This window comes from Musa acuminata, chromosome BXJ2-11, assembly GCF_036884655.1.
Source record: "Musa acuminata AAA Group cultivar baxijiao chromosome BXJ2-11, Cavendish_Baxijiao_AAA, whole genome shotgun sequence".
In the NCBI taxonomy this organism is placed as follows: Eukaryota; Viridiplantae; Streptophyta; class Magnoliopsida; order Zingiberales; family Musaceae; genus Musa; species Musa acuminata.
Genome location: NC_088348.1, coordinates 21543399 through 21615487, shown reverse-complemented (window position 1 = coordinate 21615487; position 72089 = coordinate 21543399). Strand labels below are relative to the sequence as shown.

General features: G+C 35.8%; 3 protein-coding genes across 12 annotated transcripts; 2 read left to right on the top strand and 1 right to left on the bottom strand.

Annotated features, from left to right (window-relative positions):
• Positions 1-24308: 24308 nt before the first annotated feature.
• On the top strand, positions 24309-62818 carry LOC135626254 (chromatin modification-related protein EAF1 B-like). 8 transcript variants are annotated; one of them, XM_065131441.1, is made up of 24 exons: positions 24309-24502; positions 33848-34065; positions 34149-34203; positions 34318-34415; positions 34520-35004; positions 35098-35996; positions 36079-36198; positions 36417-36674; positions 39359-39511; positions 39753-39833; positions 41067-41124; positions 41200-41792; positions 41866-41931; positions 42231-42288; positions 42418-42614; positions 42980-43033; positions 43113-43193; positions 43625-43762; positions 43914-44030; positions 44437-44537; positions 44653-44871; positions 45019-45415; positions 53413-54903; positions 62412-62818. In XM_065131441.1, the coding sequence occupies exons 2-23, from the start codon at positions 33977-33979 to the stop codon at positions 54808-54810; spliced, it is 5715 nt and encodes a 1904-aa protein (XP_064987513.1). In that variant the 5' UTR covers positions 24309-24502; positions 33848-33976; the 3' UTR covers positions 54811-54903; positions 62412-62818. The 8 variants fall into 8 exon arrangements, with proteins under 8 accessions (XP_064987513.1, XP_064987512.1, XP_064987510.1 ...); XM_065131440.1 differs by having other exon boundaries at positions 34520-35996; positions 41203-41792; positions 41878-41931; XM_065131438.1 differs by having other exon boundaries at positions 34520-35996; positions 41203-41792.
• A 1015-nt stretch (positions 62819-63833) lies between these two features.
• LOC135627229 (probable leucine-rich repeat receptor-like protein kinase At1g68400) lies at positions 63834-67106 on the top strand. 3 transcript variants are annotated; one of them, XR_010492560.1, is made up of 3 exons: positions 63834-65550; positions 65624-66756; positions 66838-67106. XR_010492560.1 is itself a non-coding variant. In XM_065133244.1 (3 exons), the coding sequence occupies exons 1-2, from the start codon at positions 64149-64151 to the stop codon at positions 66274-66276; spliced, it is 2055 nt and encodes a 684-aa protein (XP_064989316.1). In that variant the 5' UTR covers positions 63834-64148; the 3' UTR covers positions 66277-66316; positions 66410-67106. The 3 variants fall into 3 exon arrangements, 2 of the variants coding, with proteins under 2 accessions (XP_064989316.1, XP_064989315.1); XM_065133244.1 differs by having other exon boundaries at positions 65624-66316; positions 66410-67106; XM_065133243.1 differs by having other exon boundaries at positions 65624-67106.
• Positions 67107-68045: 939 nt separating this feature from the next.
• On the bottom strand, positions 68046-68584 carry LOC135627539 (probable calcium-binding protein CML18). Its single transcript, XM_065133663.1, has one exon. The coding sequence runs from the start codon at positions 68562-68564 to the stop codon at positions 68046-68048; it is 519 nt and encodes a 172-aa protein (XP_064989735.1). The 5' UTR covers positions 68565-68584.
• Positions 68585-72089: the final 3505 nt, after the last annotated feature.

Genomic DNA, 72089 nt, shown 5'->3' with positions numbered 1-72089 from the left:
AAAGGTGATATTTTATTTTTAATTAATATGTTAGGTATGTGTGAAACTCGGAATATGATATTATAAATGTAAAGCATATTCATTTTTATCCAGAAAAGGTAAAATTTCTTTCAAGCATGGGATATATTTAATGAAGCCCTAGTTAACCAATTTTCGTATTTTTGGCCCTTTAAAACATCTATCTTGGGTTAATTAAACTCTCAATAGGCTATTTTGTATTTTTATTAAATTTAAGGTTAAATTACAAGGTTTTTTTTAATCTAAAACTTTCATTAAACGTTCTAAATGTATATTTTTAAAGCTTTAAACACGTATTTTTATTTATTTCAACACTTAAAAGTTTTAAATTATGTTATTTTTTAATTTTACTAATTCATAAACAACTTGAATATTATTTACTAATATTTTCTGAGATTTTAAGAAAATAATATATAAAGATCCAAGTTACATTGTTTTAGATAGAGTTATAGTACTTATGGGTCCTATCTAGTGTATCTCATGTTTTTTAAAAAATCTTAAAAATGTAGATATCTTGGAATTGATATAAATAATCTATATATTTTTTTTTGTTTTTATACCTTAAAAAATATTTTTTATTTCAATACTTAAAGCTTGTAATTGTACCCTTATGTTTTTTTATCATAATTTTAATATTTTAGAATATTTACATTTATAAATTTAATATTAACTTATATTTATATTCTATTAATTAAAAAATATCATTTATATTAGATTTACTTAAGTTTTGGGCTAGTTAAACTAATTAAATTAAATATATTGATTAATTGAAATAATTGGTGGTTCAATAGAATGAGTTGGTTCAATATAATGACTTTCAAAATGGAGGAAGGAGAAGAAAAGACAATGGATTGCCCAAATATGGGTTTTTTTACCCAAAAAAAAAGATAAAAACAAGGTGTTGCGGGAAAAAAAGATAAAATTAGAGGTTTTTTTCTTACACTTTTTTTTAATGAAAAAAGATAAAATAATACTAGTTTGTTAGTATTTTAGCTAATGATAGTTAACTTACTAAGATTATTTATGAGCATATATATATGTGTGTATATATATATATATATATATCAATTTTTATAGAAAACACTTATATTTTGGGTATTTCCCAAACATTATCCCATATTAGTTTTCCTCAAAAAATATCCATTAATTCAAAAACTTTCCAAATTATCCTTTCTCTTTCATTTCCTCTATTCCACTTTTGTTGTCATATGTGGTGTTGTCATTGCTGCCATCGCTCGCCCTTTCTCCCTTCCCCAGTCTTTACCTCTCCTCTCCTTCCCCGTATATATATTTCTCTCTCTCTCTCTCTCTCTCTCTCTCTCTCTCCTTTTTTTTTCATTCTCATTCTCTAGAACCCTTCCTCTCATCTCTCTTCTTCTTCCTCTACATTTCTTCCTTTCTCCCTTACTCCTCATCTTTTCGTTCCTATCTTCCCCTTCTTCTCAATCGTTGTTTTTTCCCTTTTTCCTTTCCCCTTCTTTCCTCGTAGACAATAAATAACGGACGACAAATGACGATGATAGAGAAGGAATAATTTACGTATTTTCTAAATTAGAGATATTAGGATCTGTATTTCAAAAAAAATAAAGGTACCCTCAATCACTCCTTTTGTTTTTCAAACCCATTTTATTGAACTAATTAATTTAAAACATCATAATACTTTTCATAATAATATTCGAATGGTTTTTATCTCAATGTTGAGGTAAATTCATCTTAAATTGAGTAAAATAAATGAAAACCATAAGTTAACTCTTTTAAAAGACTGAAATAAATAAAATATGCTTATTTTAATGGTTTAAAAATAGAAAAAAATTATAATTTGGCCATTTATAAGTTGTTTAAAATGTTTCTTAAAAAATTGAGAATTTTTTTAAGAAAAAGTAAGACATGAGTTATGTTATTTTCGAATGATATTATATATTTTTAATAAGGCCAAGAAATACTTAATCATCTTAAAAAACAGTGTAACTCATGTCTTCAAAAATATTTTTATATTCTTAAAATCTTAAAAAACTTATACAATCATGCTATGCCTAAATTAATAAACCTATATCTTAAAACACTAATACTTCATAATATAAACTATAATTTGTAAAAAAAATTGATAGAATCTCCTCCAAAATATACTATACTCAATCTTTAACTTAAATTTCAAAACTAATTTACTTATAACTGAATTAAATGTTAATACTAAATTACCTACAACTTAATTTATAATCCGTGACATAGTGGTGGTTATCAATTACTATAGTCATGGGAATGTACAGATATATTATCATATGTGGCATGGGAGTGTATAGATATGTGATGACAAGTGATGCATGTATATGTTATGATGTGCGGTATGTGAGCACACGTATATGTTATAACATACAGTGCGAGAATATATGAATAAATTATGATGTATGATATGTTAATTTATAAATATGCTATAACTATGTATTACATATACAACGACTTTCTTATGTGTTTCAATTATCTATTAAATAGGTGAATCGAAACTTCACATATTTATTATGTAATTATTATGTTATGAGATTCATAACAAGATGAGTTTAGCATTAAATATGTTATATGCATGATTTCAAAATGTTACATATGTGTTATTATATATATCATATATCAAGATGAGTTTAGCATTAAATATATACTTAATTAAAGTTACATAGACTTATATTTACCAAGTCATCACTTATTATATATATACATATATATATATGTATATATATATATATCATATTTTACGTATAAGGACACTAGTACCCCATTTAAATGATGGGTAAGAAGGTGAACTAGTGTGAGCTCAATGCTAATACAAATAGAGACTATGACGTATGGACATTTTTGGGTGTATAAATTTTGAACATAATATGCATATATGTTATTCTTTTGATTATGTATTTACAATTATGTACAAATATTAAAAATCATTGTGTATAAGGAAAATCATGTTAATTTATTTAGTATGTTAATATGTTTCAAATTTATCTTTTTTTACTATATTATTTTTTATGACAATAATAAACTAAAAGGTGATATTTTATTTTTAATTAATATGTTAGGTATGTGTGAAACTCGGAATATGATATTATAAATGTAAAGCATATTCATTTTTATCCAGAAAAGGTAAAATTTCTTTCAAGCATGGGATATATTTAATGAAGCCCTAGTTAACCAATTTTCGTATTTTTGGCCCTTTAAAACATCTATCTTGGGTTAATTAAACTCTCAATAGGCTATTTTGTATTTTTATTAAATTTAAGGTTAAATTACAAGGTTTTTTTTAATCTAAAACTTTCATTAAACGTTCTAAATGTATATTTTTAAAGCTTTAAACACGTATTTTTATTTATTTCAACACTTAAAAGTTTTAAATTATGTTATTTTTTAATTTTACTAATTCATAAACAACTTGAATATTATTTACTAATATTTTCTGAGATTTTAAGAAAATAATATATAAAGATCCAAGTTACATTGTTTTAGATAGAGTTATAGTACTTATGGGTCCTATCTAGTGTATCTCATGTTTTTTAAAAAATCTTAAAAATGTAGATATCTTGGAATTGATATAAATAATCTATATATTTTTTTTTGTTTTTATACCTTAAAAAATATTTTTTTATTTCAATACTTAAAGCTTGTAATTGTACCCTTATGTTTTTTTATCATAATTTTAATATTTTAGAATATTTACATTTATAAATTTAATATTAACTTATATTTATATTCTATTAATTAAAAAATATCATTTATATTAGATTTACTTAAGTTTTGGGCTAGTTAAACTAATTAAATTAAATATATTGATTAATTGAAATAATTGGTGGTTCAATAGAATGAGTTGGTTCAATATAATGACTTTCAAAAGGGAGGAAGGAGAAGAAAAGACAATGGATTGCCCAAATATGGGTTTTTTTACCCAAAAAAAAAGATAAAAACAAGGTGTTGCGGGAAAAAAAGATAAAATTAGAGGTTTTTTTCTTACACTTTTTTTTAATGAAAAAAGATAAAATAATACTAGTTTGTTAGTATTTTAGCTAATGATAGTTAACTTACTAAGATTATTTATGAGCATATATATATGTGTGTGTATATATATATATAAATATATATATATATATCGATTTTTATAGAAAACACTTATATTTTGGGTATTTCCCAAACATTATCCCATATTAGTTTTCCTCAAAAAATATCCATTAATTCAAAAACTTTCCAAATTATCCTTTCTCTTTCATTTCCTCTATTCCACTTTTGTTGTCATATGTGGTGTTGTCATTGCTGCCATCGCTCGCCCTTTCTCCCTTCCCCAGTCTTTACCTCTCCTCTCCTTCCCCGTATATATATTTCTCTCTCTCTCTCTCTCTCTCTCTCTCTCTCTCTCCTTTTTTTTTCATTCTCATTCTCTAGAACCCATCCTCTCATCTCTCTTCTTCTTCCTCTACATTTCTTCCTTTCTCCCTTACTCCTCATCTTTTCGTTCCTATCTTCCCCTTCTTCTCAATCGTTGTTTTTTCCCTTTTTCCTTTCCCCTTCTTTCCTCGTAGACAATAAATAACGGACGACAAATGACGATGATAGAGAAGGAATAATTTACGTATTTTCTAAATTAGAGATATTAGGATCTGTATTTAAAAAAAATAAAGGTACCCTCAATCACTCCTTTTGTTTTTCAAACCCATTTTATTGAACTAATTAATTTAAAACATCATAATACTTTTCATAATAATATTCGAATGGTTTTTATCTCAATGTTGAGGTAAATTCATCTTAAATTGAGTAAAATAAATGAAAACCATAAGTTAACTCTTTTAAAAGACTGAAATAAATAAAATATGCTTATTTTAATGGTTTAAAAATAGAAAAAAATTATAATTTGGCCATTTATAAGTTGTTTAAAATGTTTCTTAAAAAATTGAGAATTTTTTTAAGAAAAAGTAAGACATGAGTTATGTTATTTTCGAATGATATTATATATTTTTAATAAGGCCAAGAAATACTTAATCATCTTAAAAAACAGTGTAACTCATGTCTTCAAAAATATTTTTATATTCTTAAAATCTTAAAAAACTTATACAATCATGCTATGCCTAAATTAATAAACCTATATCTTAAAACACTAATACTTCATAATATAAACTATAATTTGTAAAAAAAATTGATAGAATCTCCTCCAAAATATACTATACTCAATCTTTAACTTAAATTTCAAAACAAATTTACTTATAACTGAATTAAATGTTAATACTAAATTACCTACAACTTAATTTATAATCCGTGACATAGTGGTGGTTATCAATTACTATAGTCATGGGAATGTACAGATATATTATCATATGTGGCATGAGAGTGTATAGATATGTGATGACAAGTGATGCATGTATATGTTATGATGTGCGGTATGTGAGCACACGTATATGTTATAACATACAGTGCGAGAATATATGAATAAATTATGATGTATGATATGTTAATTTATAAATATGCTATAACTATGTATTACATATACAACGACTTTCTTATGTGTTTCAATTATCTATTAAATAGGTGAATCGAAACTTCACATATTTATTATGTAATTATTATGTTATGAGATTCATAACAAGATGAGTTTAGCATTAAATATGTTATATGCATGATTTCAAAATGTTACATATGTGTTATTATATATATCATATATCAAGATGAGTTTAGCATTAAATATATACTTAATTAAAGTTACATAGACTTATATTTACCAAGTCATCACTTATTATATATATACATATATATATATGTATATATATATATATCATATTTTACGTATAAGGACACTAGTACCCCATTTAAATGATGGGTAAGAAGGTGAACTAGTGTGAGCTCAATGCTAATACAAATAGAGACTATGACGTATGGACATTTTTGGGTGTATAAATTTTGAACATAATATGCATATATGTTATTCTTTTGATTATGTATTTACAATTATGTACAAATATTAAAAATCATTGTGTATAAGGAAAATCATGTTAATTTATTTAGTATGTTAATATGTTTCAAATTTATCTTTTTTTACTATATTATTTTTTATGACAATAATAAACTAAAAGGTGATATTTTATTTTTAATTAATATGTTAGGTATGTGTGAAACTCGGAATATGATATTATAAATGTAAAGCATATTCATTTTTATCCAGAAAAGGTAAAATTTCTTTCAAGCATGGGATATATTTAATGAAGCCCTAGTTAACCAATTTTCGTATTTTTGGCCCTTTAAAACATCTATCTTGGGTTAATTAAACTCTCAATAGGCTATTTTGTATTTTTATTAAATTTAAGGTTAAATTACAAGGTTTTTTTTAATCTAAAACTTTCATTAAACGTTCTAAATGTATATTTTTAAAGCTTTAAACACGTATTTTTATTTATTTCAACACTTAAAAGTTTTAAATTATGTTATTTTTTAATTTTACTAATTCATAAACAACTTGAATATTATTTACTAATATTTTCTGAGATTTTAAGAAAATAATATATAAAGATCCAAGTTACATTGTTTTAGATAGAGTTATAGTACTTATGGGTCCTATCTAGTGTATCTCATGTTTTTTAAAAAATCTTAAAAATGTAGATATCTTGGAATTGATATAAATAATCTATATATTTTTTTTTGTTTTTATACCTTAAAAAATATTTTTTATTTCAATACTTAAAGCTTGTAATTGTACCCTTATGTTTTTTTATCATAATTTTAATATTTTAGAATATTTACATTTATAAATTTAATATTAACTTATATTTATATTCTATTAATTAAAAAATATCATTTATATTAGATTTACTTAAGTTTTGGGCTAGTTAAACTAATTAAATTAAATATATTGATTAATTGAAATAATTGGTGGTTCAATAGAATGAGTTGGTTCAATATAATGACTTTCAAAAGGGAGGAAGGAGAAGAAAAGACAATGGATTGCCCAAATATGGGTTTTTTTACCCAAAAAAAAAGATAAAAACAAGGTGTTGCGGGAAAAAAAGATAAAATTAGAGGTTTTTTTCTTACACTTTTTTTTAATGAAAAAAGATAAAATAATACTAGTTTGTTAGTATTTTAGCTAATGATAGTTAACTTACTAAGATTATTTATGAGCATATATATATGTGTGTGTATATATATATATAAATATATATATATATATATATCGATTTTTATAGAAAACACTTATATTTTGGGTATTTCCCAAACATTATCCCATATTAGTTTTCCTCAAAAAATATCCATTAATTCAAAAACTTTCCAAATTATCCTTTCTCTTTCATTTCCTCTATTCCACTTTTGTTGTCATATGTGGTGTTGTCATTGCTGCCATCGCTCGCCCTTTCTCCCTTCCCCAGTCTTTACCTCTCCTCTCCTTCCCCGTATATATATTTCTCTCTCTCTCTCTCTCTCTCTCTCTCTCTCTCCTTTTTTTTTCATTCTCATTCTCTAGAACCCATCCTCTCATCTCTCTTCTTCTTCCTCTACATTTCTTCCTTTCTCCCTTACTCCTCATCTTTTCGTTCCCATCTTCCCATTCTTCTCAATCGTTGCTTTTTCCCTTTTTCCTTTCCCCTTCTTTCCTCGTAGACAATAAATAACGGACGACAAATGACGATGATAGAGAAGGAATAATTTACGTATTTTCTAAATTAGAGATATTAGGATTTTTATTTAAAAAAAATAAAGGTACCCTCAATCACTCCTTTTGTTTTTCAAACCCATTTTATTGAACTAATTAATTTAAAACATCATAATACTTTTCATAATAATATTCGAATGGTTTTTATCTCAATGTTGAGGTAAATTCATCTTAAATTGAGTAAAATAAATGAAAACCATAAGTTAACTCTTTTAAAAGACTGAAATAAATAAAATATGCTTATTTTAATGGTTTAAAAATAGAAAAAAATTATAATTTGGCCATTTATAAGTTGTTTAAAATGTTTCTTAAAAAATTGAGAATTTTTTTAAGAAAAAGTAAGACATGAGTTATGTTATTTTCGAATGATATTATATATTTTTAATAAGGCCAAGAAATACTTAATCATCTTAAAAAACAGTGTAACTCATGTCTTCAAAAATATTTTTATATTCTTAAAATCTTAAAAAACTTATACAATCATGCTATGCCTAAATTAATAAACCTATATCTTAAAACACTAATACTTCATAATATAAACTATAATTTGTAAAAAAAATTGATAGAATCTCCTCCAAAATATACTATACTCAATCTTTAACTTAAATTTCAAAACTAATTTACTTATAACTGAATTAAATGTTAATACTAAATTACCTACAACTTAATTTATAATCCGTGACATAGTGGTGGTTATCAATTACTATAGTCATGGGAATGTACAGATATATTATCATATGTGGCATGGGAGTGTATAGATATGTGATGACAAGTGATGCATGTATATGTTATGATGTGCGGTATGTGAGCACACGTATATGTTATAACATACAGTGCGAGAATATATGAATAAATTATGATGTATGATATGTTAATTTATAAATATGCTATAACTATGTATTACATATACAACGACTTTCTTATGTGTTTCAATTATCTATTAAATAGGTGAATCGAAACTTCACATATTTATTATGTAATTATTATGTTATGAGATTCATAACAAGATGAGTTTAGCATTAAATATGTTATATGCATGATTTCAAAATGTTACATATGTGTTATTATATATATCATATATCAAGATGAGTTTAGCATTAAATATATACTTAATTAAAGTTACATAGACTTATATTTACCAAGTCATCACTTATTATATATATACATATATATATATATATATATATATATATATATATATATATATATATATATCATATTTTACGTATAAGGACACTAGTACCCCATTTAAATGATGGGTAAGAAGGTGAACTAGTGTGAGCTCAATGCTAATCCAAATAGAGACTATGACGTATGGACATTTTTGGGTGTATAAATTTTGAACATAATATGCATATATGTTATTCTTTTGATTATGTATTTACAATTATGTACAAATATTAAAAATCATTGTGTATAAGGAAAATCATGTTAATTTATTTAGTATGTTAATATGTTTCAAATTTATCTTTTTTTACTATATTATTTTTTATGACAATAATAAACTAAAAGGTGATATTTTATTTTTAATTAATATGTTAGGTATGTGTGAAACTCGGAATATGATATTATAAATGTAAAGCATATTCATTTTTATCCAGAAAAGGTAAAATTTCTTTCAAGCATGGGATATATTTAATGAAGCCCTAGTTAACCAATTTTCGTATTTTTGGCCCTTTAAAACATCTATCTTGGGTTAATTAAACTCTCAATAGGCTATTTTGTATTTTTATTAAATTTAAGGTTAAATTACAAGGTTTTTTTTAATCTAAAACTTTCATTAAACGTTCTAAATGTATATTTTTAAAGCTTTAAACACGTATTTTTATTTATTTCAACACTTAAAAGTTTTAAATTATGTTATTTTTTAATTTTACTAATTCATAAACAACTTGAATATTATTTACTAATATTTTCTGAGATTTTAAGAAAATAATATATAAAGATCCAAGTTACATTGTTTTAGATAGAGTTATAGTACTTATGGGTCCTATCTAGTGTATCTCATGTTTTTTAAAAAATCTTAAAAATGTAGATATCTTGGAATTGATATAAATAATCTATATATTTTTTTTTGTTTTTATACCTTAAAAAATATTTTTTATTTCAATACTTAAAGCTTGTAATTGTACCCTTATGTTTTTTTATCATAATTTTAATATTTTAGAATATTTACATTTATAAATTTAATATTAACTTATATTTATATTCTATTAATTAAAAAATATCATTTATATTAGATTTACTTAAGTTTTGGGCTAGTTAAACTAATTAAATTAAATATATTGATTAATTGAAATAATTGGTGGTTCAATAGAATGAGTTGGTTCAATATAATGACTTTCAAAAGGGAGGAAGGAGAAGAAAAGACAATGGATTGCCCAAATATGGGTTTTTTTACCCAAAAAAAAAGATAAAAACAAGGTGTTGCGGGAAAAAAAGATAAAATTAGAGGTTTTTTTCTTACACTTTTTTTTAATGAAAAAAGATAAAATAATACTAGTTTGTTAGTATTTTAGCTAATGATAGTTAACTTACTAAGATTATTTATGAGCATATATATATGTGTGTGTATATATATATATAAATATATATATATATATATCGATTTTTATAGAAAACACTTATATTTTGGGTATTTCCCAAACATTATCCCATATTAGTTTTCCTCAAAAAATATCCATTAATTCAAAAACTTTCCAAATTATCCTTTCTCTTTCATTTCCTCTATTCCACTTTTGTTGTCATATGTGGTGTTGTCATTGCTGCCATCGCTCGCCCTTTCTCCCTTCCCCAGTCTTTACCTCTCCTCTCCTTCCCCGTATATATATTTCTCTCTCTCTCTCTCTCTCTCTCTCTCTCTCTCTCCTTTTTTTTTCATTCTCATTCTCTAGAACCCATCCTCTCATCTCTCTTCTTCTTCCTCTACATTTCTTCCTTTCTCCCTTACTCCTCATCTTTTCGTTCCTATCTTCCCCTTCTTCTCAATCGTTGTTTTTTCCCTTTTTCCTTTCCCCTTCTTTCCTCGTAGACAATAAATAACGGACGACAAATGACGATGATAGAGAAGGAATAATTTACGTATTTTCTAAATTAGAGATATTAGGATCTGTATTTAAAAAAAATAAAGGTACCCTCAATCACTCCTTTTGTTTTTCAAACCCATTTTATTGAACTAATTAATTTAAAACATCATAATACTTTTCATAATAATATTCGAATGGTTTTTATCTCAATGTTGAGGTAAATTCATCTTAAATTGAGTAAAATAAATGAAAACCATAAGTTAACTCTTTTAAAAGACTGAAATAAATAAAATATGCTTATTTTAATGGTTTAAAAATAGAAAAAAATTATAATTTGGCCATTTATAAGTTGTTTAAAATGTTTCTTAAAAAATTGAGAATTTTTTTAAGAAAAAGTAAGACATGAGTTATGTTATTTTCGAATGATATTATATATTTTTAATAAGGCCAAGAAATACTTAATCATCTTAAAAAACAGTGTAACTCATGTCTTCAAAAATATTTTTATATTCTTAAAATCTTAAAAAACTTATACAATCATGCTATGCCTAAATTAATAAACCTATATCTTAAAACACTAATACTTCATAATATAAACTATAATTTGTAAAAAAAATTGATAGAATCTCCTCCAAAATATACTATACTCAATCTTTAACTTAAATTTCAAAACAAATTTACTTATAACTGAATTAAATGTTAATACTAAATTACCTACAACTTAATTTATAATCCGTGACATAGTGGTGGTTATCAATTACTATAGTCATGGGAATGTACAGATATATTATCATATGTGGCATGAGAGTGTATAGATATGTGATGACAAGTGATGCATGTATATGTTATGATGTGCGGTATGTGAGCACACGTATATGTTATAACATACAGTGCGAGAATATATGAATAAATTATGATGTATGATATGTTAATTTATAAATATGCTATAACTATGTATTACATATACAACGACTTTCTTATGTGTTTCAATTATCTATTAAATAGGTGAATCGAAACTTCACATATTTATTATGTAATTATTATGTTATGAGATTCATAACAAGATGAGTTTAGCATTAAATATGTTATATGCATGATTTCAAAATGTTACATATGTGTTATTATATATATCATATATCAAGATGAGTTTAGCATTAAATATATACTTAATTAAAGTTACATAGACTTATATTTACCAAGTCATCACTTATTATATATATACATATATATATATGTATATATATATATATCATATTTTACGTATAAGGACACTAGTACCCCATTTAAATGATGGGTAAGAAGGTGAACTAGTGTGAGCTCAATGCTAATACAAATAGAGACTATGACGTATGGACATTTTTGGGTGTATAAATTTTGAACATAATATGCATATATGTTATTCTTTTGATTATGTATTTACAATTATGTACAAATATTAAAAATCATTGTGTATAAGGAAAATCATGTTAATTTATTTAGTATGTTAATATGTTTCAAATTTATCTTTTTTTACTATATTATTTTTTATGACAATAATAAACTAAAAGGTGATATTTTATTTTTAATTAATATGTTAGGTATGTGTGAAACTCGGAATATGATATTATAAATGTAAAGCATATTCATTTTTATCCAGAAAAGGTAAAATTTCTTTCAAGCATGGGATATATTTAATGAAGCCCTAGTTAACCAATTTTCGTATTTTTGGCCCTTTAAAACATCTATCTTGGGTTAATTAAACTCTCAATAGGCTATTTTGTATTTTTATTAAATTTAAGGTTAAATTACAAGGTTTTTTTTAATCTAAAACTTTCATTAAACGTTCTAAATGTATATTTTTAAAGCTTTAAACACGTATTTTTATTTATTTCAACACTTAAAAGTTTTAAATTATGTTATTTTTTAATTTTACTAATTCATAAACAACTTGAATATTATTTACTAATATTTTCTGAGATTTTAAGAAAATAATATATAAAGATCCAAGTTACATTGTTTTAGATAGAGTTATAGTACTTATGGGTCCTATCTAGTGTATCTCATGTTTTTTAAAAAATCTTAAAAATGTAGATATCTTGGAATTGATATAAATAATCTATATATTTTTTTTTGTTTTTATACCTTAAAAAATATTTTTTATTTCAATACTTAAAGCTTGTAATTGTACCCTTATGTTTTTTTATCATAATTTTAATATTTTAGAATATTTACATTTATAAATTTAATATTAACTTATATTTATATTCTATTAATTAAAAAATATCATTTATATTAGATTTACTTAAGTTTTGGGCTAGTTAAACTAATTAAATTAAATATATTGATTAATTGAAATAATTGGTGGTTCAATAGAATGAGTTGGTTCAATATAATGACTTTCAAAAGGGAGGAAGGAGAAGAAAAGACAATGGATTGCCCAAATATGGGTTTTTTTACCCAAAAAAAAAGATAAAAACAAGGTGTTGCGGGAAAAAAAGATAAAATTAGAGGTTTTTTTCTTACACTTTTTTTTAATGAAAAAAGATAAAATAATACTAGTTTGTTAGTATTTTAGCTAATGATAGTTAACTTACTAAGATTATTTATGAGCATATATATATGTGTGTGTATATATATATATAAATATATATATATATATATATCGATTTTTATAGAAAACACTTATATTTTGGGTATTTCCCAAACATTATCCCATATTAGTTTTCCTCAAAAAATATCCATTAATTCAAAAACTTTCCAAATTATCCTTTCTCTTTCATTTCCTCTATTCCACTTTTGTTGTCATATGTGGTGTTGTCATTGCTGCCATCGCTCGCCCTTTCTCCCTTCCCCAGTCTTTACCTCTCCTCTCCTTCCCCGTATATATATTTCTCTCTCTCTCTCTCTCTCTCTCTCTCTCTCTCCTTTTTTTTTCATTCTCATTCTCTAGAACCCATCCTCTCATCTCTCTTCTTCTTCCTCTACATTTCTTCCTTTCTCCCTTACTCCTCATCTTTTCGTTCCCATCTTCCCATTCTTCTCAATCGTTGCTTTTTCCCTTTTTCCTTTCCCCTTCTTTCCTCGTAGACAATAAATAACGGACGACAAATGACGATGATAGAGAAGGAATAATTTACGTATTTTCTAAATTAGAGATATTAGGATTTTTATTTAAAAAAAATAAAGGTACCCTCAATCACTCCTTTTGTTTTTCAAACCCATTTTATTGAACTAATTAATTTAAAACATCATAATACTTTTCATAATAATATTCGAATGGTTTTTATCTCAATGTTGAGGTAAATTCATCTTAAATTGAGTAAAATAAATGAAAACCATAAGTTAACTCTTTTAAAAGACTGAAATAAATAAAATATGCTTATTTTAATGGTTTAAAAATAGAAAAAAATTATAATTTGGCCATTTATAAGTTGTTTAAAATGTTTCTTAAAAAATTGAGAATTTTTTTAAGAAAAAGTAAGACATGAGTTATGTTATTTTCGAATGATATTATATATTTTTAATAAGGCCAAGAAATACTTAATCATCTTAAAAAACAGTGTAACTCATGTCTTCAAAAATATTTTTATATTCTTAAAATCTTAAAAAACTTATACAATCATGCTATGCCTAAATTAATAAACCTATATCTTAAAACACTAATACTTCATAATATAAACTATAATTTGTAAAAAAAATTGATAGAATCTCCTCCAAAATATACTATACTCAATCTTTAACTTAAATTTCAAAACTAATTTACTTATAACTGAATTAAATGTTAATACTAAATTACCTACAACTTAATTTATAATCCGTGACATAGTGGTGGTTATCAATTACTATAGTCATGGGAATGTACAGATATATTATCATATGTGGCATGGGAGTGTATAGATATGTGATGACAAGTGATGCATGTATATGTTATGATGTGCGGTATGTGAGCACACGTATATGTTATAACATACAGTGCGAGAATATATGAATAAATTATGATGTATGATATGTTAATTTATAAATATGCTATAACTATGTATTACATATACAACGACTTTCTTATGTGTTTCAATTATCTATTAAATAGGTGAATCGAAACTTCACATATTTATTATGTAATTATTATGTTATGAGATTCATAACAAGATGAGTTTAGCATTAAATATGTTATATGCATGATTTCAAAATGTTACATATGTGTTATTATATATATCATATATCAAGATGAGTTTAGCATTAAATATATACTTAATTAAAGTTACATAGACTTATATTTACCAAGTCATCACTTATTATATATATACATATATATATATATATATATATATATATATATATATATATCATATTTTACGTATAAGGACACTAGTACCCCATTTAAATGATGGGTAAGAAGGTGAACTAGTGTGAGCTCAATGCTAATCCAAATAGAGACTATGACGTATGGACATTTTTGGGTGTATAAATTTTGAACATAATATGCATATATGTTATTCTTTTGATTATGTATTTACAATTATGTACAAATATTAAAAATCATTGTGTATAAGGAAAATCATGTTAATTTATTTAGTATGTTAATATGTTTCAAATTTATCTTTTTTTACTATATTATTTTTTATGACAATAATAAACTAAAAGGTGATATTTTATTTTTAATTAATATGTTAGGTATGTGTGAAACTCGGAATATGATATTATAAATGTAAAGCATATTCATTTTTATCCAGAAAAGATAAAATTTCTTTCAAGCATGGGATATATTTAATGAAGCCCTAGTTAACCAATTTTCGTATTTTTGGCCCTTTAAAACATCTATCTTGGGTTAATTAAACTCTCAATAGGCTATTTTGTATTTTTATTAAATTTAAGGTTAAATTACAAGGTTTTTTTTAATCTAAAACTTTCATTAAACGTTCTAAATGTATATTTTTAAAGCTTTAAACACGTATTTTTATTTATTTCAACACTTAAAAGTTTTAAATTATGTTATTTTTTAATTTTACTAATTCATAAACAACTTGAATATTATTTACTAATATTTTCTGAGATTTTAAGAAAATAATATATAAAGATCCAAGTTACATTGTTTTAGATAGAGTTATAGTACTTATGGGTCCTATCTAGTGTATCTCATGTTTTTTAAAAAATCTTAAAAATGTAGATATCTTGGAATTGATATAAATAATCTATATATTTTTTTTTGTTTTTATACCTTAAAAAATATTTTTTATTTCAATACTTAAAGCTTGTAATTGTACCCTTATGTTTTTTTATCATAATTTTAATATTTTAGAATATTTACATTTATAAATTTAATATTAACTTATATTTATATTCTATTAATTAAAAAATATCATTTATATTAGATTTACTTAAGTTTTGGGCTAGTTAAACTAATTAAATTAAATATATTGATTAATTGAAATAATTGGTGGTTCAATAGAATGAGTTGGTTCAATATAATGACTTTCAAAAGGGAGGAAGGAGAAGAAAAGACAATGGATTGCCCAAATATGGGTTTTTTTACCCAAAAAAAAAGATAAAAACAAGGTGTTGCGGGAAAAAAAGATAAAATTAGAGGTTTTTTTCTTACACTTTTTTTTAATGAAAAAAGATAAAATAATACTAGTTTGTTAGTATTTTAGCTAATGATAGTTAACTTACTAAGATTATTTATGAGCATATATATATGTGTGTGTATATATATATATAAATATATATATATATATATCGATTTTTATAGAAAACACTTATATTTTGGGTATTTCCCAAACATTATCCCATATTAGTTTTCCTCAAAAAATATCCATTAATTCAAAAACTTTCCAAATTATCCTTTCTCTTTCATTTCCTCTATTCCACTTTTGTTGTCATATGTGGTGTTGTCATTGCTGCCATCGCTCGCCCTTTCTCCCTTCCCCAGTCTTTACCTCTCCTCTCCTTCCCCGTATATATATTTCTCTCTCTCTCTCTCTCTCTCTCTCTCTCTCTCTCTCCTTTTTTTTTCATTCTCATTCTCTAGAACCCATCCTCTCATCTCTCTTCTTCTTCCTCTACATTTCTTCCTTTCTCCCTTACTCCTCATCTTTTCGTTCCTATCTTCCCCTTCTTCTCAATCGTTGTTTTTTCCCTTTTTCCTTTCCCCTTCTTTCCTCGTAGACAATAAATAACGGACGACAAATGACGATGATAGAGAAGGAATAATTTACGTATTTTCTAAATTAGAGATATTAGGATCTGTATTTAAAAAAAATAAAGGTACCCTCAATCACTCCTTTTGTTTTTCAAACCCATTTTATTGAACTAATTAATTTAAAACATCATAATACTTTTCATAATAATATTCGAATGGTTTTTATCTCAATGTTGAGGTAAATTCATCTTAAATTGAGTAAAATAAATGAAAACCATAAGTTAACTCTTTTAAAAGACTGAAATAAATAAAATATGCTTATTTTAATGGTTTAAAAATAGAAAAAAATTATAATTTGGCCATTTATAAGTTGTTTAAAATGTTTCTTAAAAAATTGAGAATTTTTTTAAGAAAAAGTAAGACATGAGTTATGTTATTTTCGAATGATATTATATATTTTTAATAAGGCCAAGAAATACTTAATCATCTTAAAAAACAGTGTAACTCATGTCTTCAAAAATATTTTTATATTCTTAAAATCTTAAAAAACTTATACAATCATGCTATGCCTAAATTAATAAACCTATATCTTAAAACACTAATACTTCATAATATAAACTATAATTTGTAAAAAAAATTGATAGAATCTCCTCCAAAATATACTATACTCAATCTTTAACTTAAATTTCAAAACAAATTTACTTATAACTGAATTAAATGTTAATACTAAATTACCTACAACTTAATTTATAATCCGTGACATAGTGGTGGTTATCAATTACTATAGTCATGGGAATGTACAGATATATTATCATATGTGGCATGAGAGTGTATAGATATGTGATGACAAGTGATGCATGTATATGTTATGATGTGCGGTATGTGAGCACACGTATATGTTATAACATACAGTGCGAGAATATATGAATAAATTATGATGTATGATATGTTAATTTATAAATATGCTATAACTATGTATTACATATACAACGACTTTCTTATGTGTTTCAATTATCTATTAAATAGGTGAATCGAAACTTCACATATTTATTATGTAATTATTATGTTATGAGATTCATAACAAGATGAGTTTAGCATTAAATATGTTATATGCATGATTTCAAAATGTTACATATGTGTTATTATATATATCATATATCAAGATGAGTTTAGCATTAAATATATACTTAATTAAAGTTACATAGACTTATATTTACCAAGTCATCACTTATTATATATATACATATATATATATGTATATATATATATATCATATTTTACGTATAAGGACACTAGTACCCCATTTAAATGATGGGTAAGAAGGTGAACTAGTGTGAGCTCAATGCTAATACAAATAGAGACTATGACGTATGGACATTTTTGGGTGTATAAATTTTGAACATAATATGCATATATGTTATTCTTTTGATTATGTATTTACAATTATGTACAAATATTAAAAATCATTGTGTATAAGGAAAATCATGTTAATTTATTTAGTATGTTAATATGTTTCAAATTTATCTTTTTTTACTATATTATTTTTTATGACAATAATAAACTAAAAGGTGATATTTTATTTTTAATTAATATGTTAGGTATGTGTGAAACTCGGAATATGATATTATAAATGTAAAGCATATTCATTTTTATCCAGAAAAGGTAAAATTTCTTTCAAGCATGGGATATATTTAATGAAGCCCTAGTTAACCAATTTTCGTATTTTTGGCCCTTTAAAACATCTATCTTGGGTTAATTAAACTCTCAATAGGCTATTTTGTATTTTTATTAAATTTAAGGTTAAATTACAAGGTTTTTTTTAATCTAAAACTTTCATTAAACGTTCTAAATGTATATTTTTAAAGCTTTAAACACGTATTTTTATTTATTTCAACACTTAAAAGTTTTAAATTATGTTATTTTTTAATTTTACTAATTCATAAACAACTTGAATATTATTTACTAATATTTTCTGAGATTTTAAGAAAATAATATATAAAGATCCAAGTTACATTGTTTTAGATAGAGTTATAGTACTTATGGGTCCTATCTAGTGTATCTCATGTTTTTTAAAAAATCTTAAAAATGTAGATATCTTGGAATTGATATAAATAATCTATATATTTTTTTTTGTTTTTATACCTTAAAAAATATTTTTTATTTCAATACTTAAAGCTTGTAATTGTACCCTTATGTTTTTTTATCATAATTTTAATATTTTAGAATATTTACATTTATAAATTTAATATTAACTTATATTTATATTCTATTAATTAAAAAATATCATTTATATTAGATTTACTTAAGTTTTGGGCTAGTTAAACTAATTAAATTAAATATATTGATTAATTGAAATAATTGGTGGTTCAATAGAATGAGTTGGTTCAATATAATGACTTTCAAAAGGGAGGAAGGAGAAGAAAAGACAATGGATTGCCCAAATATGGGTTTTTTTACCCAAAAAAAAAGATAAAAACAAGGTGTTGCGGGAAAAAAAGATAAAATTAGAGGTTTTTTTCTTACACTTTTTTTTAATGAAAAAAGATAAAATAATACTAGTTTGTTAGTATTTTAGCTAATGATAGTTAACTTACTAAGATTATTTATGAGCATATATATATGTGTGTGTATATATATATATAAATATATATATATATATATATCGATTTTTATAGAAAACACTTATATTTTGGGTATTTCCCAAACATTATCCCATATTAGTTTTCCTCAAAAAATATCCATTAATTCAAAAACTTTCCAAATTATCCTTTCTCTTTCATTTCCTCTATTCCACTTTTGTTGTCATATGTGGTGTTGTCATTGCTGCCATCGCTCGCCCTTTCTCCCTTCCCCAGTCTTTACCTCTCCTCTCCTTCCCCGTATATATATTTCTCTCTCTCTCTCTCTCTCTCTCTCTCTCTCTCCTTTTTTTTTCATTCTCATTCTCTAGAACCCATCCTCTCATCTCTCTTCTTCTTCCTCTACATTTCTTCCTTTCTCCCTTACTCCTCATCTTTTCGTTCCCATCTTCCCATTCTTCTCAATCGTTGCTTTTTCCCTTTTTCCTTTCCCCTTCTTTCCTCGTAGACAATAAATAACGGACGACAAATGACGATGATAGAGAAGGAATAATTTACGTATTTTCTAAATTAGAGATATTAGGATTTTTATTTAAAAAAAATAAAGGTACCCTCAATCACTCCTTTTGTTTTTCAAACCCATTTTATTGAACTAATTAATTTAAAACATCATAATACTTTTCATAATAATATTCGAATGGTTTTTATCTCAATGTTGAGGTAAATTCATCTTAAATTGAGTAAAATAAATGAAAACCATAAGTTAACTCTTTTAAAAGACTGAAATAAATAAAATATGCTTATTTTAATGGTTTAAAAATAGAAAAAAATTATAATTTGGCCATTTATAAGTTGTTTAAAATGTTTCTTAAAAAATTGAGAATTTTTTTAAGAAAAAGTAAGACATGAGTTATGTTATTTTCGAATGATATTATATATTTTTAATAAGGCCAAGAAATACTTAATCATCTTAAAAAACAGTGTAACTCATGTCTTCAAAAATATTTTTATATTCTTAAAATCTTAAAAAACTTATACAATCATGCTATGCCTAAATTAATAAACCTATATCTTAAAACACTAATACTTCATAATATAAACTATAATTTGTAAAAAAAATTGATAGAATCTCCTCCAAAATATACTATACTCAATCTTTAACTTAAATTTCAAAACTAATTTACTTATAACTGAATTAAATGTTAATACTAAATTACCTACAACTTAATTTATAATCCGTGACATAGTGGTGGTTATCAATTACTATAGTCATGGGAATGTACAGATATATTATCATATGTGGCATGGGAGTGTATAGATATGTGATGACAAGTGATGCATGTATATGTTATGATGTGCGGTATGTGAGCACACGTATATGTTATAACATACAGTGCGAGAATATATGAATAAATTATGATGTATGATATGTTAATTTATAAATATGCTATAACTATGTATTACATATACAACGACTTTCTTATGTGTTTCAATTATCTATTAAATAGGTGAATCGAAACTTCACATATTTATTATGTAATTATTATGTTATGAGATTCATAACAAGATGAGTTTAGCATTAAATATGTTATATGCATGATTTCAAAATGTTACATATGTGTTATTATATATATCATATATCAAGATGAGTTTAGCATTAAATATATACTTAATTAAAGTTACATAGACTTATATTTACCAAGTCATCACTTATTATATATATACATATATATATATATATATATATATATATATATATATATATATATATCATATTTTACGTATAAGGACACTAGTACCCCATTTAAATGATGGGTAAGAAGGTGAACTAGTGTGAGCTCAATGCTAATCCAAATAGAGACTATGACGTATGGACATTTTTGGGTGTATAAATTTTGAACATAATATGCATATATGTTATTCTTTTGATTATGTATTTACAATTATGTACAAATATTAAAAATCATTGTGTATAAGGAAAATCATGTTAATTTATTTAGTATGTTAATATGTTTCAAATTTATCTTTTTTTACTATATTATTTTTTATGACAATAATAAACTAAAAGGTGATATTTTATTTTTAATTAATATGTTAGGTATGTGTGAAACTCGGAATATGATATTATAAATGTAAAGCATATTCATTTTTATCCAGAAAAGGTAAAATTTCTTTCAAGCATGGGATATATTTAATGAAGCCCTAGTTAACCAATTTTCGTATTTTTGGCCCTTTAAAACATCTATCTTGGGTTAATTAAACTCTCAATAGGCTATTTTGTATTTTTATTAAATTTAAGGTTAAATTACAAGGTTTTTTTTAATCTAAAACTTTCATTAAACGTTCTAAATGTATATTTTTAAAGCTTTAAACACGTATTTTTATTTATTTCAACACTTAAAAGTTTTAAATTATGTTATTTTTTAATTTTACTAATTCATAAACAACTTGAATATTATTTACTAATATTTTCTGAGATTTTAAGAAAATAATATATAAAGATCCAAGTTACATTGTTTTAGATAGAGTTATAGTACTTATGGGTCCTATCTAGTGTATCTCATGTTTTTTAAAAAATCTTAAAAATGTAGATATCTTGGAATTGATATAAATAATCTATATATTTTTTTTTGTTTTTATACCTTAAAAAATATTTTTTATTTCAATACTTAAAGCTTGTAATTGTACCCTTATGTTTTTTTTATCATAATTTTAATATTTTAGAATATTTACATTTATAAATTTAATATTAACTTATATTTATATTCTATTAATTAAAAAATATCATTTATATTAGATTTACTTAAGTTTTGGGCTAGTTAAACTAATTAAATTAAATATATTGATTAATTGAAATAATTGGTGGTTCAATAGAATGAGTTGGTTCAATATAATGACTTTCAAAAGGGAGGAAGGAGAAGAAAAGACAATGGATTGCCCAAATATGGGTTTTTTTACCCAAAAAAAAAGATAAAAACAAGGTGTTGCGGGAAAAAAAGATAAAATTAGAGGTTTTTTTCTTACACTTTTTTTTAATGAAAAAAGATAAAATAATACTAGTTTGTTAGTATTTTAGCTAATGATAGTTAACTTACTAAGATTATTTATGAGCATATATATATGTGTGTGTATATATATATATATATATATATATATCGATTTTTATAGAAAACACTTATATTTTGGGTATTTCCCAAATATTATCCCATATTAGTTTTCCTCAAAAAATATCCATTAATTCAAAAACTTTCCAAATTATCCTTTCTCTTTCATTTCCTCTATTCCACTTTTGTTGTCATATGTGGTGTTCATTGCTGCCACCGCTCGCCCTTTCTCCCTACCCCAGTCTTTACCTCTCCTCTCCTTCCCCGTATATATATATATATATATATATTTCTCTCTCTCCTTTTTTTTTCATTCTCATTCTCTCGAACCCATCCTCTCATCTCTCTTCTTCTTCCTCTACATTTCTTCCTTTCTCCCTTACTCCTCATCTTTTCGTTCCTATCTTCCCCTTCTTCTCAATCGTTGCTTTTTCCCTTTTTCCTTTCCCCTTCTTTCCTCGTAGACAATAAATAACGGACGACAAATGACGATGATAGAGAAGGAATAATTTACGTATTTTCTGAATTAGAGATATTAGGATTTGTATTTAAAAAAAATAAAGGTACCCTCAATCACTCCTTTTGTTTTTCAAACCCATTTTATTGAACTAATTAATTTAAAACATCATAATACTTTTCATAATAATATTCGAATGGTTTTTTATCTCAATGTTGAGGTAAATTCATCTTAAATTGAGTAAAATAAATGAAAACCATAAGTTAACTCTTTTAAAAGACTGAAATAAATAAAATATGCTTATTTTAATGGTTTAAAAATAGAAAAAAATTATAATTTGGCCATTTATAAGTTGTTTAAAATGTTTCTTAAAAAATTGAGAAATTTTTTAAGAAAAAGTAAGACATGAGTTATGTTATTTTCGAATGATATTATATATTTTTAATAAGGCCAAGAAATACTTAATCATCTTAAAAAACAGTGTAACTCATGTCTTCAAAAATATTTTTATATTCTTAAAATCTTAAAAAACTTATATAATAATATTCGAGTTTTTTTTTACCAAAGTTATTATAAATTCACCTTAAATTGGGTAAACAAAAAAGCTACAAATTTTCACTTTTAAAGGGCTGAAATAAATAAAATATACTTATTTGAATGCTTTAAAAATATAAAAAAATGGTTATTTAGACATATAAGTTATTTACAAGGTTTCCTAAAGATTAATTTTTTTAAAATGGTGGGATATGATTTTTACTGTTTTCGATAATGGGGTTATCTTTTTCCCACAAAGCGTCGTTTCATAAAAAAAAAAAAAAGAAAGAAGTTTAGCTCATATATTCGAAATTTTTATGAAACATTGAAAATATCTAATGAAACCCTAATTGATAATTTTTTCTTCTTCTATTTTTAGCTATTAAAAGATCTAATTTCAATTAATTCAGCTCTTAAAAGTATATAATTTTTATTTATTTTTATTTTTATCAATTTAAACTGAAATTAGAAACTTATAATTGTGTCATTCCTTTATTATTGGTATAATATCTATATTTATAAATTTTGAGTTCACTCAATAAAATAAATTTAAAAAAGACAAAGGAGTAATAGATACCTTTTGTCATTTTTGAAACTGAGGACTTTGCAGAGAAAAAGATGAAAACATGTTCTGAAAAAAATGAATTTAGGGGATTTTTCAAGGAAATTTATCCTATAAGTAAAACAATTAATACCCGAAAAAGTACGGGTCTTATTTGGATCCGGGTTTCGGGTTCTCAGGCCTATCGACACCCGCGTTCGCAAGCAGTCTCCATTTCGCCCTGTTAAATCTTGGAGCTTCGCAAGCAGTCTCCCAAATCGGCATAATCCCCTCCGCAACCATTAATCTTAGTTCATCGTTCGGTCACATCTCTTGCCTGTGGCAACTACGACGGCGACGACGTGAAGAAGGCCGACGGGCGGGCGGGTGGATCTGGTGCGTGCCATTCCCACCACCATCGTCTCCCTGGAGTTCGTCGTCGAGGGACAGAAGAAGCGTAATCAGGTAGGTACTCATGATCTCTTCATCGCATCCTGCTTTGATTTCTGCATATCCTCGTTGTTTGATTTGGTGGTGGGGTGGGGTATTAGGGTTTCTGCTCCCCGTTCCTGATCACACGAGCACGCTCCCCCGTTTGGATTTGGGGGTTTCTGCCCCTTTAAACCCGTTTGAATCGCAGAACCCGAATCCGCTCTTCGAGTTTGGGTTCGAACCGTGTCCCTCAACCGGTCCGGTCGAACCATCTGCGAGCTCCTCTTACATCTCCTCTCCCATGGCATCTTTCGCGACGTCCCTCCCCTCTTTCGAGTTCGATCGCGAAACCCTAAGCCTCGATCCGAAGAACCCTTTTTTCCTTCTCTCTCTTCCTTGCTCTCCGAAAATTCCTTCGGGCACTGCCAAATTCTAGCATCAATCTTACACCCTAGTGGCGGCTTCTTGCCTTTCTTCCAACTCCAAGCCCTAACCCTAGCACTAGCCCTAATCCCCCTTATCCGCTCTTAATTCTCTCTTCTCGATACTTGTCTGACCTTTCTGATTTGTTGTGAACCCTGCTCGACGCCAGATAACGCTGTTTTCCTCCCTCCCACCTCCTACGAGGAAGGCCTTCGTCTGAACTACTGGACTGCACGATTGGAGATCTTCAATTGGCCTGCAAAGGTCCTCCTTTTTGGCTCTGCTGTGATTTACGGGTGCAAAGATCTTGTTTTGAACTCCTAATCTCTGAAATTTATACCTCAGAATTGGGTTAATAGTGATTAAAAATCTGTTTGATGGACTCGAATGCGCCTGATTCGCTTTGTTCATGTGCTGTTAGTTGTTAGGATTGGATCTATGCAACTGCACTTGTTATCTAGTGCTAGTTGCGTTTGGAAGTGACAATGCAGGTTGTGTCCTGAATGTTTTATTGTTTGTAATCGAAAAGGGTTTGTGCATGTTGTCAGGTAGCAAATTTGGTTCATGATGCAATGCATGGGGATGCTTGTTATCATTTTGCTCCTGACATTGGTCAATGGTTGTCTATCATCCTACAGTTGACGATGAGTTTTTAGTAAAAATCAATTATTTTGATAAGGAACATTTGTGCTGTTCTCTAGGTAGCCGATGCGGATTTGTTGTTAGTTGTAGTGATTCTTAGCAATGAAAGTTTGATGTGTTAAGAAGCAATAATGATGATTAGCGCCATGCTTAATGATACTCTGAAAAAGAATTTTAATGAAATATATGTGTTATGGCATTTTCAATCATGTGAGACACTAGGTAGTTGGTTTTGTATGGAAAGTCATGTGAAGATTTCGAGTAATTTTAATGTTTGAAAAGTTTTGTTCTGAAACTGGGAATATCAATTTCTATGGAGTATATATGATTAGAACTCATTTTTTGAAGTCAGTTAAGATCTTGAAATTTCCTGCCTCAATTTGTAATCATTGTGTGGCACAGAATTTAGTGTTTATGCTTACTTACGCTAGGCATCTCTTATGCCAATTTTATAATATAAGAGTTACTCTATGTTGTGGCCCGATCTTCCTCATCTTTAGGTCTCATCTTACTCTTGACTTGGGAAGTCCTCTTTCATTTCATAAAGTCCTCTGTCTTTTAGCCCTAACGGTGATGGTGAATTTGCAACCTAGGGCATCGTTCAAGTCATGGAAACAACCTCTTTATATTTAGAGATAAGGATATGTACATTGAGCCTACCTAGATCCCACATAGGTGAGAGTCTCTTGCACTGCATATGCTGTACTAAAATGGATTGTGTTCTAGGACACCGTTCATGCATTGCATACACCCTTTTGGTGATGGTGGATTTCATATGCTAAAATGGACTTAACTTGCTACCAAACATAAGCATTTATGGTTACCAACTGGATATCCTCCGATAACAATCTTGCATGGTAGGTATGAGGTAGCTTGAGCGAAGCATCATATAAATATTTAGCCATTCTTGATAAATGGGAAAAGGGTCAGCCTGTTTTAGCTCAAGTCCTTTGTGAACTTGACAAAAGTACTCGAGTGATGCTGGTGGGAACTATGCTAGTGACAAAACTTCTTTCTTGAAATCTTGGGGCCTCCTTTCCAGATTGTTCCTTTTATTTTCTAACACATTCTAATGCTATTCCTTGGAAACATGATTGTTGGTGGACTACTGTCCAGATTAACTGGTCAACAAAGTGTGAGAAGTTAACTCTTTTCCAGTAAGAATTTTAAAAGGGCTCTCGTTTGATGTAGAGCTTTGTTATATTGAAATTTGGCTACATCCATACGTTTCACCAACTTATGAGGTAGCTATTCCATGCCTCAGTTTGCTAGTCTCTTGTGTCATTTGTGATAGATAAATCTGTAGCTACATAAGTTTTCCACTGCATTTGTTCCTTTTCTTTTTCTTCAAATGGGGCCTATGGATGCAACTACTAAACAAGATGAGTCAATTAGGGTTGGCGAATAGAGGAAGGCCTAAAACAATTCATTAGAAAAGATACTTGATTTCTCTAAGGTTGACCAGTAATATTGCTCTTGCTCCAGCTCAAATGGCAGGAAAAGATCCATGTAGTGGATCCCAAAGTTATAAATTGAAACCATACTGATGGTTGTTGTCGACCTTTTTTCTTATGCACCATAATAGGAAAATTGAGCCCCAATTACTTTATATAGTTTAATTTAGCATTTTTGCATTTTTTAACCATCTCATGCAAGAATAAGCATAAGTAACAGGAAATGTCACATTTTCTCTCTCCTGTTGCTGATTAGTTGAAATATCATGTAAGAATAAGTGTACGTAACACAAAATGTTGCATTTTCTCTCTCCTATTGTTGATTAGTTAAAATATCATGTAGGAATACACATAGGTAACACAAAATGTCACATTTTCTCGCTCCTACTTTTTATTATTCAAAATACATTTGGAAAACAACCATATTTTTTATTCATTTTTTTTTTATATAACAATGTCTCTTCTGATAGTGAGATTGTAGTAATTCTATGAACTTGTGGTTTTAGTGGTGCATCAAATTTTATTTTCACAAGCACATAGTTGTATTCATTTTCTATAACGTGTCCATTGCTTTCATATGTGCTACTTGGTCAATTTATTCCTTTAAGCCATGGTTTTTAATTTTGAATGATATCACCCGTACCGAGCGGTATGTACGGGTTCGCCAACAGATCGGTACGTAAGCCGCCCGCTACCGAGCAGTATGTACGGGTCCGCCAACAGATCGGTACGTAAGCCGCCCGCAACCGAGCGGTACCGTTGACCGGTGCTATTTTCGCCCCGTTACCATCCGAAATCGGTCGGTGACGGTCGACCGTTGTCGCCTGCTACCGGGCGGTATTAGCCAAGGGAAAAGGAAGAAGAGGGAGAAGAAAAGGGAGAACCTGGAGATTCGACGCCTCTTTCCCTCGACGATCTCGATTCGTCGCCGCCCTCCCTTGCTGGACGCCACAGATGAGATGTCGCCTCCTCCTCGTCTAAGGCGACGAGGCCTTGGTGTTGTCAACGACTTCTCCTAATCCGCGCAGGGAGAAGAAGCCTCGGCATGGGGAGAAGAAACCTTGGCGACGTTGCTGAGGCTTTGCGGGGAGACCTCGGCATCGTCGGTGACTTCTCCTAATTCACACGGGGAGAAGAAGCCTCGGCGTGGGGAGAAGAAACCTCGACGACGTCGCCAAGGCTTTGCGGGGAGAAGAAACTTCCCGTGAAGAAACCTCGGCAACATCGCTGAGGCTTCGAGGTTTTCTTCTCCCCACGTGGGGAGAAGAAACGATGTGATGTTACCCCTTTTTGTATTTTTTAACTTTTATTTTATTTTTTTAAAATTATTATTATATATATATATACACTGAGCGTACCGCTCTGACACGGACTTAGCTGGATTTGCCTAAGTCATGCGGCACCCTCGCGCGTCCGTCCGCAAAGGTCAGCCTCCCCGAAGCCTCCCATTGTCCCTTAGGACCACCAAAAGAGAGAACGGGTTAGAGAGAACGCCTCCAACGGGATCCACAAGCAAACATCTCCGAAAAACACTTCATAGACAATGCAAATTACAAACAGACTTTACAAGCTCTGAACAGTGGCACAACAAAGGGTAAAATGGTCCATTACAGACCGAAAAGCTCTCGCACGTGTCTACATGACACAACCTTTATTTACAAGCCTAAAGAGGCCACCAACCCAACTAAAATGGGACTATTAAGCCTTCGGCCGCCCCTTTACATGTTGTACAAGGCATGAACATGCCAATAGACACGGACAGATATAAGCATTACATCAAACACCTTGTTTAAAAGTTTGTCCGTGACATTCTCCCCCACTTATCCCTTCGACGTCCTCGTCGAAGCCTTTGTGAACACTGCAACTCTTCGCCTTTGCTGAGTCTTCAATCTTCTGCTCCAGCTGCAATGCGCCTCCTGGTTCCCAGCTGCTCTCCGCTGCTGTTTCTGAGTAGTCGAACCTTTGATCCGCCATGCTGCTTCAACTCGCCAATGACTCTGACTCTGGTGTGGGGTTGGCTGAGTTGTGTTGATCCTCGTTGATTCCTGCGGATCCACCAAATGAAGGAAAAGACCATTCTTACTGCGCCAGTTTCTCAAAATTTCCACATGCTGCTTGAACTGGGTGGATGCTTGTTGGAGCTTTAACGAGCATCGCCTCGCAAACTTCTGAAGTTTTGGGTCCTTCCTCCACAAAATCTGCTCATTGACTCTTCTTTCAGTTAGTTGTCACATCCAAGTAGGTTCGCATCACTTCCGCTTTCGATTGGCATTTCGTTGGGAAATGAAGCGGACAATCTACTCTCAGTAGCACTGATCACCGTTGGTGAGGATTTGACAACTATTGTCTTCCATTATCTTCGAAGGGTCTTTGAACTTGTGCAGAGCTCCTCTGCTGGATAGATAAGAGAACTGGGGTACTCGGTTTCGCCCATTCTCTTAAGAGTTGAGAAGGCAAAGGTTACTTGACTTCGCCCGCCTCCTCGAGGTTGTACTTCATGCATCGAGCTGGTTACTGGCCTTCGCCTGCTCTTTGCTCACACTTCTGAAGCACTTGAAGTGTTTGCACTCCTTGCGTTGAGTTAGCTACTGTGATTCACCTTCTCAATGCCATTGAACTTCTGGAATGCAGGAAGTTTTCACCCCAACTTGGAGTAATTCTCTGATAGATGAGGTCGCCTCTGGGATTGTACCGTCTTCTCCATCAACCCTGCCGCCTACTCCACTGAGTAGCAAAGGTACAGCACCACGTACTGCCTGCTTCGTTCCTTGGTCGTGCACTCTTGCATGACCCGAAGTCCTTCACTTACGGCTATCTTGATGAGAAACTTGTTGACACCGGTCTTACGAAGTTTCTTGGCCTCTGCCCTTCAGCCTTGTCTCGGTACTTGGAGATTGCCTCTGCATGCTCCACCTCCTCGGCCCCTTTCACGACCAAGCGCTCTCCCTCCGTGAGAGCAAGGGATCAATGACTTTGACGGAAGTCCCGCCTCTGCGGTACCATGGCGCTGCCATGCCCATGGCCCTACTATCCGTCGCCTCGCATCTACATCCCTTTTCTTCACAATCAGTAGATATGCCTTCGTGACACTCCTCTGAGTCCACCTCCATTCTCACTGATTGCTTGATTTTGGGTAGCTAAGTCCCTCTGGACTTGTCGTCGCTTCCTCGCCCCTTTCGACCTCCTGCTTCAACACCTCTGTGTTCTCCAAGCAGTCTGTTTGGTCGATGGAAATACAGACTGCAACTCCCATGCATGGCCTCTGCCATCACATTGTAGGGTTTGCACCGATTTTGTTCTCCTTAGCTTCCTTGGTAACAACGTTCGCTTACTCGACCTTGTCCTCTGACTTGTCGGGCTCCCTTAAGCGAATATGAGCTCTGGAGCAGTCCAACTCTCCAGCTGCTTCGATCATACCTCTGCATGATCAAGTCCCTCTCATGGGACTCACTGGTACTTGCATTCGAACTTTTCCCTTGGTGGAACCCAGCCCCCATATGCTGATGACCAAGGTTTTCATCCGATGCAAAATTCGGTGCACGCCCGGAAGACCCGCCTCTGCGGTACCATGGCCTTCACTCCTTGAATCCATAGCCCTTCTTGCCGTCGTGTTGTTCACCAAAGCGGAGCTCCCAGTAGCTCCCGATCATACCTCCATATGATCTAGTCCCTCCCGGGACTCTGTCGTGTGTATCGCATTGCCACGAACTGTCCCACCACGATCCACTGCACCATGTCGCCTCCTGGTGACATCTCCATTGCATTCTGATCCTTGTGGAATAAACTCGAATTGTGAACCCTCCATGTGTGGCCTCTGCCAATACATCGCAGGGTCTCCTCCACCTTCGATTTTGTTCGCTCCTTTGGCAATCGACCTTCATCCACCCACTCTTGGGTCACACCTAGATGAAGCACCGCTCTAGGACAGTCCGTCGCCTAGTAGCTCCCGAAGTCCACCGACTTCACTGTAATTTGTGCACCATTGTCTGGATCCTGGGCCTCTGCCCCTACCAACACAATCTCCGCTGCGCACTGCTTCCTTCATGGCAACTTTGAATGGCAACATTGTGGCATATTCTTCAAGAGTACCCGCCTCTGCGTCCTCTTGCCCCGTGCTAAGGCTTTCTGAACCCAACTTCGCCTCCGCAAATTGAGTCGCCTTAGTTCCTCCATCAAATGCTCCTCCGAGATAAGGTGCATGTGCCTAGAAGCTCCCTTCGTCTTTGGCACCATGCAAGATGAGTCCGCTCCGTCAGAATGAAGGACCCATGGAACAACATGATCCTACTCTTGCCTCTGCAAGAGTTCATGTCTTTGACCTCTGTCTAAGGAAAGCACTGTGCTTCTGCTCCATGTTCCAACTTCTCTGCTGGCTCCCTTCATGCGGCTTGGGTACTTCACCAAGTTACGCCCAAGTTGCTCCGCTCCTCGTTTTCGCATTGAGTCGATGGTGGCCCTCGTGCCCACCATTCCACAGGTCAGCCCTCCCTTGAGTCCGATCTCCACATCGACTCCAAGTGTGCCTTCATTTAAGTTGCTTCAGGTCGCTCCCCCACTTGATCTCGCAATGCATCCACTAATGCATTCTCTCGAGCGAGATCATGCGACAACTCCTCGCCGCTTGCTCAGTCCATCGAGCTTCGTGGAGTTGTTGTTTGTGAGGTACTCCTCCTCAACATGTGAGGTCCGTCTCACATGATTCTCCCTCTGGAGAGCCGGGACTTATCCCTCCTGGATAACTATCCCGTTGGAGCAACATCTCTCTTCATTTCGGAGACCACCATCCCCTTGGACTACTCCGATCTGCTGAACAAACTGTGCATTGTTCTGCCTCCTGCAAACGCACTTGCTAGATTGCGACTCCACGTCAATACAGCCCCCACTGCACCCCTCAAGGCCTAGCAACATGCTGAACTCATTGCACACTTCAGCCTCCTACGGACGTATCCTTCGCTTGCCAAAGAGAAAGTTTCAATGCTCCATGGCGCCGAGTCTCGGTCGCCTTGGGATGGCCACGAACATTCCGTCGTCCGCATACAAGCCCATGCATGAGTACCAAATTCTTCGAGTTAGCAATTCCCCTCACCTCTGTGAGCTTTGCATAACTCTTTTGGTCGTTGCGCAACTCATTCCACCTTGCATGGTCTCATTCTTGCCAAGCGCCTCGCTTGCCTAGAGCACCATCAAGTATAGTTGTCAACGTTGAGCCGTAGCTCAAACTCAGCCATCCCAACCTTTGTGCGCTCCAAATTCTTCCAAGCTTGCCTGTTCTCGTGGTGCCTCTTGCGCGAAGGGTTGGCCATTCCTCTGAATGCCAATTTCAGATGCCCGCTCCTCTGAGCGACTCTTTTCCCTACATCTCCATGCCCGTTTTCCCTCAAACGGTCGCGCGTTGCTGACTGCCCTCAACGCAGCCCCGCTAGGTCCCCCACGTTTGCATGTCAAGTGTTTCTATGAGTGCTTGTCCCGCTCTGATACCATATGACACGGACTTAGCTGGATTTGCCTAAGTCGTGCGGCACCCTCGCGCGTCCGTCCGCAAAGGTCAGCCTCCCCGAAGCCTCCCATTGTCCCTTAGGACCACCAAAAGAGAGAACGGGTTAGAGAGAACGCCTCCAACGGGATCCACAAGCAAACATCTCCGAAAAACACTTCATAGACAATGCAAATTACAAACAGACTTTACAAGCTCTGAACAGTGGCACAACAAAGGGTAAAATGGTCCATTACAGACCGAAAAGCTCTCGCACGTGTCTACATGACACAACCTTTATTTACAAGCCTAAAGAGGCCACCAACCCAACTAAAATGGGACTATTAAGCCTTCGGCCGCCCCTTTACATGTTGTACAAGGCATGAACATGCCAATAGACATGGACAGATATAAGCATTACATCAAACACCTTGTTTAAAAGTTTGTCCGTGACAGCTCGGTATACTCGTACTGTACCGAACTGAACTCGATACTCTAGTAGGGTACAAAATTACGAATCTTGCTTTAAACAACTTTATTGCTTCCTTTTATTTGGATTTCTGCTGCTTTGTAAAACATTTGAGTTTGTTTTGAGGATTTAAGCTTCAATTGCTGCCCATATTACTTAGATTAGTGTGATTGTTATGTTTCATTCATAGCATTGAGTTGCAAAAGTATGTGTTCTGAGCTACATGTTAATGTACATGAAAACCGATAGCATATAACTTAACCATTTATCTCATTGTTATATGTCCAAATAAGATTATAAGATTAAGGAATCCAATTTAATATTTTATGATTGATCTGTGTTTTCCATGCTTTTTCTATGTAGTACATTCTCGATAGCGTGCTATATTTTTGTAGCATGCTGGCTTCATTTCAAAGTAGCAAATCAGAGCAAACTTAGTTCATTGGTTCATGCAGTCTGAATCTGTTTGTTCTGCTGGCCATAAGCTAATATTAGCTGAATGCCAAAACCCAAGAATCTTGAGATCATTACATAGCCTTTAAGGTATCCCTGTTTACCTTTCTGATGTGGAACAGAAGTTACACTTTTTCTATATCTCATCAGTTTGTAGATTCTGTGGGTTGCGTAGTTATGGCAAACCTTTTGGCGAGCCTTTTAGATTTATCCCATTGAACTATGTACTATGTGGCAGTTAGCTAGTCCTACGGTAGAAATATAGAACAATACACTACATGTGTGCATTTGGATTCTTTGGATATAATATTACTTGTTTTTCTTTATAGTTTATTGTAATTATCTATAGGTATTTAAGCCTTTGGCACTTTGTTTTTTTCTTTTGCTTGTGATTATTGGATCATCATTTATTTTTATTTTTTCTATTTACATATCTTTGGCATTAATCTTCTTTTGGTTTGCAGAACTTCTGTGGAAATGTCTGAACTACTGTTTGAGCTATTTCTTTCCTGATGCGCCAAAAGGCATGAGATACAAGTACGCATAGGCATAGCCCAAGGTTTTCTCTTTTGCTAAATGCAGAGATCACGCCCATGGGAGGTGTTGTAGATTGTGGACTTGGTGTAGACACCAAATCTTCCCCACGTCATGCAGCAATCGAGAAGGCACAGGCTGAACTTCAGTATGTTGATAATGACACAAATTTATGTTATGAGTGCAGTCTTTAGATGCCAAGACTTATTTAACTTTCTGTAATAACTACAGGAAAGAATTTGACTTACGTGAAGAGCGTAGAAGGGAATTGAAATTTCTTGAGAAAGTAACTCCACATCAGTATCTTAGTGCTTGTTGATCTGTCCTGCTGATTTTATCAATTTGATTTTTACCTTTCAACATTTTTTTTTATGTTGTCAACTTCTTCTGATTGTTGTAGGGGGGGAATCCATTGGATTTTAAATGTAGTCATGCAGCTTCAGGCAGTGTACAATCTACTTCTTATACAGATCAACTTGCTGAGCCATATGTTACCAGGTTTTGTTCATTGACCGATTGGAGTTAAAAAAAGATCTGTTTACTATTAAACATAAATTTCTAATATCTTTCATGCTTCTTTTTTTTGTGGTTTTGCTTGACAGTGAAGCAAAAGGTAGCTTCACATTGGCTTCTTCACCACATGGAGATTCCGTTGAAAGCAGTGGGAGACCTGGAGGTTCTATTGGTCGTGAACCTAATATTGGAGACAATTTATTGCTTTTGGATGGGAAAAACAACAAGCATGGGGAGAAAAATGCTAAACATAAAGGTAAAAGAGGTAGTGTTGTTCTTTCAGAACAATCTTCTCAAGTTGATGGTTCTCATAATGTGAAAGAAACAGAAGACTCTGTTATTTTCCGTGTTGGGGCTAAAAGTCAGGCATATGCCCGGCGTAATAGATCCAGAGTCAGTCGTGATTGTGCCACTTTAGGTTTAACTGATTCCAGTTCTCGTCATGGCAATAAAGCATCCTTTATGTCTTCCTACATGCCTTGTCCTAGGGTTACAAAAGGGTCTGTATCAGGACTGCCAGTAGAAGACCATGCTGTATCTTCCATTTCAAACTCAAAGGAAGCGAGCCCGGAAGGTATTATACCAAAGGCTTTAAATACAGATGGTCTAGTCGATATGCAGCTGAATTTGGTGCAAAATAATCACATCTGTGCTGACATGATGATAGATGGACTGCCTGAGGGTGGAAAAGAACTCAAGATTACTGAAAATGTTCAGGGAAATGACATCTGCGATCGACATTCATCTTTTGCTGAGAAAGCTTCTAATGGTACCTTACCACAATCCTGTGATATTATTGGAAAGGATGATGCTCTTTCAGTTTGTTTATCATCCAACCCTCTGGAGTTTAATGAGAGTAAGAAAGATCCGTGCGGTGCTGAAGTTATCAACAAATGTGGTATTCCAGAAAAAAGTACACATTGTTTCGATCATGATGATGATTTGAGTCATAAAACTTTTGTTGCTAATGCTACTACTGAAAACTTAAATGCAGATATCACAGAGGCAAATACTTGTGTAGATGGTACTTGTAACATTCATGAAAATACTGACGGTGATCAGTCTTTGATGTTGAGGACTGATGGTAGTTCAAATGGAGACATTAAAGACCAGAAAACAAATATAGGAATCTGGTCCATGCCAGATGACAGCACATTGAAAGAAAATAAGCCTGTTGATGCTGATGTCCCCATTACTGCTAATGATAGATCTAGGTCAGTTCAACCAGACGTCAACAATTCAGTTGTTCAGATTAATAATGAAGTATGTGACAGTAGAACTGAGATGCAGAGTGAAGTCACACCTATAACCAACTCTGAACTTGTGAAGCTGAATGATGAAATTATTTGTGAGGCAGAAAAGAAAATGAATAACTTTGTAGGTGATTCAAATTGTACAAGGAAAGCTGGTATAGGAGCAAGCTTTCTGGTTTCCTCAACTTGCGAGTCTTCAGAAGCCATCCTTGTGTCTAGGAGCTCTGCATCTACTACTGAGCTTGAGACTTCTGCATTAGATCACAAAAAGGCACATGAAGATGCTACATTAAAAGAAGCCAGATTAATAGAGGTTTGTTCAGATGTTTTAATGGAATATGTTCCAAATAATGAGAACATTTATCATGAAAGTTCCTATCAATTTTCTTTCTCAGGCAAGGCTTAGAAGGGCTGCGGAGCTGTCAATCTCTTATAAAAGTTCAGAGAAGCGACAAAAATGTCATTGGGATTTTGTGCTTGAGGAAATGGCATGGATGGCAAATGATTTCATGCAGGTCCAGTATGAACTCCCCATACAGGATTTGATTATGTTGTCTATTTTTATTTTGTAGATTCAAATTTGCAATGGGTGGTTCACATTTAGATTTTTTGACCTATGTTTTTTTGTTGAGTTTGTTTCTACATTTTTCACGTGTTTTGATTTAGTTGTTATTTTTTTTTGCCTATTTCCTCGTTCTTCTGTTTTATCCCTTAACTAATTGTATGTAAACAGGAGAGGTTGTGGAAGATTTCAGCTGCTGCCCAAGTTTCTCGATGGGCTTCTTGTGGTCAAGAAAAGTTTGAACAGGTAAACATATTGCGCAAGCAGAAAAATGTTGCTAGAAGTGTGGCCAAGGCTGTTATGCATTTCTGGAATGAAGCTGAGGTCATTCATGCTGGTGACATGGCACCTAATGCAGTGCATGACAAGTGTGAATCAGATAGGCTTAGGCTATCAAATGTCAATGGGACTGAGGTAGAGAGAAACCAGGTTAGAAATTGGCACTAGATATTCTTATGTTGGTAATATTATGGAAGTGGAATCTGAGTAGGGATGACATGGTTCATGCTTAATACTCTGAACATTATCTTGTTGCAGAAGCTAGCTTTTGACATCTTTCTACTTTCAGTTAAGTTGTACTTTACATGTTTACTTCGGAATATCTTTTGGGTTGTTTTTCTTGTATGTTTTTCTATTCTCAGATTGTTGGACTTCGTGAATTTTACTTGCATAACAGAATAGTTATATTTTCACAAAAAATAATCCACATATATTTATGTTGTGAAAATCTGATTGCATGTTTTATATTTCTTGCAATTTCTGATTCTGTTTTTTATTTATTTACTTGAAATTTGTCAAAATATAATTCTTCTCCTCTAGCTTATAGTCTATGCTTATTGAAGTGTCACAAGAGAGGAATTTTTAATTGTATTTTTACTATTCAACACCCATGGCTTGTCCTTCTTTTAATGGTGTCACTAGGATTTGCCTCCTTTTCTATCCCATTTGGATTTATATTATCATAAATCTTTATAATTATATAAACATTTTAGTGCTTTTAAATTGTGAATTTAGTTTATGAAAAGTTTGCCATAATATTTGATCCTTTTTACCCTTATGTGGATGTTCATTTCCAACACTTCACTCTTCAGGGATTCTAGCTTTTTTGTATTGGTAAAATATCTATGATCATAATTATTGCTTAGTAGATAATGACCATTTTAGCATCTTAGGATGAAAAGAAAGTTTTTTGTTGTTTCACCAGCTTTGATGCTTAATTTGTAGCAGGAGTGTCAGATTGCTTCAAAAAGCATTTTGAAGGACTCAAACTTCATAGGATCAAACATTGCAGGTTGGCTAATAAATGGCTCAAAAAAATAGCTATATTGGATATGGAAACTCATCATACCTGCCAGATTGAGTAGTTTTAAACCACTTATTTCTTGGTGCTTGGAGGTTAGCCTGCTTGGTTCCTTCATCAGATTTTACATAATTTCTGGTGAAATATGTTGTGCTTGTCCTAGAAGTTCTTATCTTCCTGTGCTGTTACATGATTCATTCGAAGTACAAATGAGGTTTTGTTTGGCTGAGCTACATGGCTTGGCAATCTTGGGTGTGGGTTAATCTACTTTATGAAATGTGTCTATTTTGGAGGGACGTAATGGCTGCAAGCAATTGAAGTCTTGGTTTCATTAAGTTGAGCTAAATTAAGCTTGGAACTATGTTGTTATTTTCTTGGGATTATCAGATGATTTAGTGCTAATCTTTTAATGTCTGCCTTGGAAATCTTATAAGGGTCCCATTTAGAACTACGGTACACCTAAACTGGCTGGGAGATTAAAGTGATCAGGAATTAAGTTTTGGAAGATGTGATTTTATGGATTAGAGAAGTAAAACTTTTATTATACAGTTTTCTCCATTTTAGCATCCTAGTTATGTTGATTAACTATGAATTTATCTTTGTTCTTGTCTGATACTTCTCACCCTTCTCAATTTGCCTTGCTCATGGCCTGACACCTCACCCTTCTCATTGTCATTCCCTAGTCATTCTTGGTTACTACTCTAAATCCTTTTTCTTTGCTGTTTATTGGTATAACAGCACACTGATTGCTATTTTCTTTTAAAAAAGGTTTGTAAGTGTCCTGTTCTTTTTCTGCAGCACCCTTATTATTGTCAATTATCTTTCTTGAACATCACTGTTCAATTAATCATAGCAGCTCTTTCTGCTAGAGATAATGGAGGTGGAGGAGGTGGTGATGCAGCATGGATGAAGAGGGTGAGAAAGAGAGCCGGGTTGAGAGAGTGAGAGAGAGAGAGAGAGAGAGAGAGAGAGAGAGAGAGAGGCAGAAAAAAAGAAAAAAAAAATGATGGTTGTCAATAATAAAAAATGGCGGCCGATGTTAGATGATAGACTGACCACCTGGTTCAAATTGAGACTCTCACCACCCAATAAGCCTGGTATGATGAAGTTTACTGGTAATACAGTTCATACAGGACCAAATTGGATGGAGCTGCTTGGTCTATATCTTGGTTGGCTATTACACCATGAAATAATGGTCTGTGCCAGCTGGTATGGGCACCATGTACCAGGTGCATATAGCCAAATCAGAGTTGTATTGGAATGTGAAGCATTTCATTGTAACCTATGATAGACATTGTAATGACATGATATGGGCACGCCGACATGACAAATCTTATATAAGTAGGTCACCACATGCATGGCCACGAGTGATACATGTATATTATTATATGTTACTGTAAATTTATACTTTGTATTATGTAGACAATCTATGATCAACATAAATAAAACTTATAAGAAGCATAGCAACCATTCATAGAAGTAGCAAATTTTCACAAAATTACTAGGTACACACATATAAACATTGAGGAAGTCAAAAGTCCAAATTACACACAAGTCAATGTTCGATACCTTGAAGTCTAATGTGGATGATTAAGTGTCTAATATGTATACAGTACATTATTACTAATATATGTAGACTGTACAAGTGTCCTATATGTTTGAACTACATGTTATGTAGTGCTGGTGTCCTTTGTCATGAATGTGGCAAACATTTTAAATGCTTGTGCTTCATAGATGCATGACTATAGACAATTAACATTTACATTGATTATTCCTGGATGATGTCTGATATGGTTTTTTTTTTTCTGAGTAGGGTCGAGTTTCTGTACTGGATTATGCAGTTAAATTCCTGAAACATAATAGCAGCACAGCAAGTTATGCCATCTTGGCTGAAGCACCAACTGCTCCCAAGAGACAAAATGATGCAACCATTTTAAAAATACCTTGGGAAGATCCACTTTCAGAAGTATGAACTAGATTCTTTCCTATCATGTAGAGAAAATATTTTGTATGACATTTTGCTGTATCTTGGAATTCTACTTATGGAAAGTCTTCTTACATCATGCAAGTATTGTATTTATTGTACTTCTTGATTGTGTCAGTATAACTTGTCCATATGTTCTGCCTTACTTTAGCATACAGCATGCAAGTTGTACTGACATTTGATTTTTTGGCTTTCATATGATACTGGTTGGTTTCTTCTGCAGGAAAGTCTTTTCTACACAATACCTCCTGGTGCAATGCAGGCATACAGAGAATCTATGGAGTCTCAGTGGTTGCACTGCAAAGTAAGCTCTTTTGTTTGTCTTTTATTGCCCTTTTCATTTATTTTACTGTCACAGTAAATGGTGTTATATATATATAATATTATCCAGCAAATGTAACTTATGAGGAGCATAATAAAACACTTGGTATACTGGAAATGATTTATCTTTGGAAAATATTTTTCGAACCTAAGAAAAATTTAAAGAATTTGCAATGATAAAAATGGGCATGGACGCATGTTACTGCTCTTAACCCAAGAAAACTTTTAGGATTGGGTGAAACAAATTTTAGTTAAAAGGTGGCCAGTGCATGAGGCTGCCTTCAATATGGGATTTGGCAAGGATCAAACATGGAGCCTTGACTTGCATGAAGACAGATTACATAACTCAAGCATTTGGTACCTAGTTGGTAATGTAGCAATCTTAACATGGAGCCGAGCATCACCCTAGATATGTTCATCTGACTGGTTATACAATAAACCTATCAACTTCTTTGTTGCCACCATCAGAGAACTAATAGTATCACAAATTAATAACTCAAATATATCATTTATTAGGTGATGAATAATTGATACATTACACTAATTATTGAATGTTTATTGAATAAGTTGGGGGTATCTCAGTGAACCATTCTTATTTGACTGTGTGTTGAGGGAAAAGCTTCTTTTTTCCTTTTTTTATTTGTTGCAGTTGTTATATTCATGAGGGACACTACCTAAAATTATCTCGACATTTCTATACTTTGCCATGGTCATTCTAATTCCAAGTAGGATTATGTGATAACTTGAACGTTTTAATGAGTAGTTTAACATTTTTAACTTGAGACTAATTTTGTTGGCTGATACATCTGAACCAAAGTAGGGGACTTATGACTTTTCAATTAGGCCACTATGGCCCTGAGTCTTTGTTCTAACTTTTTGTTAGTTTGTTTCATCATGTAAAATCTAAACAAGCTGTACAGTCCCTCGTTACCTCTCATCGAAGGCTACTACCTGTCAACACAAGACTTATTAAAGAAAACATACTCATTTGGAAACATATGAGGGCAAACACTTGCTGCCTCATATTTTTGCTTATGTTTTCATAGACGTTTGACACACAATCTCAGAGTTTCCAAATGGGTGATAAATTTTTTTCATTATGGATGACAGATATTTGCATTAGTTTGTTTATCATGTAAATCATCTTTAAGTGCGTATTCTTTAAATTCAATGTTAAAGTTTAATCCTCAGGTATTTATTTGATTGATTATGCCAGAAATTTGGTAACTCTTTGCATCAGGACGATTGTGAGACATCTAACAATTCTGTGGCAGGTAATCATCCTGATTGTCAAGTTCTCGTTTTGATTTTTATCATGCAGAGCTTCTCACAGTATATATGTTCTGAAGCAGGTGGAACTCAGGACAATATATATGATGAGGATGAAGGTGAAACAGGCACCTATCTCCTTCCTGGAACTTTTGAAGGTGGCTTGTCATCGAAACTTTCTCACAAAAAGCAAAAACACATGCGACAGAAATCTACTGTTGCAAGACTCAATGAAAGTGGTACCCATTTGTCTCATGAACCTCGCTTGGAAATCAAATCAGGAAATCAACCTTTTATATTGAATGGTAAAAGAACTTCAAATACTTTTAGTGTTGGTTCAATTCCGACAAAACGTGTAAAGAGAGCTACTCGACAACGGGTTGTCAGTCCTTATCCTTGTGGAGTTAATGGGCCCCTGCAAGTGACTACTAAAACAGATGTATCAAGTGAAGACACAAGTTCTTTCCAAGATGACCAGGATTCATTGCATGGTGGATATATGCACAGGAAAAACTTAGGGGTTGGGTCTACAATGGACTTTGAGAAGCAATTGCAATATGATGGTAATGAAATATCCTCAACATCTAAAAAGAAGAAGAAGAAGCCTAATAATTTTGGCTACAAGAATTCACTAAACCTGACTGATCCTGATCTTTTAGTTGTTCCTGGAAAGGTAAAGACTTTTGTGCTTGAGCATCTTTTTTGCAATTTTTTTTTGGGTAAAGTGATACTATGTAATGTATCAGGCTTCAATCCAGGGGTGCTCGTACGACCAAAGGTTGCATGTTGATCCTGTGATTCAGCATGAACAGGTAATTTGTGTTTGCAATATGCCATTAATTAGTTCACAAGGTTTTGTGATGCCACATCTTAAGGGAGGGAGCATCGCATGTAGGTCTTGAGTTCCTCCAAGAGTGTTTCTTCTACTTGGTTTTTCTGGGTGTTTAATGTCTTGTGTAGCTGTCATTTCTGATATTTTATTCTCTGTTTTCGATCTGATTTTTCTTTCTATTGCTGTGTGGTTTATTTTGCTAGAATAAGTACCGTATGTCAAGGCCTGTGCGTGATTATTATTTTTACTCTATTTTATATGCTTCCCTGTGGGTTTCAGAAGGAACATGTTAAGAAGAGAATGGAGTCACAAAATTTTGACTCAAATGGAGGCACTGGTAATTTCTTTGAGTTTGACTATTGTTATATATATAAGATCATTTAAATACTTCACATTATTTGACAAATGATTTTCATTATTTTACATTGAGATTTCCTAAAAAGGGATCTTTGTTACATGGTTACAGTTGTTTACGGTCAACATGCTGCCAAGAAGCCAAAACTTCTGAAGCAACCGCTGGAGGCTTCGCTTGAGGCACTTACCCCTGTGGCCGGTTCATTGCCTTCACCGGTTGATTCCCAGATGAGTAATATGTCCAATTCAAATAAGCTCGTCAAACTTATTGCTAATCGGGATCGTGTAAGAAAAAGTAAAGCATTGAAGGTATAGTTTTTTTTTCTTTTTTTTATAGTTTTGTTTTTCATTTTGATTTTTTGGTGGCAGCATCATTTGTATCAGAGTATAGTTAGGTCTTTCAGGATTCACTGAGGTTCTTAAATCTTATGCTTTCATCTTGGAGTTCAATGCCTACTTGTCTATGTGTTTATGACGTGTACTTGGGTAAAGTTAGTTCCAGTGTGTATCTTCTATTTAGATGTCCAGTATTCATAGTGGAGAAAATAAAAAGGAAAAAAACTTTTTTTTATTCGCATCATTATGAAAATATGACATGAAATGAGTTGGTTGTCCATACTTAGCTTGATGATTGTATTAATTTTGATTCCTGAAAGTCTTCTTCCATGTGGCAGATGGCTGCTGGACAGTCTGGATCTGGAAGTCTATGGTCAAATTTTGAGGACCAGGTTGCTTTGATGTTGTCATTTGCATTGTTATCTTTGTCATCTAAAATGTATTTTGATTATTGTGTCATGCTTATACCAGGCACTTGTTGTCCTTGTTCATGATATGGGTCCAAACTGGGAGCTAGTTAGTGATGCAATCAACAGCACCCTCCAGTTCAAGGTGAATCCGTGTTTTTTAATCCATGCTCGAGATGCCAGTTTTGCATGAATCCTATATCGTGCTGCTATAATAATGTTTTTGCATGGTTGGTTTCTTTTATTGATTTTCAGGTCTTCCTGATCAGAATCATGATGTTATTTTTTTTTCATTTTACCTTTTAAATTTCAGTTCTCTGTTTGGTTTATTTACATTATCACTTGTGTACAAACTTTTCCCCTTTTTTATCTTCATTCAAAGAATTTCATGAAAAAGTTTGTCGTTTGTCACTATTGTTTCTTTCTTAAACAGTTGTCTTCCAAGACCAATAGTGTTTCCTGGTTCATTCTTTTTCTTTTATTCAGTTCATTTTACCACTAGAAAATTCTACTTTTTTCACAAATCCTTTCTACCTTATTTCATGGATTCATGATAATAATGCATCTGTATGTCAGTGTATCTTCCGTAAGCCTAAAGAATGCAAAGAGCGGCACAAATTTTTGATGGACAAAAGTGCCGGAGATGGGGCTGACAGCACGGAAGATTCTGGTTCATCCCAACCTTATCCATCCACTCTACCTGGCATTCCAAAGGCAAGAACTCGTGCTACTGCTTCTGAGATATGCACTTTGTTTTTTCCTTTTTTCTTATTGATTGGTTGTTGAAGGCATGAACTTCTACTTATGCTGTAGATTGGTCCTTGTCAAACTTATCTAACATTATTTGTCTTGTAATGCACATCAGGGAAGTGCACGACAATTGTTTCAGCGCCTTCAGGGACCAATGGAAGAGGATATTCTGAAGGCACATTTTGAGAAGATTATCTTGCTTGGACAGAAACTGTCTTCCTATAGCCGTCAGGTCCTTTTTCTGGTTAATCTTGTATTAGTGCCTAGTTTGTGTACTTTTTTTATATTCATGATAACATCATATCTCGTTTGTCTAGTTTCAATTTGCTTATATGCGCTAAACGGCTAAATATGGTTTTTTATTCTTTAATTTGCTGCAACTCGGAAACGTTATGCAGACTGGACAATTTGCTAATAACTAGAACCTAAAATTGCATTGTTTGATCGAACCCATTAGCTGGTTTCTTTAATTTGTGGTTTTTGGTAGCTTCCAGTTTTCGGGTGCAGAGAATTGGTTAGCAATCACTGTGTGAAATATGCTACCATATTTTTAATTCTATACAAACCTATTTGCAACTTGGTTTTTTAAAGCATGCTATGATTCACCCTCATTTTGTGAAATTTTGTATTTTGTGAAGAATGATAATCAGGAACAGAAGCCAACGACACCAGCTCATAGTTCTCATGTGGTTGCTCTTTCACATGTATGCCCAAACAACTTGAATGGAGGAATATTAACGTAAGCTAATTTGGCCATTCTTGCTATCTGTCACTAATTTATTTTTTACCTTTGTTCACCTGTTTGCCTTTGCAGGCTTAATCATTTCATACATCTTTTATTGTTGTATGTACAGGCCACTTGATTTTTGCGAATCAATCTCTTCAAGCCCAGATGCTTTTCCTCTTGGGTATCAGGGGCCTCATGCTGGTAGCTTAGGAGTCGGGAACCATCAAGGTCCTGTGCCTCCGAGTCTTCCTACATCAGGTGTGAGTACCATGTTACAGGGATCTCCTGGGATGGGCCTAACTAGCAGCTTGCCACCATCTTCTGCACCATTGAATTCCTCTTATAGGTATTCAGATCTAGAATCTCCATCTTGCTTCTATCATATCAAATATTAAAAATAGGTTTTTTAGTGATTATATCCCAATTCTTCTCATCTCACATGATTTCTGAGATGTACTTCTAGTGCTTATAGAATAAAAAATTGTTGCCACAGAGATTCCCAGAGGTATGGTGTTCCAAGACCATCTAGCTCACCTGTTGATGATCCACAAAGAATGCAACAGTATAGCCAAATGCTTTCTGGAAGAAATCCTCAACAATCTAGTATGTCCTTATCTGGGTCTCTACCAGTTGGAGTTGATCGTAGTGTCCGAATGTTGCCTGGTGCTGGTGGCATGGGAATGATGCCTGGGGTGAATCGAGGAATTCCCTTGCCAAGGCCATCATTTCAAGGAATAAGTTCCCCAGGCATGCTGAACATGGTTTCCACTGGAAGCATGCTTTCAAGTGGCGGTCAGGGGGTGCAAAACTCTGTCAATGTTCATCCAAGTGCTATATGTAGCCCAGGAAACTCAATGATGCGCCCACGGGATCCTTTGCAAATGTTGCGGGTGAGCTTTGTGACTACTTGCATCAGTTTGCTCTTACATAATTTTGGAGTGGTTTTTTGTGTTTCTGCATATTATAAATATCTTAATAAATTATTTATTGGAATTCAACTTTTTTCCCAACAAGAACTGAGATTTTGAAGATATAAATAGTGCTTTGGATTGTCAACTTTAAGCTTCTATCTCATATTGATCATCAGTGTTCAATTCATATTTTCTTACATGACAACATCAATTAAAGAAAGCTTGCTTTCTCTAGGATTAACATAAATAAAAAAAGAAGTTATTGATAATAAGCACTCTTAGCCAACCTGTGGATTTGAGGAGCAGTTTTCAGTCCAAACATTTGAATATTAATCCTCTACTATTTTTTTGTTCCAATTAATTCCAACCAGTTATCATAATTGTTACTAATATGCAGTTTTGGTTTCTAATTTTTCTTCAATCATGCAGAATATTCAAGTGTTGTCATTATTATTCTTTGTAATTACTTGTATATATTTATATTCTCTTCATCAGTAAATAAAGTTAATAGAATTCTCTCAACAGATTGAGAATATCCCATATTTCTTTAGGGCCTTACCTAATTTTCATTCAGAGGTGTCCTAGGTTGCATATATGTTGAGAATATCCCATATATTCTCTTCATCAGTAAATAAAGTTAATAGAATTCTCTCAACAGATTGAGAATATCCCATATTTCTTTAGGGCCTTACCTAATTTTCATTCAGAGGTGTCCTAGGTTGCATATATGTTGACAATAGAGGTGGTAAATTTTGCAGAGTCCAAGGTCTAGAAACCGGGAATATTGGTTAGTATGGGCCAGTATTTACTGGTCAAACTACTCAGTGCCATTTGATACTGGGCTTATTGCCTGATATGATAACCATACTGATTGTGCTGCTCGGACTATAGGGTTGGATTCACTTCTCTATGGTCTAGGTGGCACCGACAGTCAAAATTGTAAACCTTGGTAGAGACATTTTAAGACTGTGGCATCACTTGTTTTGAGGAGATACTATATGTATTGTACATTTCAATGCTTTTCCAGGTTTCATTCCACAAAGGCATAAAGTAGAAGTTTGACTCTTGATATGTATTTGTCTCCAAGTCCTCCTATCCTTGTGTTTATCCTCATGGGCACCTAAAATAGTGTGAGAGAGCTAAAGAATTTTATAATTCAAAGAAGCTTGACAAAAGAATTTTCATGCTTCTCTTGCACATAGAATACTCGAGTTCACTTTCATTCCTGTGCTGCAAGGCCACTCAGCTGGTGGGGATACTAATGAAAGCCCTAGCCTTCCTTTGCTGTGAGAGAAAGTGTGAGAGTACTTCAAAATCTATGAATAATCGCCGAACAACCATGCACCATCACCACTGGTGCTATCGGTGCTGTCAGGTGGTATTGCTGCCTGGGCATTTTCTAGGTGCCACTAATGCCTGGCCTAGTGCGTACCATTGCCTGATGGGTACCACCTAGGATAGGCCTAGCCCAGTTCGGGCTTTTTGAGACTGTTGTCCATGTTTCACACTTCTTGAAGTCTTTTCTATGAGTTGAATCTCTTCGGAGATCATTTTGACTCCGTAATCTGCAACTTTTTTAAAACAATTTATCTTGCCAACTCATTAGTTGAGTTATTGATCATCAAAATATAGGAGTAAACATGTCATATGCTATGTCTTGTCATGTGTCTTCCACAGTTGTTCCATGTATAGATACCTAGATTTTATCTTCTATAACTTATTCCCCATGCAACCTAGGTCTTATGTTCTATCACTTATTCACCGTCGAACCTAGGTCTAAAGTGTATTTTTATTTGGGTCGACTAAGTACCCTTGCTCATGCCAAGATATTAGGTTCAATTTCCATGTCAAATTCCTTTTATTAGAACTAAATCTTAAGGATCACCTCTTACTCTCTTCGTGTCACAACATTACTACTTATTATCTACCTTGATTATTACATTGGCAAGTGGAGAGTCATTTGTTGATCTCATTTTATGGGTTTGAAAGTCCATAGTTAATCCACGTACCCTTAAACCCATTAATCTTTCTTGATTGTCCTGGATCTAAATTTTCCAATATAGTTACTATGTTTGAATCAATTTAAAGGTCATATCCTAAGATCTGTTCATTATTCTGTTTGAGAATGAGTACTTAGCATAAATTTAAACATGTTAATCCTTAAGTCACCCTTTCTTGTCATGTACAGAAAATATCAAGTTCAAAAGCCTGAATCAACTCATATGCAGTTAAATAGGCTAATTGATGTTCTTTATGTTTTTAAGATCTCCAAGCAACTTTTCTTACATTGGCCCATATCTCACTGGACCATTTTTTATATAGTTATTATGAATTAAAACCAAAGAACACTGTTTCGGGTACCAATTTTGGGTGCTAGGGGTCTATTCATCGCCAGATCAGTACGTACTAGTGACTCAGAACAAAAACGGAGAGTGGAGTAAAAGGAGAAAGAGGAAGGAGGAGGAGGAGGTGGTGGAGGAAGGAGGAAGAGGAGGAGAAGAGGTGCGTTTCCCAAAAGGTGATATGCTACAGAGGATCTCGGGATGGGTCTTGTGCGAGTATGAGGAGATGCAATTAGTGTAGAAGATGCAAGTCTTTTTATATGGCTGAATCGGACTGCCCTAAATGGGGGCCATCCATATACCAGTTCAATCTCAGACTGGCAAATACTACTACTCGTTTTGTACTAGTCTGGGCGAAATGGCATTCTTTGATTAAAACTATTTAAATCAGGTTCACATGGTGTAGGTCAAATTCACTACTACAGATGATTGTATCTTTAGATTCATTGATTAGATTTGATGTTGGATATAAGTCCTTACTCACTAGCCTCTTCCCAAGGATCGAGGTACTAGTACAAATTGTGAAATGTGCTAGCTATACCGCATTCCACTACTCGTACCTATGTCAAGCATGTACTTGATATTGTGGTCACAACCTTAGCTCAAAAAATGACATCAAGATAGTCTTAGAATGCATTATATCATCGTATGAACTCTCCACATCTTCATGAAGGTTAGAGTTCCTTGTGTGCCGCTATTTTTGAGATTGTAAAATGGTATACTTCAGAGTGATAAATGGCGTTTTGCCTGAACTAGTACGAAATAGGCGCTATGTATCGATCTGGGCATTAACTGGTACATGGACCGCCTTCAACTCGGTCCACCCATACAAAAGAGAAAAAATTTCCCAACGCTAATCACTTCTCATTTCTCGAGCACGCAGCCTTCGCTTCTCATGTAGCCGCGACCTCCGTTTCTTACTGTGACTGACCTCGCTTCTCACGCAGGCTATGACCTCACCACACACGACGACCTCCGCTTGCAGCGATCTCGCTGCACATCGCCACTACGCATGGTCTTTGCCTTAATTGCTTCTCAGGTATGCCTCTTTTCTTTCCTCGTCCTCGATTATCTCTTCTTCCTTGCTCCTTCCTACCTTCTCCATCGCCCCTTCCTCTTCTTCCTTTTCTTCCTCTAAAACAATGGTACATATTGGTGTATCGACACATGGTACACCAATATTGATCGGTATGTATCAGTCTGACTAGATCACCAAAACGAGTTCGATGCTTGAAAAAACGATCCTTGGTTCAGAGTATTAGATCTTTATTTGTAGTTTTCATTAAAGCCTTTTTAGGTCTTTCTCCACCTGTCACATTCCACCAGTAGTAATCATTTTACTTCTAACTATTGCGTTTGTTGGTCTCCTTTGTACATGTTCATACAATCTTAGACGATTCTCCTCATTTTACCCTCTGTTGAATCGATACTTAATTGTTCATAAATAAAAATATTTTTTTAATCTTTCCTTGTAACTTCACATATCTGCCTCAACATTTTCATCTCAACGACACAAACTTTTTGTATGTTGTGTTTTAACTACCCATCATAGATCCATAAAGCACTACTATTCTAAAGATTGTCTTATAAAACTTTCTTTTATAAGACAACTTTTAGAGGACTTTAACATTGTGGGTAAGTGGCTTGGTGTCGCGGAGTATGTGTGAAGGTGTCTGCTAGTTTAGCTAGTAAAAACTTTGGAAGTTTATTGCAAGGTCTTGAGCTCAAATTCTACCTACGCCACTTACTCGTTACAATTTTTTTTTTTAACGTTAAAGGTGATGACCACACAAGACTCTTGACATCTTTGGCTATTTTAAATTTTAAATTATTATTTTTTAATCTATGAATTATATCTTTATCAATCGCTCCACTTCGTTGAATAGTTGATCTAAGATATCTAAAACTTTTATTTAATGAAACTTCTTGTCTATCCAATTTAGCTATATCCTTTCGTTTATTCCTAATATTACTAAAATTGCATCTCATGTATTCAGTTCTAGTTCTACGTAATCTAAAATCTTTAGTTTATGAGAATTACATCCATAACTCAAGCTTAGTATTAGATCGATTGAGACAATATCATTGATAAATACATTACTCTTACTAGAGTGTATTCGGTAAATGAATGGAATATTTATTATCAATGTGAAAAACGTAAGGGATCCTTGATGTAGTCTAATAGGAACTCACTAGACAAACTCTATGTAGTTCTAACACTAGTAGTTATATTATCATACATATCCATTATAAATTAATATAATTAGTCAATAAATCATTCTTTTCAAAAATATATCATGATAAATCTTTAGGAACTCTATTATAGGCTTTTTATAAATCAATAAAAGTCATATAAAAATCGTATGCAAATCTTTCTTTTTATCTCCATACTTTTCATTTAATAAATAAATAACTTCTTTTATTGATCTTCCAGGCATAAAATCAAATTAATTTTAGGTAAGTAAGTTTTAGAAAAAAATCTATGATTATTAAATCTACAACTATTGTCTATCGCTAAAGCTATCATTTGTAGAATATTCATTAAATAATTTATAAAACTAATTTCTCCATCTTTCTTCAATTTCATTATCATTAATAAGTATTCTTTGATTATCATCTTTAATGCATCTAATATTAACTAAATCCTTACACTTTATTTTTCTAGTTTTAACAATTCAATATGTATTTTTTTTTCCATCCTTAGTTATAAAAATTATCATGTTTTATATCTTGCCATACTAACAACTCTTTTATCCTCTTTTTTAGATTATATCTTTTATTTTTTCTCATTTTTTATAATTTTGTCAATATTTAAAGGATGATCTTTTAGTATTAATAATTGTTTTTTGAACTTCGTTACACCACCAACTCTCTCATAAAGCTATACCTCTACCTTTAGTTTTACCAAAAACCTCTTTTGTTAAGCTCATATTTATATTGGATATTCTAAAGAATATTAATATTATCCCATCTAAGTTTCAAGTTACATATATTTCCATCCTATTTTTAAAAATTTTATAATATTATCTTTAAAATTCCATCATCTAGTCTAAATTTTTCTAATATCTTTTTTCTTTCATGTTCTACAACAAAAATCTAATACCATCAACGTACATTAATTCCTCAAGCTTACACTGGGTATAACTTTATAATTCTTACATATAACTTTATCTAACTTTCTAGCAGTGATTTAAAAAGCGCTAGGCGCCAAAAGGTGCCAAGGTCCAAAAACGCCCGAGGCGCTAAGTGCTCGCTCAGGCGCTCGCCCGAGCAACGCGAGGCGCTAAAATATAAAAAATATATAATATAATTAATAAATATAATTATTTAAAATATTAACAGTATTGAAAATTAATAATTTCAAATAAACCTAACAATATTAACAGTATACTGTATACTGTTAACAGAATGAGAAGAAGGAAGTGTAAGGGGGTGCTGACTGAGAAAAGAGGAAGCGGCAGCGGAGTGTAAGGAGGCAGCAGCAACGGGAGTATAAGGAGGCAGAGGCAGCGAGAGCGGCGAGCAGCGATAGCGGCGGCGGGAGTAGGAGCGAGAGTGGGAGCGGGAGCAGGAGCGGGAGTGGCAGCGACGAGCAACGGGATCGGGATCGGGAGCGGCAGTGGCAACGAGGGTTAGGGTTGGGTTGTCGCTGATATCGGTTTTAGTTGGTTCGATTGAACCAACTAACCACCGGAGACCGAACTAGGATCGAACCAGACCTAAAATCCTAGTTCGGTCGCCTGGTTTAACCCAGGCGCTCGCCCGAAGCGCCCAGCGCGTGGGCTCGGGTGAGCGCCCAGGCGGCGCCTCTTTGAAGCGCGCCGCCTAGAAGTTTAGCGAGGTGCTCGGGCCTTGCCTCGCCTTGCCCGAGCGCCTAGGCGAGCGCCCGAGCGCCTTTTTAAATTGCTGCTTTCTAGTGCGAAGAAAAGTCTATTTGACTGCTGTTGTGACCACTCTTATTAGCAATTAAAAGCTTATCTCTCTTTTTGATGTGAGTATTTATAATCTTGAGATCATATGAAGTGACAAAATTTAAAATCACACCATCCTTTATTTCTCTCTTTATAACCAAAGCTCCCATGTATCTCTTTAAATTCATCATATATTTTTCAACATGACTATTCAAATGTCCTCCAATTATAAGTTTTTCATACATAGCTATTCGTTGAATTATATCATTGAAGTTTTCCTAAAATTCCTTTTCGATACTTGAGGGCATAAACACTTGTTCAAAACCTCTTCTCCTAAGACAAATTTTAGAATTATAATTTTATCTTCAAATCTTTTTACATCTACAATATTGTTTTTAAGATCATTACAAATAATGATTTCTACATCATTTCTTTCTTTTAACTTTTTCAGTATACCAAATTTTAAATATAGTACTATCAATTTCTCTAGACTTCTCTCCTACCCACTTAGCCACTTTACTAATAACACGGGGTGAAGCTGAGCTATGGCAAGACTTGTTTCATAAATTTGTTGGAATAGTGTTTGATTGGATCATCATGGATGGTGTCACCTCTTGTAGGTCTTTATGTGGATTGACACATCCCACAATCAAACTTTCTCAGGTTAGTCCCACGTTAAAATCCAAGATTATGGTTTCCTGTGGTGAATTGGTGAGGGTACTGATTTGAGTGAGATTGTGATGCCCAAACATCCTATAACTGAGAACAATGAGGTTATAGATGTACATTTGGGCATAAAGAACCTATGGCTACTAAGTTCTGAATTTGCATCATATGGCAATAAGGTTTGTTTCATGCAAATTATTAGTCTAAGGGGCGACTTAGATGTTGCATATTACTTTGATTTGTGGTTTAAAATTTTGCCTGGACTGGTACATGACAAGCAGTCTTTATAGGACCAAAGACTCTTTGACTAGCCTGGTTCAGTATCTAGGCTACTGCTAGGTAACTTGCATTAATTGGGTTATAATCCAGTTCAGGCCCGGTAAGGACTGCAGTAATTGCACCTGAGATGTCAGAACTGGACTTAATTTTTTGTTTGTTTTGATAGTTGTCATTGTCTTTTTATGTTCTCTCTCTCTCTCTCTCTCTCTCTCTCACACACACACACACACACACACACACCCAGTTTCTTGGTGCCACATGTTGCTTGTCGCTGCCCTCGCCACCTGCCTCTCAGCTTGGTACATCTTCTCCTCTCCTGTTCCTCCGCTTCTTCCTCCCCTTATCTCCTCTTAGTCCGGTTCTCCACGTCTCTTTTGCCTTCTCTCCTCTTCCTCCCTCCTTGGGGTGCTGATGATGATATACTGTGTTGCCATGCCAATGCTACCAGTCTGCCTAGGGACTGGTACGAGTCTGGTAATCAAAATTTTTAAGACAAGCTTTTACTTAATCAATGTGAAAAGTATCATCATTGGACCAAATTCATCCCATACCTTTTAGCTTGAAACCTTGATCTAATTTGGAATAATGTATAACAATTATAAATAGGCAAAAAATGTACAATCATCATGTTAATCCTCAAGATAATAGTGATGAAATTGAACATTTCAAAAGGCGGTGATAAGACAACTTGTGGTTAAAACTTTAACATGCTTGATATTACAGAATATCATTTTCATCGTGGTGACTTCTGACAACTGAATTCTATTTTTTTGTGTAGCCTGGTCAAATTGCAGAGGAACATAGGCAGATGATGATGCCAGAACTTCAGCTGCAAGTCTCACAAGCGAATGGGCAGTCTATTTCTCCTTTCAGTGGAATGAGTGCCTCCTTTTCTAATGTGACGCTTCCTGCATCTGTTCCAACATTTTCGATTCAACAACACCAACAGTCTCATCAAATGGTGCAACAACAACATATGCTTGGAAACCCTCACCATCACATGCAAAGCACAAGCCACTCCAGTCCACAGCAGCAGGCATATGCCATGCGAGTTGCTAAAGAGAGACAACTGCAACATAGGATAACACCTCAATCCCAGCATATCAATGGACCAAATGCAGTGACACCAGTTCAAAATAATTCACAGATGCAACCGCAATCCCAGTCATGTTCTCCTGTGACTCCAGTATCTTCTTCACAAGGTCAACATAAGCAGCAAAATTTGTTGAGGAACCCACCATCTGGAATTTCAAATCAGATTATGAAGCAAAGACAACGGCAGGTTCAACAACATCAGCCAAGGCAACAACAGCAGCAAAGACAACATACACAGCAGCAGGCCAAACTTATGAAAGATTTGGGCAGAGGGAACATGTTAAATCATCATAACATATCAGCAGATGCCTCCCAAATTAGTGGCTTTTCAACAGCTTCTAAGAACAGAGTTTCTGATAAACATCTGATGCATCAGGGCCAAGGTGTTTTTCCTGGTAGCCCATGTCTGAACCCAAGTTGGCATCAATCTGGAAGCCAAACAAATATCTACACTCATCCACTGCCACAATCAACAAAGCAATCGTCGCCAATGTCTGATACCTGCAATCAAGGCTCAGCTCCGAGTTCTCCCAGCCATAACATCTTAGCTTCTCAGCAAGCCTCAATTCCATCTTCGATGCCTTTGCCTAAACAACATCAGCAACCACAGCAGCATTATCTGAATCAGTCTCATCAAAGCATTCAAAGAACAGCGCTGCAGCAAAGCCGGCAGATAAATCCCAGTGGTAGGATGCAATCATCAACTGATCAGAGCCAAATCAATCAGATAGTTCCGAGTGCATCAATTCCTCAGTGTACTGATTCAGGCACTTCTGCTTCTGCGGTTTCATCTTCCACCCTGTGGAATCCAGAGCCATTATATGATAAGAATGCACCAACAACGATAGCTAATGTGGCTAGCTCACCACAGGAAAATTTAGTGGGAAGTGAAGCTTTAGTGCCCTCCTCTGGCCAGGGCCTGGTACCACCACAGCAATTGTCAGCTGGCGTGTCTGAGCATGGGCATAAAAGCGGGGGACAGTGGCAGCATCAGCAGCAACAGCAGCCTCATCATCAGCAGGAGCAGCAACATTCTCAGCATCAGAACCAACAAATGGTTCAAAGTGATTTGTATGCATGACCTTCAAGCAGGGGACCAGGGTAATTCAAGAATAGTACTTGGACCAGCCATTTCCAAAGCAGTTCCCAACTTCTTTGTAACACTAGTGTACAGGTAAATATGGATACCACGATACATTGTCACGTTATTTCATTAGCTATCTTGATGTTTGAAATCAAAGCATATAGGAAGTCCATACTTATTACAATCAATTCAATCCGCTCAAAATTTGTGTTGGAACCAGATATCAGATGATGGGAATGCTAGGTTAGCAAAATACATTAAATTCATTGGACACTTTAATATATTTCATCAACTAATAGGAGTAAGGAACTCAAATGATCAGAAAACATAATACATGTGGAAAGGTCTTTTGGCTTCTCCAGGCTTTTGGTTTAATTTTAGAACAAGACATACTTTTGGTTGCATATTATAGTTCTGTGAGAACTCATGACAGCTATAATAACATTTATTATAGATGCTTTTGTTAGAGATTCTGCTCATGGAAGTCTCCCCATTGATTTTTTTTCCTTTATCCTCCTGTGGTATACAACCAGATGTAGTAAGAATCTTGCTTGTTCATGCATTTCATGCGTCTACCTGCTAGTGTTTTTGGTCACTCTTGTTGGTCATTCAGAAATCAATTCATTGTTGTTGGTCATTCACATTCTTGAAAGCACTTGGGGTAGGCAACTGTCAAGAACGGTCATCGCGCACTCGCAACAACTTCGTTCAACGAATTGTTCGTCGCTTTTGCATGCTTGAACAGAGACATGGCAGCTTGTTTTGCCTTGGTTTTGTGTGTTTTTACTTGTAAAAATACATGTTCGAACAGGTTGCAGTGCACAGTGCGATCGCTCACCGCGCCGGGCCAAAAAGCCCCAAAATGGCTCTATTTTCACGTGCTGCAGGCTGTTTTTTGCAGCCTACTGCAGCGCGCGAAATGTCAGTCATCTCAGCTCCTTGGAACCCCCTGGGTGGCACAGGGCTGGATGGGGCTTCGGTATATTGTCGGGCGTTGAACAATCTTCACAAGTTCGCACGTTTTCTTGACGGGAACTTGCCTTCGCGCCCGGCACCCGATGAGCAGCTGTTTGTGGACTTGCAGCTGTTCATTCAACCTTCTAAAGTCCTTGTTTTCCTTCTTTCTCTGTTTTCTCTCATGCACGCAAGGTGCTCGTTGAATTGTTTGTAAAACTTCCCTCTTCGCGAGACGTCGGGACTTGTCCGTTGCTCGTTCTTCGAACTAATCAACTTTCTCTTTTACAGGTCCTTCAGGACCTGAGTGAGGTTGCAAATTGGTTGAGCTTTGCAGACGCATATCGCAAGGGCGTGTCGAGACTTAGGCAATTGCAGCTAAGTTTGAGAAGTTGGCGCAAGGGTGCTTCGTGAGTTAGGCAACGCAAACTAAGTTCGCGTCTTGGCCGCAAGGGTGCCTCACGACTTAGGCAATTCCAGCTAAGTCCGTGACATTGTGGTATCAGAGCGGACAAGCAATTCGAGCAAGCAGCGAAGGAACTTCGCAAGCTCGTCATGGCAAAGCATCGTGTTGAATCAAGCAAGGTGGGGCAAGCCGGACCTTTGCACCAAGCAGTCGCAGGTGGGCTGCAAGTGCAAACTCGCTCTCATGTCGCTGGAGTCGCTTTGGAGGATCGTGGCAGCGAACATGATGAGCGAGAAATTGGCTACTCTCTGCAAGCGGAGGAGGCACAATTTGGAGCGCCAACCGGGAAGAAGAGCTATAAGGAGAGACTCACAACGGCGATAACCCGTTTGGATGTTCTTGAAGTGAGCTTAGAGGAACTCTACCAAGGCCAGCGAAGGCTTCTTGGGGTAGAGAGCTCGCAAGAAGAAGCTGAATCTCGAATTGACAAGATCGAGGCCCTAGTCGATCGACTGTCGGACGACACCAAAGACTCCGTGCAACATCTGCAGGAAGTTGTGGCAGAACTCACTTCTAGGGTGACCATACTCACAAGGGCACTGAATGCGGAAGGAAGCAACACCCGCGTTGCGTCGCCACAGAACTTGAGGGCAACCGAGCCGCATTGTTATGGAGGTGCTCGAGATGTTAAAAAGCTCAAGAATTTCCTGTTCGACACGGAACAATACTTTCGAGCTACGAGGTCTGATTCTGAAGAAACCAAAGTTTTGATAGCAACTATGTATTTGAATGAGGATGCAAAACTTTGGTGGCGAACCGGTTGAGAGGAGATCCAACAAGGTTGGTGTTAGGTGGACACATGGGAGGACTTAAAGCGAGAGTTAAGAACTCAGTTTTTACCTGAGAACACAGAGTTCGTCGCAGGGAGGAAGTTGAGACAACTCCGCCAAAGTACTTCCATCCGAGACTACATGAAGCAATTTTCTGCGCTAATGCTAGACATATAGGACATGCTCGAGAAAGATAAGCTATTCAGCTTCCTCGATAGTTTGAAGTTATGGGCTCAACAAGAACTGCATCGAAGGAATGTCACCGATGTGATCTGGGCAATTGCTGCTATAGAAAGGCTGACCAACTTTGTTTCCTCTGAGGACTTAGGAAAAAGAAAACAATCTTCAGGAAATCGGCCTCCAAAATATTCTCGAGGGAAGGAGCCCGGAGGCGAACAGAGGAAGAAGAGTTCCCACAAAGGGCCAAGCTCAAAAGGCAAGGCCTCGAAACCTGGCGGATGCTTCTTGTGCGGAGGGTTGCACATGGTGAGGGAGTGCCCACAGAAACAGGCACTCAATGCTTTAACAGCTTTCATCCATCCCCCCAAATCAAATAAGGGCAAAGTCGTCGCCCTTAGTTCAAGCAGTTCAGAATCTAGCAACGACGATGAGGAGTTGCAGGGTCCCCGAATGGGAGCAATGCGTTTGTTAAATGCATTGCGGGGTCAAGTGGGGGAGAACATAAAGGCAAAGCCATTGAAAGCAGGGAGTAGCGAGCTGATGTACGTGGACATTAAGCTCAATGGCCAAACAACCCGTGCAATGGTGGACACCGGAGCTACCCACAACTTTATTGCCGATCGAGAAGCAAAGCGACTTGGGCTGATCTTGAAGAAGAACCCAAGTCGAATGAAGGCAGTGAACTCGGAGGCCAAGCGAATCTCCGGATTGGTAAAGGGAGTTCCTATCAAGATCGGAACATGGAGCGGGAGCACAAATATGATGGCGGTGCCACTGGACGACTTCTAAGTGATTCTTGGAATGGAATTCATGCACGCGACGAAGTTGGTGCTAATGTCGTTCCTAAACTCCTTATGTATGATGGGAGGTGACGACCCCAGTGTGGTTCTCGTCTCTTAGAGAGGAAACAGGGAACCCCAACAGATATCGGCATTACAATTGAAGAAAGGGGTACGAAAAGACGAATTAACATTCGTGGCTGCTATGAAGCTAGAGCCACTTGACGAGAAGGCCATTCATGAACCTGTTGTGGTGGCGAATGTCTTGAAGGAGTTCACAGATGTTATGCCACTTGAGTTGCCGAAGACTCTAACGCCACGCAGAGGCATGGATTATCACATCGAGCTGGAGCCAGGAGTGAAGCCTTAAGCGAGACCACCCTACCATATGCCCCCTCTAGAGTTGGAAGAGCTCAGAAAGCAGTTAGGTGAACTGCTAAGCGGTGGTCTCATCCACAGTTTTAAAGCACCCTTCGGAGCTCCAGTTCTTTTCCAAAAGAAACAAGATGGGAGCCTCCGACTATGCGACGATTATCGAGCCCTCAACAAAGTGACGGTGAAGAACAAGTATCCTATCCCGCTCATCGCGGACTTGTTCGACCAATTGGGCAAAGCCAAGTATTTCTCTAAACTTAACCTCCAGTTGGGGTACTGGCAGGTGCGCATTGCTGAAGGCGACGAAGCGAAGACTACCTACGTGATCAGGTATGGAGCGTTTGAGTTCTTGGTGATGCCTTTCGGCTTAACCAACGCTCCAACCATGTACTGTACTCTTATGAACCAACTATTCAAAGAGTATTTGGATAAGTTCGTGGTCGTCTACTTGGACGATATTGTCGTCTACAGCCAAACGCTCGAGGAGCATATCGAATACCTTCGGATAATTTTTAAGGTTCTCAGGGAGAACACTTTGTTGGTGAAGAGGGAGAAGTGCTACTTTGCTCAAACGAAGATCTTGTTTTTGGGGCATCGAATCAGTGATGGCTCCATTTGGATGGACCAATCAAAGGTGCAAGTAGTTGCGGAATGGCGAACCCCAAAAAAGGTGCCAGAGTTGAGATCTTTCCTTGGTTTCATTAACTACTATCGACACTTCATAGCGGGGTATTCGAAGCTTGTAACTCCACTGACGGAGTTACTGAAGGAGCAGCCTTGGAGGTGGTTTGACAAATGTGAAGCTGCATTCCTAGATCTGAAGGCTGCTGTGTTGGAAGAATCAGTGCTCAAATTGCCGGACTATGGGGAGCCCTTCGAAATCCATACAGATGCTTCAGACTTCGCTATTGGGGGAGTACTCATGCAGGAGGGTCATCCAGTGGTCTACGAGAGTCGCAAGCTCAACGAGACCGAGCGACGGTATCCGGTGCATGAGGAGATGACAGCGGTGGTCCACTGTCTACGAGTTTGGCGGCACTACCTTCTTGGATTGCGATTTGTGCTGAGGACAGACAACATCGCTTTGAGTTATTTTCAAACTCAGAAGAAACTCTCCCCAAAGCAAGCACGATGGCAGGACTTCCTAGCTGAGTTTGATATGACAATGGAGTACAAGCCCGGAAAAGCAAATGTCGTGGCCGATGCATTGAGCCGGAAGGTGGAGCGAGTGAACGCCATACAGTTGGAGGGTAGAGGCCAAGCAAGTCAATTGCACTCCAGCTTTCTTTCCAGGATTAGGGATGGACTGTATAGTGATCCCCAGGTAGTAACCCTGATGCAGCTCATCAAAGAAGGCAAGACACGATGATTTTGGGCCTAGGAGGGACTCGTTTTCACAAAAGGGAATAGGGTTTATTTTCCTCGAGTGGACAATTTGAGGCGTAAACTCTTAAGAGAGTGTCACGATTCCCTTTGGGCTAGACATCCGGGCATTCATAGAACCTTAGCTCTCGTGGAGAGGACCTTCTACTGGCCGAAGATGGGGACTGATGTGGAGGAGTATGTTCGAACGTGCCTCACTTGCCAACAAGATAAGGTGGAGCAGCGGAAGCCGGTGGGGTTTTTGGAGTCGTTGCCCGTACCAGAAAGGCCGTGGGAGAGCATTTCCTTGGACTTCATATCAAGCTTGTCGACAGTAGGGGGACTGTGATCGATACTCGTAGTGGTTGATCGATTTTCAAAATTGGCAACTTTCATTGCTGCACCCCTACACTGTTCAGCAAAGGAGGCGGCCAAGTTGATGATGAAGAATGTGGTGAAGTATTGGGGAGTCCCGCATAATATTATCAGTGATCGACACGCTCGGTTCCTGGGACGATTCTGGACCGAGCTATTCAAATTGTTGGGGTCTAAGTTATACTTCTCCACAAGCCTCCACCTCTAGACAGATGGTCAAACCGAAAGGATAAACTCTCTCCTAGAGCAATATCTTCGGCACTACGTGAGTGCCAACCAACGAGATTGGGTGAAGCTGTTGGACATAGCCCAATTCTCGTACAACTTGCAGCGGAGCTCTACGTCCAACAAGAGCCCCTTCGAGATCATTACAGGACAACAACCGTCGACTCCTTACACCCTGGCTATCGGATACACTAGGAGTAGTCCGTCAGTATATCGCTTTGCCAAAGAATGGCATCGAAATGCAGATATTGCGCGAGCTTACTTGGAGAAGGCGGCCAAAAAGATGAAGAAGTGGGCCGACTTGGGAAGGTGACCACAAGAGTTCAACGTCGGTGATTTGTTGTTGGTGAAGCTCCAACCAGCATCACTCCAATTCTTTAGGATTGGTGCGCAAGTATGAAGGGCCCTTCCCAATTATTAGTAGGGTGGGCAACGTCTCCTACAGGTTGCAGCTGTCGGCATGGCTTAAAATTCAAAATGTTTTTCACGCTAACTACTTGAAAGCCTACCACTCAGATCCGCAAGATGCTTCCCGAAGTGTTCCAACTCGGTTACCCCCCACTAGAGCCTCCTACGAGAAGCGAGTTGAAACCATTCTGGCGGATTGCAAGATAAAGTTACCCAATGGAGTTGAGCAGACCGAGTACTTGGAGAAGTGGCGAAAGCTTCCCCGAACTGAAATCGGTTGGGAGCCCGAAGATGCCCTGCGACATGAAGAAACAATTATCAACAACTACCAACAAGCGTCGACGAGGGCGTCGACAGTTTAAGTGGGGGAAAATGTCACGAATGGTCGTCACGCACTCGCAACAACTTCGTTCAACGAACCGTTCGTCGCTTTTGCATGCTTGAACAGAGACATGGCAGCTTGTTTTGCCTTGGTTTTGTGTGTTTTTGCTTGTAAAAATACATGTTCGAACAGGTTGCAGTGCACAGTGCGACCGCTCACCGCGTCGGGCCAAAAAGCCCCAAAATGGCTCTGTTTTCGCGTGTCGCGGGCTTGTTTTCTGTAGCCCATTGCAGCGCGCGAAATGTCACCCATCTCAGCACCCAGGAACCCCCCCGGGTGGCGCAGGGCTAGATGGGGCTTCGATATATTGTCGGGCGTTGAACAATCTTCACAAGTTCGCTCGTTTTCTTGACGGGAACTTGCCTTCGCGTCCGGCACCCGGTGAGCAGCTGTTTGTGGACTTGCTGCTGTTCATTCAACCTTCTAAAGTCTTTGTTTTCCTCCTTTATCTGTTTTCTCTCATGCACGTAAGGTGCTCGCTGAATTGCTTGTAAAGCTTCCCTCTTCGTGAGACGTCGGGACTTGTTCGTCGCTCGTTCTTTGAGCTAATCAACTTTCTCTTTTACAAGTCCTTCGGGACCTAAGTGAGGTTGCAAATTGGCTGACCTTTGCGGACGCATATCGCAAGGGCGCGTCAAGACTTTGACAATCCCAGCTAAGTCCGAGAAGTTGGTGCATGGGTGCTTCGCGACTTAGGCAACGCAAGCTAAGTTCGCGTCTTGGCCACAAGGGTGCCTCACAACTTAGGCAATTCTAGCTAAGTCCGTGACACAACGGAGCCCACTTGAATGAAAACGGAGCAGAGTATAAATCAATGATATTCGGCCCAAACTTTTGTGTGCTTAAATTTTGCCATGCCTCACCTTATCCACATCATTGTATGGCTTCTAGCCTGTTGTCAGAATTTCTCCAGCTTTGTTGTTATGGCTATTTCTATAAACCAATCACATAATCTCTTTTATTACTAAGACCAAGTGTTGAGAAGGTTAATGAAGTTGAGATAGGATCTCTAGATTTTGGATAGTCAACATGAGGTTCATATGGCTAAGAGCCTACAAATTCTTTAAAACTTGCTTAGAGGATATTTTCAGGTGAATGGTCTAGGCAAGTCGAAGTGTTATCACGAGGCAAGGAAGTGGAACAAAAATGCAAAGGATAGGCAATTCAATGACAACATGATAATCATTTGTCACAATAACTGATTACAAGTTCAATATGTAAGCTAAAATGAACTGTTTTTATGCTAGTTGCTACCTTATGGGTTCAATGTGGCATGGAAAAAATTTCTTATTTGCTTTGCCTAATTTTGCTTCATTCTGTAGATTTGCAGGTAGTGAAAGATGAGGAATACTACCTATGCTTTTTTTCATTCTCATTTGGAGCTCATTTCAGTGACCTAAAGGCCAGGTACAGATTGCTTCCTTGCCTTCTCTAATGTAGGCTTCACCGCACCAGCTTAACAAAAAGCCTCTTGCCTTAAATCTAGAATTTGCATTGTCATTGTAAATTCTCTTTGTAGTTATAGCCATACTTGGGCTTATGTAGTAAATTTTTTGCCCATCACATTCTTGATCATGTAACGCAGAGAAAGGATTGTGTTGGTGAACCTGCGTCTGAGTTTGCCAATTGAAATTTGTATAGATGTGCTTGTTCTTTTCTCGCTGATAAATTGTAGTAATACAAGCTAGTAAATGGAAAGTGCTCCGTAAATTTTTTTTTTCTCTGACAACCTAAGTGCAATGCCTACACATTTATAATGATTGTCATGGCTTTATGCCCTAAAGGCTCCTAATCAACCAGTTTGCGACCGTGCCAATGTTGATTGGGTGTCAGTCAATTAGCGTCCTGGGAAATTGATTAGACTCTATCAATTCATTTTGAGTCATAAGTCGATTGCTATCATTTTGCTGGAAAATAATTTGATTGTCTGCAAGCCACTTGCAGTAGGGATGTTTTACTTGGAATGCAATACGTTTGGTAATTAGATTTGGATATATGAATTTGTTCATATGGGTTCCACATGAACAAGAATAATTATCAAATAAGTTTTAATGTTGGGTAATCTTCTTTGGGTAAATTCCAACCTAAAGAATTAATTGGGTTAAATATTTGGCACCACCAACAGGAGGATGATCTGAAGCTAATTGACCACCATCAGGAGGCGTAGGCGGCCTCGTAAGTAGTTCTACATTAGGCAAGGAATTATCTCTATGTTAAGAGACCAGGGTGGGAACTCAAGTTGCTCTCTCTAAAAGCATTGCTGTTCTCTTAGATCTTGACAAAAGTAAATTGCGAAATTATCAGCATATGTATGCATTGACTTTTTGGTAGAATCCTAAAGAGTCAACTACTGTTTCTTTCGAGTACACCAACATGCATACTTTTCACCTGTTCCTTTGCTGCAACGGGAACAATTTGATGGCCTTGGTTGTTGTTTCTTTAGGGAAATGGATTGCCCTGTCACGTGCAGCAATCCATCAAAATCACTGATCCAGTAGCTTAATACTCTTCAAGCTGCAAGTCAACAGATCTTAGGAGGAGCACAAGCCTCCAAGCCAGCTGCGCAGAGAGAGAGAGAGAGAGAGAGAGCGAGCCTCTCTCTTGGCACTACTGTTGCGATAGTGTTGGGAGAGAGAGAGAGAGAGAGAGAGAGAGAGAGCGAGCCTCTCTCTTGGCACTACTGTTGCGATAATGTTGGGAGGAACAAATCCCTATCCCTCTTCCATTTCTTTCATTATCCACGATTCTTTTGACCATAAAGTTACATGGTGGAGGAAGTAAATAAACATGACCGAGGCAACGGCTTCACTCTATGACTACAAAAGCACACCTCCCAAAGTAGCGTAGGTCCCCTTTCCTCATCTCACCCGTTCAAAACAAAGGAAACGCAAAAAAGTGACGTGAAAGCTTAGAGAGACACTCCCTAGTCCTCGGCACAAAAGAAGCATTGCCTGTATTAACTAAAACCTTGGCTTTTCTCAGCTCTCTGTCTTCCTCAGTCTTTCCCTTCCCCTTCCCCTTCCCCTTCCCCTTCCCCGTCCTCCTCTAAGAAGAAGGAAATGGAGGAGAATGGGCTGCGTTCTTCCCCGCGTTTAACTCCAGCCACTCTGCTGCTGCTATTGCTACTGCTTGTGTACTGTAACTTTTCTTCGGTGGTGTCTTCTTCTACTACTGCTGCTTTGGAAGGGGACCTCAGTGCTCTGCTGGAGTTCAAGGCCGCGTGCGACTCGGGCGGGAGGCTGGCGAGTTGGAACCGGTCCGACCCCTCGCCGTGCGTGTCCTGGCACGGGGTCACCTGTGCCAGGGGCCGGATCACTCGGCTTGTCCTTGAAGACCTCGACCTCCCCGGCCCTGCCGGCCTCCCGGCCCTCACCCGTCTCGACCAGCTCCGGGTTCTCAGCCTTAAGTCGAACCGCCTCTCTGGGCCCATCCCCGACCTCTCGCCGCTCTCCGCCCTCAAGCTTCTTTTCCTCGCCCACAACGAGCTCTCCGGACCCATCCCCCCGTCCGTCGCCTCGCTCACTCGCCTCTACCGACTCGACCTCGGCTCCAACAACCTCACCGGCTCGGTACCGGCCTCGCTGAACCGGTTGTCCCGCCTGCTCACCCTCCGGCTCGACTCAAACCGGCTGTCCGGTCCCATCTCCGGCCTCGTGCTACCCCGCCTCCAAGACCTCAACCTGTCGTCGAATCTGCTCTCCGGAGCCGTGCCGCCGTCGCTCGCTGCCTTCCCCGCCGCCGCATTCGCCGGGAACCCAGCCCTCTGTGGCGGGCCCCTTTCCACCTGCCGCGACGTGGTCAGCAATCCCAGCCACCCCTCGGCGAGCGCAGCGACCCCCGTCCCCTCAGCCGCCACGGTCGTAGCTTCCTCCTCGTCCGCCAAGCCCGAGGTCGCTCCTCCTCACCATGCCGCCGCCGACGCTGGTCGCGGAGGTATGAACAGGGTGGCCGTGGCGACCATCGTCGTAGGCGACTCGGCCGTGCTCGTCCTCGTCTCCGGCCTCCTCTTCTGCTGCTTCTGGCGCAAGTTCGCCGGAAGGAGCCCATCCCGCCTCCACGAGGGGGAAAAGATAGTCTATTCCTCCGGCCCCTACGCCATCCAGGGCAACGCAGCGGGCGCCACCGCCGGGGGCGGATTCGAGAGGGGAAAGATGGTGTTCTTCGAAGGAACGAAGCGGTTCGAACTGGAGGACCTCCTCCGGGCCTCGGCGGAGATGCTGGGGAAGGGCGGTTATGGGACGGCCTACAGGGCGGTGCTCGATGACGGCACCGTGGTCGCCGTCAATCGCCTCCGCGAGGTCCACCTCGGGGGCAAGCGCGAGTTCGAGAGCCAGATGGAGACACTCGGGCGCTTGCGGCACCCCAACCTTGTCTCACTCAAAGCATACTACTACGCCCGCGACGAGAAGCTTCTCGTATACGACTACATGCCCAATGGCAGCCTCTTCTTCCTCCTCCATGGTCTGTAACCTCCATGCGTTGTCTTAAAAATCTGGTTTTCTTCGACGATGCGTTAAAAGATCGTTCTTTTTAGGGAACCGAGGGCCGGGGAGGACGCCACTGGACTGGACGACGAGAATGCGGATCGCGTCTGGGGCGGCGAGGGGATTGGCGTTCATCCACCAGGCGAGCCGCTCGCCGAAGCTGACGCACGGCAACATCAAGTCCACCAACATCCTTCTCGACAAGGAGGGCAATGCACTGCTCGCCGACGCCGGGCTGGCCCTCCTGGGAACGGGCGCCGCGGCGGCCGGGAGGGCCAACTGTTACCGGTCACCCGAGGCACCTGTCGACGGGCGACGACCATGGGCGTCGCAGCGGGCGGACGTGTACGCCTTCGGGGTGGTGCTGCTGGAGCTGCTGACAGGGAAGCCGGCTGCGAACGGCGGGGCGTCGGCGGTCGACCTACCGCGGTGGGTGCAGTCGGTGGTGCGCGAAGAGTGGACGGCGGAGGTGTTCGACCTGGAGCTGATGCGGTACAAGGGGATCGAGGAGGATATGGTGGCAATGCTCCAGATCGCCATGAGCTGCAGCGCGATCGTCCCTGACCAGCGACCAAAGATGAGCAACGTGTTGAAGATGATCGAGGACATCCGTGGCGGCGGCGGGGGCGGCGGAGACGTCTCGTCCTCTCATGATTCGTTCGACTCGGTCTCGGACTCGGCTTCTGGATCCGACGCGGCCTAATAGCCGTCGGATGATGAGTAATAAATAATAGATGATCGTGGTACATATATAAAATGAAAACCTGGATTCCAAATGTTGTGTCCTACTCAACGGACGTTGTCATCATCCTCTCCATACGATTTGATGGATGCAGTGCAACATCTTTGGATGCCGAGGAAGCCGTATCATATTCCGATGTGGGTTGTCTCGTAGGCTCTGGAGTGGTCTCCATCATGGTCACAGCAAAGAAAGAGAAAGCAGTGAATGCTGCAGCAGCGGCAGCAGAGTGATGTCTATGGGAAGTGTGTCAGGCTTGTCAGCGCGTAGCGTGACTGCGTGGAAGTTGCAGGACCTTTACCACGCGTCTTTGGTAAGTCCAAGCATTGAGCTATTTGTGCAGGTTACGTGAGATCGAGAGCGGAGAGCGGAGAGCGGAGAGGCGGAGAGCAAGATGGTACCGACAAGAGGAAGGGACAAGAAAACGGTCTCCACGGCGAAACGGTATGATGGTGGATCGAAGATTAGCAGTGGTTGAAACATGAGCTGCAGCAATAATGATACTACTCGTCATGGCTTCTGTAGCGGTTTTGCCGGTCTCTCCTTATCCTCTTGTGGGGGACAGGACGTAAGAAGGGGATTCGCGTCAGCACACGTCTCCTGGATACTTGTGCTGACTCGATCGTTTCTTCACGGTTGATGGACGTTCTTCGACGATCATCACAGATCTCATCATTCAACGACATCCTTGGATCTTATATTGTAACATCCGTTGAAACTCATCAGCCCTTACAGAGAGAGATCTCATGTTGTTGACCCATTCAACAATTATGTGTTTCATCGACTTTCCTCAATCGAAACAGAAGAGGAATTTGTTTCAAATTTAGAATGGAAGCATTGAAGTGTTTCTAAAACATCTTTTGATGATTATTATATCATCAAGAACTTGGTAAATTATAAACAAAACTTTATTCTCTTTTTTTTTTCCTTTGATTTTCGTTTTGAGTTTTTTTTTTTGTTTTTAATTTCTCTATCCATTGTTCTTTTTTCTTTTTAAACTTGTTTAATAAATCAATCTTCTATCAATCTCTGTGTCATGTTTGTAATCTTTTCTCGTACTCTCCTCGTATCTTCTTTCATTTCCACGTATTGGAATCTTGACCAAACAAAGTTGGTTAGAGATGTTATTGTTACTCTCTTTAGCTAATTTGGAAGTATAGTAATTATTATATTTTTCTACAACCATCATTCCAATTTACTTTCTGTATGATGGTGACTGTCAAATGATCTCATTAATTAATTGGAAAACTCACTTTTCTATCATATCTAAATGGCATTAGGGGTGTCAAGTTGGTCCCTCCTTTGGAGATATTCCCGGAAAACTATTTTAGATTACGATGAATTCTTTTTTAACACTTTGATTGAGATTGCAGTCATTGGTTATATCTTCGAGTCGAGTCCCTTTTGAGCCACAACATTGTGACTGATTATATATATGATATTTGACCAGCATATTATATTATTTGATATTTATTTTTAATATTTATTTCTTACAAGGCATTTCTATCCATCAAGGGCTATTTATATATATTATAATATAAAGTGTGGTGATAATTTCAAGTTTCGTGGAATAGATATATATATATATATATATATATATATAGAGGAATATTGGAGACGATAGATAGATAGATAGATAGATAGATAGATAGATAGATTAAAAAAGCTAGCTAATAATTTATCATAATAAACATCGAAAACATTCGTGATAATTAATCACATTTGTTGTACCCTTATTTCTTGGCTTGCAGTCGCGTTGTCTGAGCACTGCCGGTCATCATCATTTTGAACTCCTCGAAGCTGACGCATCCATCGCCGTCCGAGTCGACGGCTCCGATCATCTGTATGCACTCCTTCATGGTGCACTTCTCCCCTAAGCCGTTCAACACCTGGTGGAGCTCCTTCGCCGTGATCCGCCCATCGTTGTTCAGATCGTACACCGAGAACGCATCCTTGAGCTCCTCCTCTGTGACACCACCGCCCCCGCCATGGCAGACTGCAGCGAACTCTTGGAGATCGACGAAGCCATCGCGGTCGGCATCCATCTCGGCGATCATGTCGCGGATCTCGTCGGGTGAGGCGTCTGATCCGAGGGCACGGATGAAGCCGGACAGGTCGGCGGTGGAGATCCTGCCATCGCCATCTACATCGAAACGAGCGAAGATTTTCTCCAACTCTTCCATCCGGAGGAAGCTGAAGGAGGACGACCGCGAGTGCGAACGAGAGGATGACGGTTTCTGTGGTTTCGCCATTAGAGTGAGAGAGAAATGTAGCGAGCGTGTCGTAGGCTTCGTTTCAAGAGGAGGAAAGAAGATCATGAGGGAGTCGCTGTCACATTGCGTCCATATTCATGGAATTTGATAATATTTACTACTATATATATTATATTATATTATATTATATTATATATATAGGAAAATAAATTAATTAAATGTACAGTATATTTTTGCTTGAAATCTTTGAGGAAAGAAGTAAAATATACAGAATCAATTATACCATCGGAATATTCCTTTCATAACCTTATATATATATATATATATATATATATATATATATATATATATATATATATATATATATATATATATATATATATATATATATATATATATATATATATATATATATATATATTACTGTTGCGTACATGATGATACCATGCGAATGAACAGTAAATAGCAAGCATAGGGTGATTCTACAAGAATGCAATGAATTATTTGCCGGTGGACCAGTACAGGTTTAGTGGGATAGGAAAATAGTGAAAGTAGAAAAGTTTTAGGGATATGAATTTGTTAATTGGCTTGGAATCAAGCATTCCATAAATACAGTCCTTACTATTAAAGGCCAGAGGTATTTTTTTTAAAAAAAGGAAAAATGGTAAGCCTTAAAATTTTATTTAATTGAAATGTGATGCAACTATTAAATTTTTATATGTTCTTAAGAAGAAGAAGAAGAAGAAGAAGAAGAAGAAGAAGAAGAAGAAGAAGAAGAAGAAGAAGAAGAAGAAGAAGATGATGATGATGATGATGATAATAATGATAATGATCAGTGTTATTTTTTTAAAGATAAACTTTTTTTTCGAGAATTCACCTTAATAATTATAATAACAATAACAACAACAACAACCATAATAATAATAATAATAAATTTTCTTAGTTTCCATAAAAATAATACTAATAATTCAACAAAACTAAAAAAAAGTTTAAAATAAAATTTAAAAAATAAAAAATATTGAAAATAGTTACTCGGTGCTTATATTATATAGGAGGCTAAAGTGTATTAACATATTTATACTCAGTATAATAGTTACCATATGAACTATGCAATGTGAAGCTACCTTCTTTCAATCATACACAAAATTGATATCATACATAGTATAATAGTTACCATATGAGCTTTATCATATCACTCACTATATCACGGAGCCCTTGCCATAGATGTCTGAAAATTGCATTTTATCGTTTTTTCTTGCAATGGTCATTATCACAATGACAGATTGAGAGTTTTGTCCCTACTTTATATTTGCATTAGCGTTCACTCTTGTATTATTTAGCCAACCAAACGATTTATTGTTATCCATTTAACCTTCTATTATGATCATTAATTTTCATAACTCGTAACTTTCTTTATATATTTCCTTAACTAAATATTTAAATCATTTGTATATCCTCTCTATTAAAGAAAGCCTGAGGCAACAATCTTAAATGATTTCTTAATTACTATTAATTTTAAGCTTAAGTGGAAAGTACCATAGTTCTACTTTCTATATATGAATTATTGTCATTCTGTTTTTAATATTATTGTTTTGAGAGTTCTACTTTCTATATTTCTCCAAAATGATTGTCATTCTATTTTTAATATTATTTCTTTCTCTATGCTTTAGTAGTGCACCGACAAGATTTAGATTTAAACAATATGAGCTAATTATATATTATCCATTTGTAGTTAGACTTCTTTAGTGTCTGGATCTTTATATTTCAAAATTTTACATTGAGATATCTATAGTTATAAAAGTAAAATATTTAACCTCATTTATCTTAACACTATTGGCTTTATCAATAGAAGATATAGCACATGACAGTACATATATAAATGACACAAAAAAAAGAAAGGCAAAAAAATAATCTCAATGATGGTAAGGGACGGTGGCACTATGAGTGAATGTTGTGGTGGTGATTAATGGTACAGTGATTGGCCTTATCTATATTGATCTGAATATCGATGACAAAGAAGAAGAGGTAAAGTGATGAGGCATCTGCATTAGCATCGGAGGAGGAGGGAGATGAGACATCTACAACGACGCTGCACTACTTTGCCTTATCTTCCTCCTTTGACGTTGCTTTGCATCTACCTCGGTGCCATATGTCAATCCTAGGATGGTCATTTCATCTAGTTGCATAACGAATTCGAGGAAGAGATAATGGGCAACAAGAAGAAGGGAGAGGTTGTGAGCGAGCTTGACAAAGATGCACACTTGCTTCAAGCTCTTGAGCTTTAGTCAATGTGCGAACGACATGTATGCCCCGGCCACAGCAGTATAGTCATTGACCTACTTCTGGATCAACTTCATCTGCAACTAGAGGAGATCCGATTGCATGACAAGGACTGATTGCTGCACAAAATGGAAACTTGAAGAGTATAGATCCAATGACGGGAGAGACAACAAACCCTCATCCTCCTTCCCGCTTACCTTTGGTGCCGTTGTGGTGGGGTAGAGTGTCAAAAAGATGGTAACAATGGATACTATGAGCGAGACGATGAAGAAACGATGGATCACCATATTACGGTTAGCCTTAAGATTGGGAATCATCATTTTGGCTAGGGTTTCAATATCGATCGGTCGTATCCTCTCTACCTCACTAGCCTCCTCCTCCTCCTCCTCCTCCTCCTCCTCTCTCATCGTCGTCAATGACGTAGTTCTCACCTGCCTCCTCTTCCTCCTTCGATGTCGATACAGATGCAGAGTGGCTCTGGTAGAGGAAGAGGAGGCACAACAGTACGACATCGATGTAGATGCCTTACCTCCCTTTTCTTCCTCCTCCAGCATCGACACAAATGTCTCACCGCTTTGCATTTTCCTCTTTGTCGTTGATGTTCGGATTGATATCGACAAGGCCGATCACTATTGTTGTTGTCGACCACCCGACCATCGATGGTGCCATCGTTTGCCATCACAATTGATATTATCTTTTTGCTCATTATTTTTGTATCATTCATACACATGCTATCACGTGTTTTATTTTCCATCGGTAAAGCCAATAACATTGGAATAAACGAAGTTTCTTTAAAAACAAACCTGCATAAAAAGAGGATTAGCTAGTTAGATCAACAACAACATATTTAAAAGTTACTTTCCTAACTTTATTTCCATTATTTTTACATTAGACATACTTATGTAGATTTCTAATTGAATCGGAATACCCTTTCATGTTTTCCGCAGCAATGTTTTACGAAAGAAGTCCCAAATAAAAACTTCATACAATTCATAACCATACACAGAGCAACAGGGAACATTTTTTATGAGTCGCGCAACCATAGTTTTGCAAATCATCAAACAGTTAATACTGCATAATAAGAAGAAAAATAGTATGGCAACGACTTTCTTTGAGAAATTATTACATAATGCTTCAAAAAAGTAGTGATCAGGTAGAGATTCTAATCTTAGCGGACTGTTCTTATGTTGCGACAGGCTTCCTCCCGCTCCGATATAGCCAGCACCAATCATCATCGTCTCGAACTCCTCGAAGCCGACGGACCTGATCATCCATGTGCATGCA

Coding starts and splice junctions, on each gene's coding strand:
- LOC135627539 (XM_065133663.1), bottom strand. CDS start 68,564: ATGGCGAAACCACAGAAACCGTCATCCTCTCGTTCGCACTCGCGGTCG.
- LOC135626254 (XM_065131435.1), top strand. CDS start 33,977: ATGGGAGGTGTTGTAGATTGTGGACTTGGTGTAGACACCAAATCTTCC. Junction 42,289..42,417: donor TGACTCAAATGGAGGCACTG/GTAATTTCTTTG, acceptor ACATGGTTACAG/TTGTTTACGGTCAACATGCT. Junction 44,538..44,652: donor TTGAATGGAGGAATATTAAC/GTAAGCTAATTT, acceptor TTGTATGTACAG/GCCACTTGATTTTTGCGAAT.
- LOC135627229 (XM_065133244.1), top strand. CDS start 64,149: ATGGAGGAGAATGGGCTGCGTTCTTCCCCGCGTTTAACTCCAGCCACT. Junction 65,551..65,623: donor CCTCTTCTTCCTCCTCCATG/GTCTGTAACCTC, acceptor CGTTCTTTTTAG/GGAACCGAGGGCCGGGGAGG.